Source organism: Excalfactoria chinensis, chromosome 15 (genome assembly GCF_039878825.1).
Source record: "Excalfactoria chinensis isolate bCotChi1 chromosome 15, bCotChi1.hap2, whole genome shotgun sequence".
NCBI lineage: Eukaryota > Metazoa > Chordata > Aves > Galliformes > Phasianidae > Excalfactoria > Excalfactoria chinensis.
In genome coordinates, this window is record NC_092839.1 from 4080615 (window position 1) to 4152703 (window position 72089).

Below are 72089 nucleotides of genomic sequence, written 5' to 3' on the forward strand. Positions count from 1 at the left end.
TCCTCCTTTTTTTCCTCTCTCTCAATGTTGTTGTTGGACAGATTTCCTTTGCAAACACAGCTCTCAAACTGGAGAGCAGCGGCTTCACACAGTAGTTGAGATTCCAAGGCAGATATTCCCAGGATGCTGGCAGCTGCTTTTGCTGCTGCTGCTGAGACTCTGAGATGCAAACTCCAGAAATTAAACCTAATGGCTGAAGGGCTGGGGCCAGCCAGAGTGGAGGACTTGGGTTGCATTGCACGAGGTTAATCTGACTCTCAAACCAGAAATCAAGAAAAAGACATTATCCTGTTGTCATTGTCCCCCCACCTCCCCCCACCTTTGCAGTTTTCCTACTGACTTCAAAAGAAACAAGACCAGGCTTGACCAAATCCATAACAAGCTGAAGCAAGGGGAGATTTGCCTCCAACATGGAGGGGACGTGTCTGGGCACATAAAGGGAGACTGAAACTGGAACCTGCTGAAGGCAGAGGTCCAGCTTTCATGAGACCCAGAGCTTACCTTGTGCAGTCAGAGACAGGGATGGAGACCACTTTGGAAAGAAACGTGTGCTTTATGGCAGCCTGAAGGGATGCCATGTTTGTTTGGGCCTGCAGGTGTTTGCAGCAGAGTGGGTACAGATGACCGCATCTGTTCTTTGTGGGGCTCAAACAGGTTTGGTGCAGGCCAGCTAAAGTCTAGATGCCTTGTAGTCATACCATTGCACTGCAGCTGTGCCACTAAGGGTTTTTCTTTCCGTGACTCTTAAGTGATGAGGAATAACACCATATTAATGCAGCATTGGGCCTAGAAGCTGGTTAGGGTGCAGTGGAGAAGCCCAGGGCTGTCTGCATTCACCCACAGAGAGAGTGCAGCAGGAGAATGGCTCCACCAATACTTCCAGTAAGCCTGTGTTTGGCTTATTTACTCTGCTTTGTTGGGATATTGCTGTCCTTAGGTCAGTCTATGGTGTGGAAACAAGCGTAAATAAACCATCCACATAAGAAAGCCAGTATTTCTCAGTTTACCTCTAAACGCTAATTTGTTTTAGAGAGTTGGAAAGCAAGCTATTATTTTGTTTTTCTTCTCTTTGACACTGTTTTTACTCTGCTGCTCCCACTCCTAACCAGCTTCCTGTTCAAAATATTGCCTTTGGTTTCACACAGATATGGCTCTCTTCATTTCCTGAGCCCATCACGTAGCGATGCTATCAGGTGGCCTTCTGGGCGCCGCTCGATCGATGCCTGTGTTTCAGAAGCTGGTGATCTGTCTATTAGTTGCTACATTCTTGGTTTCCGTTGGCTGTCAGTGAGTTGTTCAGAGTAGCAGCAGGTCTGGAGTTTGCATGTCCCAGTTTTTGGTGTTTGAGCTTCACTGGTGAAGTTCTTGACGTTGCTGGGTCCGCTGTGCCTTGTTTCCTCGTCTCCTTGGCTGTCCTTTGCTCACTCTATGCTTGGCTCTCGGTGTTAGTTGAGGGTTAGTGTTATGGTGAGGAGGGTGCTGGGATCCTCTGTGTGAAAAAAGAACACTCCATATGGATCAACTTTTCATCCTTGTTCCTCTCTCCCACATGTTCTCATGCGGATGTTAATGCTCAGGTTTCAGATTATCTATAAGAGGAAAAAAAAGTAATTGTGGCGCTTTCCCTTAGATCCATTTTAGAAGCAGTCTTTCCTTCCTCAGAAGACAAATCTCCTAAGAAGAGTGGTAGAACTTTAGAAAGTTTTGGCTGGTGTTCTGCTTTTGAGAGGGGAAGCAGCCAGCCTCAAAGAGAGACTTTGGTTGAATGTAGGAACAGAATATCACCCAAGCCCCTATTAAGATGTTAAATCTCACTGACAATAGCCTGATGGTCATCCCTTACCCCTTTCCTCCTCCCAGCTCAATCCCCAGATGCAGCCATCCCCTTGCAAACCAGGGTTTTGCTGGCTGCTGCTTGCAGCCTGTGGGGCTGAAGAAACCCCAAGTGAGCATTCGTGCAGGACACTGATGGATTTTTGTGGCCACACTGGAGATTTGCAATAGGACACAGAACTGCTGCGATCCTGCTGTGTCAGGGCTGTTCCTCCCCTGTGCACGCGCCTGTGTTCTCACTGCTTCCTCTCCCATTCTCCTTCTCCCATTCCTTTTTCAATGCGAAGGGCCTTGAACTTCTGGGAGCGACTTGACGGATGAGAGAAAGCATTGAAATGGAGAAACGAGTGTATTTTATGAGCAGTGGTTGAAATGTATTCTTCAAGTCCTATTTTTTAAGGTGAATATAGACGTGTGGACAATACAGCAATTTCCATGAAAAATTGTTACAATGGAAAACTGCATCACTTGGGGGGGAAAAAAAAGATTGTGAATAAATAGGGTTTTTTGATACTTACCAGATCTGTATTTCTGGTTGATTTTTCTTCTTGTTTCCTCCTTTTGTTCTTTTCTTTTTACTTCTGTGTTTATACAATACATACATACTTACATATATATATATATATATATGTGTGTGTGTGTGTGTGTGTGTGTGTGTGTGTGTATGTATGTATGTGTATATATATATATATATATACACACATTTTCTTTTAGGAAACAGCCACAGAGTAGCATTTAGACTTCTTATGATTCTCTTATTCTGCTCATTTTAAAACCAAAACAGTGTTTCCAATTTGATTGGGAAAAAGCACTTTGGAAATATTAAATATTTACATATATATATTTAAAAAACATTACTGTTGGGATTCCTTACAGAAAAGGATTTGCAGGGGGTGGGCCAACCACCTTCCTTCTTTGTAAAGCACAAAGAAAAGACTTTTAGGGCTCGGTGTTAATGGTGTTACAGTTCAGTACATCCACCAACAGGGCTCAGGTCGACAGAAAGGTGAAGTTACTTAATTGATCTGTTGTTGAAGATGTTCGGTTTTCTTCCCCCTCTTGTTTTGCCTTCCACTCACCACTGAAAATGGGGACTGTGCACAGGAGCCAGGCACGCTTTGTGTCATTCTGCCCCATCCCCAGGTGGTGCCCCTGTGATGGCAGGGCTCAGGCTGTCCGAGTGAGCTGCCCATCAGAATGACTTCTATTTAACCCAGGAGGTCTCCGCGTGCTCTTTAAGCTGTTTTCGTCTCTGTCTTGGTGTGCATAATGTGCTCCATAAACAAATAGGCTGTGTTTTTGTAACTGGGTTAGTCCGAGTGGAGTTGTGGGACGTGGGGAGGAAGCGATGGGACCAGGAGCAGGAGTGGAGGCAGCAGCAGCCTCAGACCCAGGGGTCTGTGGGGAAGCAAAGTATGGATTGCTGCCAGAACAAATGCAGAGCCCTTTGGGAAACAGCTCCAAGCCCTCAGGAAAGCGGGGAACAAGGAGAGAAGGGAAGACACACATAATGTCAGATCTATAGGAAGGGTGTTCGTCAGGGTCAGGTAGCTCCAACCAGGGCTTGTGCGTGCTTCCACATTGCCTGTTAGCAATGGGGATGTCTGTGGATGCAAAGTAGAAGAGGTACAGTGGGGGGAAAAAAAGAGGGAAAAAGGTGTATTTGCTTGAAAATAGTAAATCTCCAAATGTGGTCCAACTTTTGGGGCTGGGATGAGGATCTTCAAAAAGGCATTTAATGTGGTTGAAGGTCCACGAGGCCTCATCAAGGCACAGTGTTGTGTTAGAGAGATCAATGTCTGGAAAATTCCTGGGCCTGTTTCCTCCCAGGTTGATCTGCCTGATTTTATGACCCTTGGGCTTGTTTATTAAGTTTTACCTTTGCATTTAAGTTATTGCTAAAGAAGAAGAGGAAAAAAAGTAACGCGCTCTATCTACAAAAAAAGGAATGAGAAAAAAAGATCATGTTTTCACACTTTGATTTCTCCAGGAATTTGTGTCATTGGTCCTTTTTTTTTTCTTCCAGAAATGACTGTGTTCAGCTTTGATTTAGAGCAGTTATTAGTAAGCTGCAGTTCCCAAACCTGCAGGCGGCACCCAAGAGCACTGAATGGGACTTCTCCCGGCTACCTGTTTTCATCGGGCAGATTCTGACCTCAGTCACCTTAGGAAGCTTTGCTGGCTGATGCAGATGAGAATCTGGTCCTGTATTTTAGTAAAATGAGGAAACGAGCTTCTTTCTCCCTTCAGTTGGTGTGATTTTACAGTGGTCAGTGGAAGGCTTTTTGGGTACTGCTTTAGGAGCAGGCATGGGGGTAGGACCAGAGGGGTGTAGGACTGGGGAGCTGCAGTCTTCCCTCACTGCCAGCAGCTCAGGGGTGAACCGAAGCAAAATATGCAGTTCCGGGGATATAATAGTGATACAGTAGATAGGATATCCTGCCAAAATGCTGCCTAAGTAGCCATTAATGGACATCTGAGTTTTGTTAAATAATTAATGCGTCTCTTGTATTTTTTCCTTATAGATCTTTCAAGGAATTTAGTTTCTATTCCTTTGCGTTTAGTTTCTGTTCCCTGAAATGCTGCTTTTGATCCTGTCTTATCAAGCACTTATAGATACTGTCTGTATGGCAGTTTTCTAATGGCAGCTCATGACTGTCACAGTCAGAAAGCATTTACCTCAACACGTAAGGAAGGAGATACCCCCATTCTCTTGGTACTGTTAGGACACCAAGGCATAACCTGCCAAAGTGGGTTTGCCAAAGGTGAGCCACGGGTCTGTATAATAGGCAAGAATAAGTCTTGTTCTTTGACCAGCAAAAAGAACAGAGCTTTCAAAACTAGGGAATGAACCACTCTGAGTAGTACACCTTAATCCATCCCTGAGAAAAGGCCAGGGAGCAAGCAGAGCTGAGTTCTTGGTTTGGCCGTTGCTGGATGTGGCAGATAGTCACTGAGTGCAGCTGCAGATGTAGGTGGATGCAGGACATAGAGGAGACACAGGGTGCAGTGCTTGGTGCTCCCATACACTGCAGGTGGGATACAGGCAGAGGGGTGCGCTGAGCTCCAAGCGATGGCCTGTTCTCTGAACAAACCCACACCTCTCTGCGTATCCGCTGAGGACAAGGTGTTTTTCCTCTTCTGAAGCACAAAGGAAGGAAATGTATCTTCAGGAAATGTTGATTTTACCGCCGGATTGTCCGAAGCGAGGTTCAACAATACCCGGAAAAAAAAAAAAAAAAATCCCCACAAATTTAATATAAAAATATGAGGGGCTATTGACAAAATGTACCACTTTTATGAGTTAGTGCGCAGTGATGCTCTATACCACTGCCAGCAGCTGAGTGTGCAGCCAGGACACCCTGACCCAGGGCAGCCAGGTCCCCGTCCTCATCCTCCCAGCTCTCCCCATGCCTCAGGGTAGCGTTAGCAAGCAGCACTGAGGCATCTCTCAAGGCAACTGCTGGCATATTGGAGGGAGAGATGCTTAACACCTCACCCAGAGCAGGAATCTAGCCCTAAACGTGCAGCAAGCCTCCTTCCTCCTGCAGGCCATGGGAGATGTGTTAGACACGTTTCTTTGGAATATTATGGCTGTCCTCCCCCTACTTATTTCTCAGCCTTATTTTTCCTAGGCTCGGGGAGCTGGGGAGGAAATCTTGCATGCAGCTGGACTCTGGAAATGAAACCTGTGAGATTTAATGCCTGGACTAAGGATGAAGGAGTTAAAAGGAAAATAAAAAAGAAATATTTAATTTAGTTCTCTAAAACAGAGCTCTGCCCCATCCCCTCCTCCCACGCATGCCACACCGACACCCCACCACAGAACACAAAACCCTGGCTTATTGCACAAGCCCAGCCCAGCGTGTCCCTGCCGTCTGCCGCAGACCTATAACCCCCTGCTCCTCCAGGCTGGCTCCAGCCTGCTCTGCTCTGAGCCTGAGCTGGCTCAAAGAGGCATGGAGAGAGGCTTCCACAGAAACCTCTAAATGGGCTTTAATGTCTCCCCACCGTAGGATTCCCGGAATTAATTTGCGTCTGGCTTTTGAAATCAGGGACGCTGTGTTAAAGAAGATGGATGCCCCTAAGAAGTATTGAAAAGAATGAAGGGATGATAGGGGTGGTTTGTTTAGTAAGCCCAGCTACGGATGCAGAGCAGTAAATGTGGCTGGCTGATTGAGATCAGATTTTTTTTCTTCTTTTCCAGTGGCAACACCCACGTAGCTTATTTATTTATTTTCCCCTTTCACTTCAAGGCATCTCACAGCAGCACAGTATTTTATAAATCTCCGTGATTATAAATCTAGAAGGATGGCATTCTTGGTTTCCTCAGAGGCCAGGATTCCATACCCACAGGAGACGGGTGGGAGAGGTAGCCAGCAAGCTTTCTATATTATTGCACTGAATTGCAGGGACTGGTTTTGGCTTACGCTGCATGGGGGAACGCAAAGTCTGCACAGAGCATCTCCATTTACTGCTTCCTCTGCATGCAGCCAAGGCTGTATTGCTTACACTCCCTGTGCAGTTACTGGAGAGGGAGAGATGCTGTGCCTGCTTTGCAGCTATTTCCCCCTCCCTGCTGCTAGGATGTGGCCCAAAAAGTTTAGAAGCGCTTTGTGTAACTGCAAAGCTGGTGTGAGCCTCAGGGCTGGGCCAGCTCCTTCCTCCCCTTGTAGTGCTGTGCCTTCAGCACCTGCACAAAGTGAAGCAACCCCTTGCTTTCTCTTGAAAGGCAACAGTGGCTTTCAGAGACCCCTGGAGATGTAGACAGCGAGTAGAGATCACTGCAGCACAAGTTGGGTTGTGCTGCAGTATGGAAGTGTTCTACTGCGGGGCAGAAGTGGAGTTTTAGAAGTCGGAGATTTAGTTTGCATTCTTTCCGTGGGTCACGAGGTCAGCTGTGAGGTAAGAGGTGGGTTTTAGATTTAGAGTCATCTCTGAGCTTTGAAAGAAAAAATAAATAAATCAAGGTGTTTGATTTTGGTGCTTTGCTTCATCTCGCTGCCTCGGGAACAGTGGGAGGGCCGCCTGCGGTGTTGGGGCAGCCCCACACCATCTCTGGTCCATCCCTCCCCTTCCTATCACTCACCTCCTCCTCAGCCCGGCCAAAGTCAAATATAAACTTTCCTAAAACGAACACCAGATTCATTCCGCTTGACCAAGTCTGACTTCCCAGAAAACAAACAGCCATGGCAGAGCCGGCCAGCCCCCTCCTTCCGCTGCTGCCCTCCTCCCGTGGGGCGATCAGTGGGCTGGGAGCGACGCTGTGCTCCTGCAATGGAAAGGCATTGCTGAGGGCAGGAAGCTGACCTAAGGGACTTCCCAGGGTCCACTGCAAAACAGCAGTATTGCTGAAAGCCTTCATTTTCTCAGCTCTGGTTTCTTTTTCGGTCTCTGTTGTGTCCTGGCTAGCTGGCCTCAGCTGTTTCCCTGCCCTGATGATGCATCAGAAGGAACCAGGTCAGTAGCACATGTCAGTGCTGTTCTGAGAAGAGAGTTCTTCAGAGCTCAACATTTAACTAATCTGAACGGGGCGATGGCTGATTCCCTTCTCTCATTTTTCTTGTTCCGATCACCCTTTGTTTTCTTTCTGTGCTTTTACCAAATGAGTGCCAAGTCTGGGATGCTTCCTCCCTCGGTGCCTGGCACCGTGTTTGAGGCAGCTCTGTGGTGCAGCTGCCCTAAAGCCACAGCCGTGACCTCTTGCACTTGAAGTCCATGAGTTCTCTGTGCCTCCCAGCCCCACGGGCACTCCCTGCTCACCGGGTAATTCCTCGGACGTTTGTTCTGGGAGCACTGTGTGTGTGCAGGTGTTGCCTGCGGAGCTAAAACGATTCCCTCTCCATTCCATGGGAAAGAAACAAGCGCAGACAAAACAATAAATACACCTGTACAGGGCTGACTCCTTTTCCTTACCAGGCAGTAGCTGTTTTGGGACCGAGGTCAGAGTTATCTGATACGTCCCGGATCCCCTTCTCCTGCACTTGTCATCTTCTCCTGCTCTCGATGTTTATCTGCCCCTCCTTCCCCAGGACAGGTATCTTTGATCTCGGCTGCTCTCACTGCTAAGCAGTTTCCCTTGCAATGAGAGCATGAGCTTCTGATCCCCTCTAATCCCAAAACATCCCGCGCAATTGCGTGCATCTCTCACTGTCTTCCTCCTACCACCAATACTTGTCTTTTTTTTATTAAATATATATTATATATATATTAAAGAGAAAAAAAAAGCAAACATACCAAACCTGCTCTTACTGGGGAAAACCAGAGCAGTCCCATGTGCAGCGCTAACAGCTGGAGGCACACAGAGCTGAACTCAGCGCTGCAGCTCGTGCTGCTTTGTCTGAGCTGATACACACAGGCAGTCTTGATGAGGACGAATGTAATTAATGAAGATTGGCCGCCACCTCTGTTAATTGAGTATCTGCTAATGATGACTTCTAAAAAGTTTAGAAAATGGAAAGTTAGGAACAACACCTTTTTTCCCCCCTATCTGCTATTTTCCACTATAAGTATTATCTATTCAAGCCAGAACAGATTAATTGTCAGGCCCCTCTGTTTTTCCTTCTCACTGTTTTATCTCCTAAGCAACTTTATTTGGTACAAGACAAATAATCTGAATTCCTGAAGGCAGAAACAAGGAGTGGGAGTCCGGGAAACTGGCTGCTGATCTAATGCAGTTTTTTTTGCAAGTGTGGTTATGGTTAGAGGCTCTAAATATGGCCCCATGTTACTGTACACACGGCGACTGCACCCTGTGTGTCAATGTCTGAGTCACAGCCGTTTAATTTACTGACAAAAACATGTTTTACTACTCTCAGCTGTGAGGAGCCAATAGAGCTGGGAGTGAATGAGCTGAGCTGGCGGCTATCAGCCCCAGCCTGGGGCTTGCTGCTCATCCAGGGCTTACTGTCATCTTCTACCTTTCTTTTTGTGTTCATTTTGACTTCTGAACAGACTAGGTTTGAACGTTGCCAACAGAAGCTAAAAGATGAGGCTAATATAATGCTTCTCTCTTTTTTTTTTCCCCCCTTCCAATCTTTCAAATAAGAAGTATTCACAAAGGAGAGCATTCCTGCACTGTACACATTCATCCGAACCTTTCCTATTGACTGACTCACACAGCAAGAGTTATTAATGGAAAGTATTAAATGAATTTGGTTTAATATTTGGTAAATAGGAGGTGTCTTCTTTTCTTGGTGCTCGAGTTCGTGTTTCAGATGTCTGTGTTCGCGTTATTTATATTAATCTATTTCATGGGCTGCTTAATAATAGCAGCAATTAAGATAATAACAATAAATACTAATAATACCGAGCTCTCCTGCTTTTCATCAAAGGGAGGTCAAGGCTCAAGGGTGTACCTCTGGGAGTGCTATAATGTAGATCTGATCTCCTCCTGCTATTTCTTTTTGTGGGAAGTCAGGAGTATCGTGCAAAGATCAAATCGCCCGTGTTTTGGCCTCTGGAATGTCTCTTAGGCATTATAAATGCCAGCGAGAAACATAAAATTGGAAGGAAAACAAACACCAGGACATTGAAAAATGTAACCACAAATACTGACCTATTTGTTGATTGTTGGGTTTGTTGTTGTTGTTGTTTTTCCTCTTATTTAGCAGAATGCTATTAATATTATAATTAAAGCTACTTTGTAGCCTGGAGGACTGAGCGCCTGGCTCTTATTAGAGCTGGATCAGCAGTATATGGTGGAAAGAAAAGGACAAGAAATGGGATGGCCAAGAGGAGAACACAAGAGGGCACAGTGGCACCTGTGGTGCACTTGGTGCTCACCAGGCTTTGGAAACGCAGAGGGCAGAGGGAAACTTAGGCCTAATTATGCGTGACGTAAGTAATTAAGGCCACTGTGTTCATTAGTTGGAATGATAAAAATGTGATTTTACCAGAACTATTTTTTGGTTAGTTGTGAGGGTCAAAGGTTAAATGTGTTGACTGTGTCATCTGAGGGCAGGACTTCTCTGCTCCGTCTGACAGCATTAACTTGGGCAGTCTCCAGGACAGCAGCTTGCTGCTGCTTTTCTGACCCACTCTACTGTCTCATAGTAAAGAAAGCAGTTCTGTGACTTCAGAAGTAAACGGTATCGATGCCACTTCTCAGCTTCTGCTCAAGGAAGACATTTCTGCAAAGCATTGGACGTGGTGGAGTGGCAGTGATGCAGGGAAAAGTAAGAGGTGTTGGTTGTGCAATCACTTCAGCAGCAGGTTGCAGACCAGCCCTTGGCTATGGGAACTGTGCTTGAGCCCTCTGAATGCTGCAATGCATGACCTGATACTCCTTGCCAATTAGAAATGAACAGTCACCTTTCTTCCTTTTTTTTCTCCCCCTACTTTTTCCTGCAAAGAACTCCCCACTGTCAGGTCCCCAGCACACACATTCATAACACACACAGTTCTCCCACCCCAACCTGCCCACAGTGGTCCCTGCCCTCCCAGATGTCCATCAGTCTGTCACTGTACAGAGCTGCGAGAGGAAGATGTGATACTGCACTGCACGTGAAAAAGGAAAGAAAGATCATTAACATCTTAATATCCCGTCCTGACATCTCACAAATTATTTTAGGCTTCGTAGCCAATGTAAACAGGTTTGTTTTCAACTCCCCTAATTGCCTGCTAATTGAGAGCAGATGCAGGCCTTAACTTTCAGCAGATAAAGAACAGCTTCTTCTCCAGGGTTCCTCATCTATCATGAGGTCTCTGATGTGTGCCTGCGAGCTCCCCAGGTTAGCAGTGCTGAGGCAGAGAGGGATCAGAGCTGCTCCTCTTGGAACTGCAGAGAGATGTGAGGGAAGGCAGAGCTGTGGGGTACATCGGTAACATCATCATCATTATTGTTTCATTTTGTACTTCAGTGTGTTTCCTATAACAGTGTAAGTTTCCTTCTTGGGGGCTGGGGGGTGTTCTCCGAATTATAGATGGGCTTCTTGTTACGATAGAAATCGCTGGGTTTATGAAAAATGCATTGCTGTCATATTCCATTATCTGCTTCCTCCCGTGCTGCAATTCTGTAGCTTGCGAGTCATTAGATTCTTTCTCAGAATTCCTTTGAAATAATCCTTTCAAAAAACACCATTCATTGGGTACGACCCCAGAGAGATACTGTCTGAAACTAAAGCTCTCTTTTAGTTCCGTGAGGGCAACCTGTAACAACAAGTTAAGTGCACGTGTATTCCAAATAACGTCTGGAGTTTGCTTCCTTCCCATTCAATACAACGGGAGCCCACAGTTGAAAAGGTAGAATTTTGCTTTGTAAATGTAGGGGAAAATTTAGTTCAGATATGTAGGTAAATTTGCATTTGGTAGTGATTTAACGTTCCATGGTCTGTTTTAGTTCCAACTTAAATATGACATTAAAACCAGCAATAAAAAGAAGAAAAAAAAGACCGTACTAACTGCTGGGCTTGGAATGAGCAGAGATGATTTTGTTCTTGCTGTCAGCTGCCTTTTGCTCTCTCCTCTTCATTCAGCAAGTCAGCAGCGGTGACGAAGTGGCAGCCTGCAGGTCTTTCTTCGGGGCTGTTTTTGCAAATGAAAGCAGCTCCTGGTGTTCTCCGTATCACTTACAAGGTGCCTGTGAATATGAAAGTTCATGCATCTGGCCGTGAAAAGGTGGTGAGGGTGAGCGGTTCTGTGGGGTTGAGAGGCCCTTTGTGTGGGGAGGCTGCGTGGGTTGGTGCCACCTGGGTTCAGAAGATCAAAAAAAGGGTAATTTAAGTCTTTTTTAAGAGGCAAAAAAAACCCAGCTTGCTGGTTTGTGGATCATAGAGGAATAAGGATAAAAAAAAACAGAGGGAAGAATTCACATCCTGGCATCAGTCAGAAATACCTGCAAGCACCTGGCAACTGCACTGCTAAGGGATGCTCTACCCCAGAGCCACAAAACCTTCAGCTTTCCACTGTGATCGCTTTGTGAAGCCCTGCACAGCCACGAAGCCCCCTTTCCCTCCTGAGGCCTCACTGTGAGCACAGAGTCACCCCACCATCACCATCGCTCCCTGGAATGCTGCCATAAAGCTGGTGAGCCAAGTCCCAGCCTTGCAGCGACGCAGGCAGTTTAATAGGAGGGCAGGGGGCCTGCAGTCGGTAGCACGAGGCATAGCAGAGTAAAGCAGTGGTCCATTAAATCAGCGCACTGGGGCCGAGGCATTTACAGTCACACAGTCAGATGTTTCCAGTAATTATTTCCCCATAGCATTTTTATTAGGTGCTCCATAAATAATGTTCGCTGCCATGATCCTCTCATGGTCTGTACAAAGAGGAAAAAAAAAAAAAAAAGGAAAAAAATAATAATAATGGAGGAGATAAATGTAATTCGCTTTGCCTTCAGCTGGATTTGGGGGTAATGTTGCTTTTCAGCCCTACTGAAGCTGATGTAAGTTTGGAAAACAGCAGCAAATTCGTTCTTTGAAGACCAAATGTAATTCTCTGTCACCATCATGAGACTGACACAATGTGAGGTGAGTTACTATTTGAGATTTGGATGGTGTTCTGGGCAGTTTGATCTGGTGCTTCTTCTAGCTGTCAGCAGCTCTGCCCATGGCTTGGGTTGGAAGTAGGTGACCTTGGAGGGCCTGTCCAACCCAAGCCATTCTGTGACTTAGATTGGTCTCCTGGCCCAAAGCTCCCCACTGTCACTCTGTGTTTATCCAGTCTGGACATGCAGCACCTATTGACAGATCCTGGCTTTTTAATGGAGTTTTTGTGCAAAGGCTTTCTCCAGACAGTGTCTTTGTGTGGCCTGAGTTGTTCTAATGTCAGGTGGTAGAGCTTCCTGGCACTGAAGCTTCTGTTTTACTAAGGATACTTTGATTTTCAACATAAATTTTCTAGCCAAATATTCTCCAAATAAACTTGGGGGCTCAGGGACTCACTGTTGCATTACTGGGCTGTGATATTGTGGTCAACTTCAAGCTGAATTCAGAGGAGCAAGAGTAAAGCTAGGTGTAGTCAGCAGTCATAGTTCAAGTTTGCTACTGTGTGGATCAACAGGTGTGTAATACTTGGGTCTAAGCTTAAAATCCATGTATCGAGTGTAGATGTGCATAAGCTGCATAAAAATTGCTGTTAGTTTAGCAGAAAGCTCAAATTTTAAAGCAGAGAGTTTTAAATATGAAGGGTTTTTGTTTTGTTTACTTAGAGCAACTATCGGTGTCTCCTTGGGTTTGAGCCCTTGTTCCTTGATATGCCCCATCTGTGTACAGATACAGTGTCCCGTGGCCATATTCTGGAGGGAATACAGTATTTTAGTGGAGATAATTCTCAGTGGTCTACAGCTATCTTAGCAGCCCTGATTGCAAGCTAAGACATGTAATTTGTTCATCTGATATACAATCCAAGACTTGGGCCAGGCCCAACACAGCCCTCAGACACAGACTAGAAGAACCACATGGGGGCGATTCCCCTGTTCTTGTTGGAGCAGGGTGCTAAAGGATGCTCTGCTGCTGGCCTGCAGCTTTAGCAATGCCATGGGGCCTAGGATTAGTAGGAAAAGGTGAATTGCTCCTTTACATCTGCTCCAGATGATTTCTCAGTTCCTTTTGTTCTGATTTGTTTCTGCACTACTAAACTGTTGCTCCCCTCAGCTGGGGAAGTTGCAGCTTGCAGTTAGATCTGAACCCATTCAACACAAATGTTGAATGCAGTGGTATCAGAAGACGTGGTTCAATGAAACCAGGCCACTGGCATTTTATCATTTCCTCTTGCTCCAGCAGGTTATGGATTAACCCATTGTTATTTCTAAGGGAGCAGAGGGAAAGATACACTCTGCAAAGTGATTTAGGAAAATAAAACCCATTGGGTTTCTGAAGAAATATTTTATTGGAACCATAAGGTTTCTTTTTCTTCTTTTTTTCTTTGAGACAGAGAGAAAATTTGAAATCCGGAGTTTATTTTTCCTTCAGTGTCTTTCCTAAGAACCGACAGGAATTGAGATCTTTTTTTTTCCTCTCTCTCTTGTGTTTGTGCCTACTTATTAAACGCACATGTGGCCTGGATTCCTCATGTAGGTGCAAAGAGGTTTGAAAGAAAAAGAGGTGTAACCCAGTCCATTGACCTGTCTCTTTGCCCTTAGGACTCTTTCGAACAGCTGTGAGAAAAAGAAAAAGGAGGGGGAGAGAAAGGAAAAAAGGAGGCAGTTTAACAAGCCAAATCCAGATGTTCATTTCATACACACACCCCGAACAGCTTTTGCATGGTTTATTTCGTTTTCTGAAACCATTTTTCACCAGCCTGTTTTCTCAGCTGGGAAACTTCTGGTGTAGTGTTTTCAAAAAAATATTGCATTTGGCATTACAAGAAAACAGAGCCTTCAAGACATTAAAAGGACAATATCCTTGTTTGGCTTGGCGCGAGGAAGCAGGGCTATAGGAATTTTAGATTTCTGTACCACCCAAAGAATAGGGAAAAGAAATTTTCCACTCTTAAACCCAGTTTACGTGGGAATTTGAGAGTTGATTTAGCTTGGTTGTTTTTTATTTTATATATATATACATATATATATATATATATGTTTGTTTTACAGACTTCTCTGAGGACTTTGTGTTGGAATAGTGGGACTTGCTCAGCATGAGGGGATAAGTAAACTCACAGTGGATTTCACATCCACGTTTTGACAAACTGTGGTCCGAAACTCCAATCAACGCTGAGAGAACCTTGTTTCCATCTTGCAAGCAGTAGGTCTTGCTAGGCTTGCTCACACCAACACCGACACAGCATAGCCAGGTAGTAGGAAAAACTTGATGTGTCACTTAAAAGAAGCTGATGGGGATGGTGAGAAGCCAACAGGACAGCACTGCACAGAGCTTTGGGGTACCCCAGTGGCTAGCAAGGGAGGGAAAAAAGAGGGGAAAATCAAGTGCAAACAAGACCTGTGCTTTTGTCAGTTAGCTGATTAGAGGGTATACTGCCCTTCAAAAAACAGCATGGAGCTGAAGGCAATGATTATTTGCTGTTTGCTGTTGCAGCTTCAGAAGTTTTCCCACCTGTTTTTTGCCTATGAGATCCCACAAGTGCTGATTGCCGTTCCTTACTGTATTAGAGAGTTGATCCAAATTTATCTGTGTTTAAAAACAAAAGTGGTCTGGAATATATCTGAGCAGTGGTTCAGCGCTCCCATTGTTTAGCTGCTGTAAAACAGGAAAAACTGGAGATATTCTTACCAGAAATCTCACCATCCTACATAGGTTTCAGGACGTGTCAGCTAAGAAATACAAACAGAAGCTTGGAATTGTTAGTGAGAAAAGGTGGAAATCAGACAAACTCAAATACAGAATTTGAAGGCATGCTGTGAATAAATTAAATAGAGGACAAACAGAAAAAGAAATATATATATATATTAAATTCTCCTAATTGGAAAAACTGCAGCGTTACTTAAGTAAACAGAAATGTTTCAGGTATTAAAATGTTCCACGCAGTGTTTTCCTTTCACTTTGCTACTGCTAAAATAAGGGCAAAGCATCGAGTTGCTCTCTTTTGACATTTCAGAGCACTAAGGATACGGTGTTTGTGCCTGTGGATGTGAGAGTCCTTAGGCCTTGGCAGTGCCATGCTGTGGAAATACTGGCATTAGGTGTCAGAACACCACCAAGCAGGCTATAAATACTTGGCCCTTGAACTAATACGCTCTTCAAGCAGAAAAAATAAGAGTCAGAAAAATCTAATTAAGGCTTAAAATGCATTAGGCAGATTATTTGGCCAGTATAGAGCTAGAGTGGAAGGCTGCCAAGGAGTACTGGTGAGTTCTGTTGAGCGCACCGGTAGTCTTTTAAAGCCACTGACTTGGTACGCCATCTGTATAATCCTGGGGAAAGCTGATATTGCCTGTCCAGTTCAGGAGACCACAGATTTCTGATGTAAAGCACTACCCTGATGTGTAGTTGGTTTGGATTTTTTTTTTCCACTCCATTTTCTTGCAGTGTGCATGGCATATGTGCACGGATACATCTCTGCTTTTGTGTGTTTGAGTGTTTACACAAATGTTACTGCACACAGCTATACAAAAGCATGTATTAATTGCTTGATCTAAAAGGACAGTCTGTTTGCGCAGCTCTCAGACCTAGGACTCTGGCAGCTTCACATCTGGCTTAGAGTAATGAGACCTACCCATAGCCACGCTCAAAGGAAGCTAAATCTATGGACATCTACATGAATGTTATCAGGACTCTACATTGGGAAACACTCTGGTCAGTAAGTATACAATGCACATGCCTTGGGAAACGCCATTTGGGGATTTCTTTAGCAGTCAAGGTGAGATTCTCACCTGCCATAGCTGACTATCTGCAGTAGGGAAAGGACACTCCTGTACTCCACAGCCCTGCAGTGACTGACATCCTTTCAAGCACCTGGGTGTTCTCTGAAAGCTGTGTCCTGCAGTACTTTCCTACCACGTCTTTGCCACCAAGGCTGCCAGCTCCTCTGTGCCCTCTTGCTTGCCAGAGAGAAGGGCTGCCCGCTGAACACAGGGAGTGCCTTCTGGCTCCCAAGCCGTGCCCTGTCTTCTAGTTCCCTCCTCATACGATGTGGAACACCAGTGCCAGCAGTGCCAGCAGTGCGGCTGCCATTTTAGAACCCTCCCCATGTCACAGCTGTCAACTTGGTCACCGCTGCCCCACGTGCACTCGCCTCTGAGAGCTCTGGCAGTTAACAGCCATGTGGGGAGCAAAGAGAGCGAGGGGCAAAGATTGCCCTATTTTAAATGGAAAGAGGGAGCTTGGGTTCCCAGAAGCGAAGAGGAAGAGGGGGCCCAGCATTAACATCAAGCGGTGGAGGGGCAAGAGAGCCCATTTCCATTGTGCCTGGACCAGCCCCATGACCACCACCATGGAGCCCATGGAGGTGGATCAACCTCTGGATGAGCCTTTGGAGGTGGATCTGCCCGTGGCACAGCTGGCCTGGCACCACACCACCGTGCCAGGCCCCGCATCAGTACCATCAGGGCTCCAGCATCGCTGGTCCAGGCGCTGAGCTCCTTACTCTCAGTGCAGCCTCTGCCTCTGGCGTTAGCCGGGTGTCTTTATTTAACAACTGTGAGCCTCCTCTGGAGCCATGTTCTGCAAGCTCCCCTTCCCATTTAAATGTTGCAGGAGTTATATCTCAGTTCTTGTTTTTGTTGTTGATTTTAGTGTTTAGTTTTAGTGTTAGGCACAGGTTGCTCTTAGTCTTTTAGAGTTAGGCATAGGTTACTGTTCATGTTTTATTGTTAGGAGTAGATTATTGTTCCTATTTTAGAGTTAGGCATGGGTTCCTACTACCAACTGGAAGCAAACAGCGCTCACTCAGTAAGCACACGTCTGCTTTCTCACCTGAAGACATGAGTGTGACCACCGGTGGTCTGATGACATCTCCAACGGATTGAATTTACATCTTGTGACTTTTCCATGGCAGAATATCAACAAAGAGAGTCTGAGTGTCCGTGAAATTAATTTGGGCCTCAGGAGAGCAGTCTGGAGTTGCATCTGGAGCTTCCTGCGTGGCCATTGTAAGGTAGGTGTGCCTTACTGTAAGCGTGCTCTGAAGCAGTGTTGGTTAAGCACGGCTCACTCCTCTGTCTTCAACAGATCGGCTTTCTGCTCGCTTTATTTCTGTGGCTGGCGTTGTAGAGCACAGCAGCAGGAAGTTTATGAATACATACACAAGGAACGTGAAAATAATAACATTAGTAGTAGTTATTAATAAAACAGTCATCATGCATCACGATCAACCTCAGGGATAAGTGTCATGGTCCATCATCAGGTTGTAATACAAAGTCAGTAAGGAGAGTCTGAGAGGAGAAAATGAGGAGAGAGAAGGGCTGTATGGGGCAGTTTGCAGCGCTGTTGCCTTGTACTGTCAGGCTGAATCCTTCCAATTATGTACAGTGAAAACAGTAAATCTGGCAAAGTGTGAGTGCTTATTTTCAACAAAGCAATGGCCCATCCTGCATAGCCTCCCAGACGTACATTCTTTGTTTAGCTTATATTTATGCCCTGTAAGCATTCCCAATCACTTCATCTACACGACTTTTGATGGTTTTGATACCACCTCTTGTTGCTGTGGTAAGGGTGTGCCATCCTGAGCTGTCCTCTCTACACACCCTCTACCATTATGGCTCTTGTAGCGAGAGCAGATGCATCAGGTTTTAAGGGTATTTCTTTTGTCAATATTGTTATGCTTTTTGTTTTGTTTTCCCCCTGGAGAAACAAAAGTAGCAAAGCTGCTCTTTGTCCACAGTGTGCATCCGTGCCCCTGGCATGGAGACAGTTGAGGAAGGGAGTGATGTTTATTCACTTCCTGAGGTGACAGAGCAAGCAGCATGCAGAAGTGGACTTGGGCATCCATAAACAGGGCTGTGTGTTTGTGTAGCTGTGTGGTTCCTAGTACAGCATTGCCTTCTTGACCTGTTTGTCCCGTAGAGATAAAATATGGGGAGAATGACAGTATTTGCAGGGAATGGTAAGGCCTGCAATGAAGTCACAAACAGCAGGTGGTACAGACTGTATTTTCAGCTCTGCTTTGTTCTGTCTTCTATTTTACGAGAGTGAGGGTTTAAATCAGGGTGGCATTGTGGATGAGACAGGAGATGGGGATTTGTGAAAGAGAATGTCTACATAGCTGCAAAAATATAATTGGTATTCTCAGAGTCATGGACTGGTCTGGGTCCCTGCTTAAAAAAGGGCCATGTTCAAAAGACCACTCAGGTTGCTCTGCACTGTGTTCTGTGAGGTTTTGAATATCCCCAGCATTGGGTATTTTGCTCTACAGCCTGGTTGTTTCATCATTGTTGCTGTACTTATCTGAGAAAAGTTGGATGCTGCCTCCTTTGTAATTATCCATTGCTTTGATAGAAGGCACAGTGAGGATCCCCTCCTAATAGTCTCTTCTCCATGCTGAACAAATTCACCTCCATCATCTGCTCAACTGAACTGATAGCCCGCTTCTGGACTCACCCTGATTTGCTGATACCATTCGTGCACGTTGAGGAGGGAAAATGATCTCAAAGTGGAACTTTGTTTTAGTTGTGGCTAATACTTTCTATTAACTATCTCCTCTGTTGATAATCGGATGCTCAGCCTTTGGCTGTCATTGTTACAGTGGCTCTCATTCAAATGTTGGGAACATCAGGGCGTACCTGAAGCCTTCTTGGAAGAGCTTGTTTCCTGAGCACATTGTACCCAGCACATCCTGTCCCATTCATTTGGCTCTCTGTGACAGCAATACCGCTAATTGCCTTTTTCCCCACTGCTGAACATCCCGGAGGTGCTGCATTTGTTTTCTTCTTTGACCAACTGGATGCACTTCTATTGATTTAACAAAGAAACCAGGAACATTTAGGACAAGAGGGAGTGGAAAGGCCTCAGTTTTTATTTTCTATGAATAATGTAGTGCCAAGTTAACTGAAACACTTGAAAAAGATTTTTGATGCCTAGCTTCATTTGGCCAGCCCTCTATACCCAAGCGTGTTATCCATCAGTGTCACCATCCAACGCTTCGACTTGTCCCAGTCACAGGAAAGGCCTTGTGGAAATAAAATGCAGGGGAAGGGAGAAGAAAAGCAGATTATTGTTACCATTATGCATGCCTGTGTGCACACATGTGCTCTTTAAACTTACATTAAGGAAGAAAATGGATTCTATAAGAAAAAGATGAATGAAACCCAAGCCGTATTAACGTTCCAAACTGTATACTCCTTTCAGGGATACAGGCTGGATTCTGTCACACTATGAAGCACGGTACCACATTCCAGCTCCCTTCTCTGGAACAAGTGTTTTAATCAGAGTAGTGTATTCTCATCTGCTATGCTCTTAGCAGCAGGACGAGCGGGACCTCCTCGCCTGGCAGTGGTTTCTGCAGCTATTTCTGTGGGAAGGCCCTCCTCCATCTGGCGCTTGGCAGCAAGGAGAACTTTCCTCTCAGATGTTTTCCCTCTTTTTCTTGCCCTGTTTAAGGTATACCCTTTGGAAGTCTGCAGCTTCCAAGATTTATTTTTGCACGGGGCACATACTTTGTGTTACGTGGTCTGGCTTTCTTTTCTTTGAGCAGAATGCCGCCCCATGCCCTGCTTATCCTGGCAGAGAAGAAGAATGCTGTTTGCTTTAACATTACCTTCGGTCTCAGTATGCAGCAGGTCAAAAGATGTGACAAGTACACATACTAATCCCTTTCCCTTTCAGTTAATAGAATAACACAGATGGGAAAGTTTACACTGGGATCTGATGCTTGCTCCAAGCTAAAGTTAAGGGAGAGGTGGGTTGGGCAGAGTGGGTCCTACACAAACTCACCATCCTACTCTGCACACAGAAGCTCCTGTCATCCTAAACCTTGCTTGCTCTGTTAAGAATTTTCCCCTTCCCCTTTACTCTCTTTTTGAGAGAGGTAGCTAGAACTGACGAACGTACTGAAAGCAATTGTAGGATGAAACATTCCCAAGGCTCAGTGATGTTCAAGTGAATAGAAGCCAACATTTTGCATTGAAATCCCACCGTTTATTTTGAAATGGTGACTTTTTAACTTCTGACATTCCTGAGTACTGAAATACTGCGTAGGAAAAGTGCCACTAAAATCACATATTTTCTTAGGAAACATAATACCAGTTTTGTTATGTACAGTTGAACTATTTGTTTTCCACATGATTTTCTGTTTCTTTGTAAGCTCCAGAGATGTCCTTTGATATGACGTATCCCATCGGTAGCTCTTGCATACCTGAGGATTTTGCAATTACATAACGACGTCAGGAAACAGAGAGGAATAAGAGCTGGGATTATGAATCTGATGTGATGAGCTGCAGCATGACCTGAAAGGGTTGATCCATTGCCCACCAAAGATCACGTTCTGCTCACTAGGACATCACTGGGACCTCACAGCATCCTCATACAATGAGAACCTTTTGATGGATCTCCACCTGAGAGCAAGGTTTGGATTTACCTTAAGTTTATGATTTTGAGGGAGTCCCCAAGGAGGTATTAAAGGTATCTTACTACCAATGATCTATTCCGATAGATACGGGCATCAGAATGCATATTTAAACACAGAGAAGCTGTCTTCTACAACTGTTTATTATTTCTTAAAGTCCCAATTTTTAAAAATGAAGCTTTGTGCTGATTAATGAAAGTAAGATCTGAAACGCAATTAAAATGTTCTGAGTTTTACTGACAAAGACACATATTTGCACTGAACTCGCTAGCAATGAAAATATTGATGTTAGCTTGTAGTAGGAACTGTGCTTATAAGGTTTGCATAACCACAGATGTATTGCTTGTGGGAAGCACTGCACTAGTGACCTGCTCTGTGATTAGAGAACTACCGCTTGTGTTTGAGAATGCCTATCTTTTCCATCTCATTTCTTTCAAAATGTGCTGTTTCGGTGCCTTCTTCACATTTCTTTAGGTATTTATCTATGATTTCAAGGCTGGTTGTACCTCTTTCAGCCTGCTGCCTATTGGTAACTTTGATAAGTCCCTAATGTTTGTTTTACAAATCAAGTTTTGGCTTGTGTTTGGTTTGGTCTATTACAAGTTCTAGTAAAGATGGGTCTAATTAACCGGAAAACTACAGCTGAAGCCCTATGGAAAGGCAGTATAAAAGGAACAGGAATAAATACTACCAGTGATTTGACACACTAGGATTACTTGGGTTGGAAACATGGTGTAAGGGGAGAAGCAAAGCTGGCGGTCCTGTTGCAGCCATACAACAAGGGACCCATACTACTCTCCAGCTCTGACCTGACAACTCTGTGGCTGAAGCCTGAAGCTTCAAATCTGAAGCATCCATCTTGATCAGTGGAGAGATGCCTCCCCATGGTGAGCAACTTGGACTAGAGATTGATATTGCAGTGACTACTAGGATGAGTGGAGAAAGGTCCTGCCATCAGCGCTGCTACACAAGGTGACTTGAATACATGGGCCAAGATTCATGACTACCCATTTTGGCCAATTTTTGGAGGTTTTAGAGTTGGAAGGCACACTTCCAGTTCTTTCTCTCTGACTGATGGCTGAGATGAACGCCTCCAGGGGAGCTGAGTGTTCCACGAAAGCTGTGAGCAAACTTCTGGAGATGCCTGTGTTCCCCTTCTTTGCAGACAAATTTGGAACAGCAACTACATTTTGACAATCACTGCAGTGATTAAATGTGGATCAGGTATGTCCGGGTCCTGGTTGCAGGCACCGACATTCACATTGGTTGCAGTGGAAGCTCGGGCTCCTTGTATGAGAGGCAAAGAACCAAAGTGCTTCTGTCTGCCTGATCTTTACTCTCCACTGCAATTTCATTGCTGACTTCTTTGCTAGGAGCACTAACAAGGGGTAACAATTAGTGCCCATCACAAGGAAAGCTTTTATAACATGGGTGACTGCCCTCAAGAAACACTGTTGAGACCACCAACTGTTTTATTTGTTTTTGTTCCAGCTTTTGCTGATTGAGAAGCTCATGAGATACATCTCATTTCCCTGGAGGTCCTCGAGGAAGCAGCGGTCAGACAATCCTTTCCTAGCCTGCCTTGGGCAACGCTGGTGGTACAGCACTGCTGGTACTGCATGTGGGCTGCTGTGTTGGTAGGTCTTTTAGAACAGGGAGGTTTTTAAAGTGTGCCCCAATGGGGTCTGAGTCACTGCTGCTCCTCCTGGGAGCCACTGCCTGAGGCTTCTTAAAAATAGCCCCCACGCATGCCAAGGTGCCACATGGAAGTTTCAGATCTTTACCTGGTCTGAAATGTTAGGTGCCTTTGTATCTCTCTGCATGAAGTTATGATCACAGGCATCTCCCAGGGCAGCAGGCAGCATGCAAACTGCATCACCCTTTGGCTAATTTGAGGAGGAAATTCGGTACCTCTTGGAATCACACTCCTCCCTGCATCCTCCAGTTTGAGGGAGGCCACTATTTTGCTGCTGGTCATTAAACCTCAGGAGGCCTCTTCGCCTTCCTTTCTCCCACCCCACACAGACTAAGCTGCTCTTGCCAGCAAGCTGAGCTGAGGTTGGCCTCGTTTCCTCCCCCATAATTCCACTCCCTGCTTGGAAGAGAACAGTGGTGAGTGGATTAAACTCTCCCCTTCCTCTGTGGCCAGTCTATCTGTCCTTCCTGTGTATGGGAACATAGTCTGAGTCACACTGAGTTTTGTAGTGACAGAGACACAAAGCCTGCACTTTAACCGGACTTTGCATCCAAATGTCTCAAAGACCTTCAACAATTACAGTTCTGCTGTGTAAATCAAATACACCAGTACCTCCAGACCATCAGTCTATATTTAGGACTTGCCTCTACTGACATTATTTGGATTATTTCCACCAAGTACAACTGAGCGGGATGATCTGAGAGATCATCTAATGTTTCTTTGTCAACTCCTTTTATTCACTTTGTTTTCATATATGGAAGATCTTTCTTTTCTATAGAACAGACCTGTAACCTCACAAACTAGAAACAGTTACAAGATCATGTCCATAACCAGAAGTAAAACTGTCATATAAAAACATCTCTTCTACCCAGATGATGTATTTTCATTATGAGGATCAGGCACAGCATGAGTACCAGTTCATTTAAAGCATACAATTAAATATGTGTGTGTGTGTATTATAAAATTGCTTGGGAGCCCAAGCCAGAAGGTAAATATCCTATGAGCTACTTGTATGTTAAGGTAACCTATACCTCCGAGTTTATTCTCAACTCAGAGATCACGTGAATGATCAAAACAAATTTATAACAAAACATTCAAAATATAGATTGTAGGATTTTTGTTGTGTGTGTGTGTGTGTGTGTAAGAGAATGAAGCTTTTCCTTTGCCATGATGCTTGTAGAATGGATTGTCCGTGCTGGGGAACATGATGTTCTGAGATTATGGCTTCCCATGGTTGTCTCAGAGATCTCTTATTTCTTGTTTGTTTGTCTCTGTCTCTCTCTTGCCCTGCATTTAGGTACTGGGCTCCTTGGGCAGAGCGTGATTTAGCCTTCAGTGTTACAGAAGTCCTTATTCCAAAGGAACCCACAGTTTGGGACCAAATGGTTACAAATACTGAATGTAAGTCACAAAGCAAGCTCCACGGCTGAGTTTGGATTTAAAAACGCAACTGCACAAAAGGTTTACGAGAAAGCACAGATTTAGCATAGAGTTTTGTACAGTCATTCAGTTCCTCTTCTTGTTTCCTTATGAATGACAGCCATGCATTCCAGGAAACAAGTGGCCACACACATCGAGCTGAGTTTCCTCCTGGTGAAGCCCTCATAGGCACTTGGTCATCCCCAAAGATGGCAGAGAATGTTGGGTTCTGGAATCATATTTCATGTGAATTTTACTATGAATCATATCTCTTCTTGTCACCAGAGCATCTCATCTCATTGCTGTCTTTCTGAGGAGTTAGTTGACTCATCACTCCCCAGTTTTTTTTCCCTTGGTGCACTTCTCTTTCCCTTCATCTGATATCAGTCCTGCCTTATTCCTTAGCACCTCTGTGATGCATGTATGCATTTCAGTGTCATTCACAGAGTCTGTCTGACGTTTGAACACAGCCCTTGGTGAAGGAGAAGAGTGGCACCATTCCTGGAAAGGCAGCAGGAGATGGAAGATTTCTGTGAATTCAAGGCTGTTTTCAGGCAGCCTAAACTCTACCCATGTTCTCGTGCCTAATGTTATCCACAACATACTCTGGACCTTCAGGGTTGCCAAACTAATAGGAAACCAAAGCTGAACTAGGTGAATTAGATGGAATACAGCTGTTGCAGGGCACGTGAGTTGCGTCCTCTGTAATCACGGAACTTCCTAGCAAAGCTATGTGAGTAATGGACTATTTTTGTTTTCTGACAATTCTAAAAACATTCAGCAAAAATATTTGTAAAGGTTGTTTGAGTGTATCCAAAACAGTCCTTAGGAGGTGTGTGAACTGAAAAGCTGTCTGGTCTGCTTTGCTTCTTTGGTCGCACGAGAAGTTTTACCTCCTTTTTATTTTTGCATGTAATTGTTTGCCTAAATTTAATATTTCTTTAATGTTCAAGTAAAAACCTTATAGCATGTGAAATAACTTTAAAGTGGTTAATGTAAAAATACATATATATTGGTCACCAGCTGTTTTTACAAGCATTCCGTATTACTGCATGACCAGAGGAGGCCTTAAGCAGCCAAACAGGGGCTGTATGGGCCCTAAGTGCCCCTCCAAGTCTTGTAAAAGCAAGCCATGCTCTTCCCCTCTCATCTCTAATGCTACATGCAGAACAAAACATGCTACTATCTGGTCTGCTAACCATAAGTGCAAACCACTCCAGATCTTGAGGGTGTTTCAATATAACTCCATTAAAAATGAACAACTGATATGACAAAAAGAAAGTCAGAATCTGCAGCATGAAACCACATGACATAAAACCTTCCCCATCCCCTTCCCTTTTCTTTGGGTATCAGCATGCATTGCTTTGAATCCGTGACTACTGCAACTGTTAGGAGTGGCGGAATACTTTTACACATCTATTTATTTATCTTTAAGCCCTGCACATAGCTGGCTGTGGGCTTGTGAAAAAGAGTTATCAAAGCCTTGGCGTGGTGTTGTTTTGTTCTGCTTTTCAATGCAGTTTTATCCGTTCCTGCAGCTGGCTGTTCCTCTTTTTAGCAGCCAGGCTCTTCAAACCAAGTGCTTAGGATAGCTTTTAAGTTGCCAGGCTGGTTAGAGATGATTGTGTCTGGCAGAATGTCTTTATGGTGCTGGTGGTAAGGAAAAAGCAGACGTAGTGCTATTGACCGCTGCTGGAAATCTGAAACCTGCCCGGTGCCTCATCCCATCCATGATGTGAATGAAGGCGGTTCTGCTTGATAGCATTTTAAATTATTTTCCCCTAAAAGTCAGGGGTATCTGAAACAAACTTTAGGAGAATTTAAGACAGATGAGCTCTGGAGTTATGTGTTGCCTCAAGAGTATCAGGGCCTCAAAGCACCTCTGGCCTGTTGTAACACCAGCTGGTGAGATGTTTGCCTGTGGCTTCCAAGAAATGGTATAAAAAGGTGAAGAAAGGGAGAATAGAGCATTGCTTAGATATACTGGAAGATGACGCAGATCTGGGAGGGCCTGCTGTCATCAGGAGCAGGTGAGATGTTCCACGTGCTATCACTTGGATGCAAGTAGCAGTAAACCAGAGCCACCAGGGAGCCACGTTCATAGTAATGATTTGGTGGAGCATCCCGGTTCAGCACAGATAACCTCTGCCTTGCTCTGACACCCTTAAACTATTAAAGTGGCTCCTTCATTCCAAAACTACCCATTTCACCCACTATTCTGACTCCCACACAACGAATCAGCCAGATAGAAAAGCAATATTCTGAGAGCACTTACATTTAATGCTGAGATATCAGGGTGAGGTGTTTGCAACCATCTTCTTTCTACCCATCTTTTACCAAGATGAATAAAGAATTCAGGATCTCAAAATACCTGGCAAACTGGGTACTTCAGCATCTTCTGACATATTCTAACCCAATCCTATCGAAAATTTGTGTTTGATGTTTATTCTCTGGGGTCCTTAGTGTTTGTGTATAAACAAATCCAGATTGTGAAGTGAAAAGTTGGTTATACCAAGAAAAAAAACCAAAACCCTTTGCCCCAAACCTGAAAATGTTTCTGCAGCTTTGAGATATTTGGTTTTTTTCTGTATTTTATTTTATTTTATTTTATTTTATTTTATTTTATTTTATTTTATTTTATTTTATTTTATTTTATTTTATTTTTATTTTTTAGCAAGTGGATAAAGCACCAGCCTAACACATCTCTGCAAAGAATTTCAAAGTTGGTTTTTCCCAGTGGAAAAAATAAAGGAGCACAGTTTTCATCTCATTCTATTTGACACAGCAAATCAAGCTAGGCTCCGGGAGATACACACATCTGAAATGAGCTGTGAGGTGCAGCCATGCTCCTCCCTATCACTCAGGTACGTTGCTTTCACAGTTCCAAACCGGGGCTATGGTGCCTAGTAGTGTTTGTTCCGTGTGCTGACTCCATTATGCCTTTTTTCTTCCTCTCTTGGTTAGGAAGCCCACTGCCGGGGCACAGCTGTGGGACAGGAGCTCACGCCTGTGCCCAGCTGATGAAGTGAGGGGACCGTGTGCTGCTGGCTCTGAAGTGAAAACAATCACTGTGAAATCTCAGAGCTTCCTCAGAAATGTAAAAAAATGGGGTGGGAGCACAAGTTAATTGTGCTTTTACACACTGTTATACTTGTCACCGTGCCAGACTCTACATTTCTTCCAAGGGTGAAATGAAAACTCCAAATTCATGTGGTTATGAAACAATTTCAGCATGAGCACTCAGCGAAGAATTATAAAGTGGGACAGACACAGTCCTGTGTCTCAGCTGGTTGAGAAGGCTCTGAATTGATCAAGGCTTCTTCCATCTTTGAGGAGTTTTCTGGAGTGTATTGAAACCATTCTGCATCTGCGTATTGAATGCATATACTGCACTGCAGAAAAGCTGATGTGTTATGACATTACTTTGATTGGGAGATGAGGCAACTGGCAGAAGTCATCACTGTCGTTCCAAAGAAGTCTCATTTCTCTGCATCTAGAAATTTAGGAAATGAGTCTGGTTTGCCTGGTTTACACCAGAATAGACTCCTGCATCGCAAATATGGCAATAACTCACTGGCACTACTCCTGGAGATGAGATGGTGGTGGGAGATCTGGATGAGCAAGGACTGAACACCTTTTTCTCTGCCTACAGTAATGCAGCTGAGATATTCAAAGGTATTTGTTAGCTTAGCTGGAGTCAGCCCTACTCTCCATTAGTCATGAGACTAATGAAGTGCAGTGCCAATATAAAATCAGGCTAACCCTTGCGCTTCCATCCTCTGTGCTTCATTGAGGCTGGCAGTATAAGGTCAATCCTGATTAGCATCACCGTGAAAGGAGAACCAGTCCAAAATAACAGTCGCATTGGACAAGTAGTGTTTTGCTTATTTTTGTTATCAGAGATGAGACAAAGGGTCAAAATACCCCAAGGCTAAATCAAAACTGGAACCAATCCGCATTAAGAAACTTGAGTGTGCCTGAAGTTGGCACATACTGAACTAGTCTTGTATATACATAAATTCATACCCTCCAAATACTTGGTAGTCTCACTCCCACTTGGGTGCTCAGCTCCAATTGATAATGCCATGTGCTAATTCAGGCACCCAGGCTTCCATGTGATGTTCTTACTGTGAAGAACAGTTGGTCTTGAGGGAAAACATTTACATAGATGACACTATTTTCATCTGAATGAAAAGTAATGGGTGAAAAAGGAAGTTTTGACACTGTGTGAGGTGTAGGGTTTACACACAGTAGTTTTTGTTGCATGTATATAAACGGGAGATTTACCATATTTAAATAAAATAAATTCACACACCATTTGTAAGCGTTTCATTTATGTGTTTGTAGAGATAAATGGAAACCTTGGTTTGAAGAGCAGTTTGCATAACATCTGGTACGTCAACAGCGTAACCTTCCAATTTACTCGTTGGTGAAAATGTCAATAGAACGAACCTGTACTCAGCACTGGTTTACACAGATTTCCTGGCAGACAAAGCAGTAATGATTTGCATGTCAGTGTAAGTGACATGTGCCCTCCAGTTCTGAGGAGTTTACACAGCTCAGAGGTATAAAAAGAACGGAGCACATGGCTGGTTCTTTGCAGACGTATGCTGGCAACACAAAGCCCTCGTGTTTGTGAAGTGTGAAACACTATCTCTGTTTGACTTCCAGCTTATCCAAAGTGGCTTTTGGTTTTGCACTGAAAACGATTCTTTGGTGTCTTGGGGTTTTGTGGACACAGGAAAAAAGGTAAGAGGAAGATTATAGACCCATAGGTGGCTTAAATTCTGGTAGTATGTGATGCATGAGAATAATTTTTCAATAACTTCTATGTACTTTCTACACAGATACACTGTACTGGGACATGAGAGAGGAACCTACTGAATTCTTGTTATTAATAATATGACAACAGAGGTGACAGCATTAGGATGCTACTTACACCTCATGTATTGCCTGTATCAGATAGGTCATATAAATCACTGCTGTTTCTCATTGTTCATAGAATCATATCATAGAATCACAGAATGGCCCGGGTTGAAAAGGACCAAAGTGATCATCAAGTTTCAATCCCTCTGCTGTGTGTAGGGTCACCAACCAGCAGCCCAGGCTGCCCAGAGCCACATCCAGCCTGGCCTTGAATGCCTGCAGGGATGGGGCATCCACAGCCTCCTTGGGCAACCTGTTCCAGTGTGTCACCACTGCTGAACAAGCCCAATTCCCTCAACCTTTCCTCATACAAGAGGTGCTCCAGCCCTCTGATCAGCTCCAAGTCCTTCCTGTGCTGGGGGCCCCAGTCCTGGTCACGGCACTGCAAATGGGGCCTCACAAGAGCTGAGTAGAGGTGGACCAATCAGTGCAGCACTCTTGCCCTGCAGTCTAAGCAGGTCCCAACATGCTCTTGGATTTCCCAGGATTGGATAATCTGACTTCTTTTTTAATCACTTAAGAATCACATTAGCTGGGCAAGCTGTTACGGTTATCAGAAGTTTAAGGAAAAGTCTTTATTGAGGCTTGTCATGCTTTAAGTGGATGTGTCTGTAGCAGAAATGCCGAGTCACAGCTTGAAGCAGTGATTGAGCACCTGGTGGGAGGGAAGGGCCAACCCCGGGGAGCTCAGCTGCATGCAGTGTACCAGAGTGACTGGAGGGGGTGGAGCCAGGATCCATTTAAGGGTTAGAAGACCTTGTTTAAGGGTTGATGGTAGAGGAAAGGATATCTTGCTGCCTTTATAACCACAGCCTTCTGAGGGTAAGCAGCATCTTTCCTTTGTTTCTGCGGCTGTTGCATTTGTGCAAATCTGTACTTGGCTACAGTTTAGGACCTTGTTGCTCTGCTGTCATTGCTGGGCTTTCCATGGTGTTACAATGTCAAATGAATGTGCTCAGTGCTTTATCTAGCAGATAAGATGTGAGTGAAGCTGCCTGGGAGAAAGCCACTGTAAAGCTCACACATAGAAAAAGGAAGTAAGCAGTAGAGAATATGGAATAGGAGCAAGCAAGGTGGGATGGGAGAGAGCAGATGAGAAATCAATGTATTTCTAGAGAGGTAGTCACAGACTTCTGTAGGTCGGAGGTCATCTTGTCCAACCCTGCAATGCTAATATATAACTAGTACTGGTTGCACGGAGGAAATATAACTGTGGACCTTAGTGGCTGTTGTTAGTTTTTTTTTAATGCACCTAACCATTAGTAACAAAACCACTACAAATATGCGAAGGCACTGAGGTTTATTTACTTACTGGCTGCACAGTGTGGGGTTCCTGGAGAGCTTTCCCTCCAGCTGTGATGGCTCTGGACCCTGATGTTGGAGCTCTGAAATGCTGTGTACAACACATAGCATTACCGGAGTCCTGGGCATGCTGCCCAATGCATTAAAATCCAATTGAGTTCTCACAGGTCAAGCTGCTGGTCTAGCTGGTACCTTTCAGGGTCTTTCCTCTTTCTCCTCCTTTTGCAGGGTGTTTGTTCTTTTCCTTCGTGTGCTTTGGAGAATGAGGTCACATCTGAGTTGGAGCGCAATGGGATTACATTGAGTTTCTTTGCTCTGTAGCCAAGACATGCTCGACTCTCTTTTCTCTCTACTGTATTTTCCCTGCAATGTCAGCTTGCTCTGCTCCTTGTTTACACAGATGGAGGCTACACGTTTAACTGTGAAAACAAAAGCACATAACTGCATCTGCATAACTTCGGCACGAGCGTGCAGCCTCCTCTCATGACCCCTGCTTTGTCAACGTTAGGCCAGATTTCAGCTTTGTGGCTTTGGACTCCTGGAAAGCTGTGAAACCTTTCAGCGTGCACTTGACCACTCTCTTTTATTCTAATGCTTGTTTATCTTCACTGCTTTTCATACCTCTCCTATGAAGACAGGCTGTGAATTGGCCTTGTTCAGACTGGAGAAGAGAAGGTTCTGGAGAGACCGCACTGCCACCTTCCAGTACCTGAAGGGAGGTTGTAAACAGATAGCAGAGTGGCTTTTTGCACAGATAGATGGTAATTATACAAGGGGAAATAGCTCTAAACTAAAAGAGGTGAGATTTAGGTTAGATGCGAGGAGGAAATTCTTTCACCTGAGGGCAGTGAGGCCCTGGCACTGCTGCTTGGAGCTGTGGTGCCCCATCCTTTGGGGTGCTCAAGGCCAGGTTGGATGGGCCCTGGGCAGCATGAGCTGGTGGGGTAGCCAGCCCTTAGCAGGGGCTAGGACTGGATGGGTGGTAGGATCCCTTCCAGCCCAACCATTCTGTGATTCTATGGTACTCATTGTCAGGGAACACAGCTCCTTTTTATTCTCAGAAATGCACAAGGGCTGGAAGCAAAGCTTCTGCATGTGCATGTGGAAGGAGAAGCTTGCAGCTGTCTCCATTTCCTCATGAGGTTTCTCCGAAAGCAAACTGCAGGTACTTATAGCAGGGTTTGCTTTGAGTGAGATGGGGAAGAGAATAATAGAGGGAGGAAAACCAGAGTAGGGCAACAGGTAGCTCAGAGGGGAGGTTGGCATGGCCTTGAGTTTCACTTTAAGCCTCTGATTTATCTGAGCTGAGGATGGCATCAGCTGGAATTCAGAATGAAACTAGGACACAAACTTAATTGCAAACCCAGCTGAAACCACAGGACTCAGTCACAGGAACTTCTCACTTGTTTAAGGCTGGCATAGGGTTTCACTCTGAGCTTCAGCTGGAGTTTTTGGGGCCCCCAAAGCAGTATCAGAGGGTTGAAATTAAACTATTTTCCCAAGTTTACCACTGGACTAGGAGAAGCATTGAAGGGGATGATTATGGAGCATCTGGATGAGCAGCAGTGACGTCTGACTGGCACTCTGCTTTTCCACCTAACAGTGAAATGCGTAGGGGATGTTTCATAACTGTTACTGTAAACACATCTGGTCATCTTAAATACCTCCATTCAGTGCCGTGACAATGAGTGGCACCGAACAGCCTAAGGTCAACAGCTGTTTCTCTTGCAAAAAAAATAATGAACCAAGAACCTCAGACCTACTGAGACTGGCCAGCCACAGTGCTGAGGTTGTTCTCCTGTCAGCTGGTGATGGCTGATTCCTGGAAATAACCAGAGAGAGAGAGGTCTGTGCCTAACGTGATCAGACTTGTGGTTGCTTTGACAAAGCCAAAACAACAGCTTAAAGCGAGTCATTCCTGCAGTGCTGCTCCCTCGCCTGTCACTCTGCTGCTCCCTAAGAGAATATCTTCTGCTAAAGACATTTATCCCACTTAGGATTTCTGCTCTCCTGCCACTATCCTGTGGGTTTGTTTGCGCTTTGGATTTGTTTTTTGCCAAAAAGCCAGGCTTTTGCTGACTCTCAAAAGCCCAGTATACGCTTTTTCTCTACTTTCAGCTGTTGTCTTAACTCCCTTATTACCACAGGGGCAAAGACCTGCAGGAGAAAAGCTGCAGAGTTTTTGCTTCTTCGTGGTGTCTGGCAAAGCTGAAAACGTGTGAGGTTAAGAGACTTGTTGCCTTCAGTTCTAAACTTTGTGTGCTGGGGGAAACCAAGCCCCTGTGTGTCAGGGAAGTGGGTGCTGCTGAGCTGAGTCAGGTTTTTGGTAGTGCATTGCCTGCAAGCAGCTATTTATGAAGCATACAGATTGTTGTGAAGGGTGCAGAGTTTTATGGTGCCTTGTATGTTTCGAGCGTATGGGAACGAAACTGGACTTCTCACTTCTGCTTTTCACGTGCATATTTAGTGTGTTGTTTATATGGTGTGGAGTTTTGTAATCAGTAGATTTCCCCATCAGGGTTGGCTTGTTTCTCTGAGTTTACTAGGGCTAAATGGGGCATCACCTATGGGCAATAGACACAGTACTGTATCTGGGGGAAATCCAAGTGAAATGGTTTCTAAATGCTATTTGTCTTCCAAGCAAGGTCATGTAGGCATTTATAACTTTTGAAGGTTTTCTATCAATCAGACATTGAACAGTTGTGGTGTTTGTTACAAGCTGTTGTCACTCAGAGGCAATTCACACAGTCTGGAGTTTGCTTTTTATACAAATGAAGCTTGGAATGATCTCCCTGTCCCTGCAGAATCAAGTGGGAACCTCCTGGGGAAAATCCCACAGACTCCAGGCAGGGATATAGCAGAAAGAGGGGTGTTGAGCATCCCTTGCCTTACCATGGCTTGAGTGGTTGAACCCCAGTCTATACCACACAGAGGTCCAGGGGAAATGATAAAATAGTTGTTAGGTTATAATGAAGGCTTAAGATCCAAACCTCCTGAAGTGCTGTTCGCATCTGGGCTGCGTTGGGGATGCTTGTAATGGTGTTTGCGGGTTTGAGCCTTGTTGACACCTGCAGGGCTGCTGCGGGTAGCCGGCCTCGGCACTTCTCTCTTTCAGCCCATCTGCCTTCATTGGGGAAGAAATACTGTCTGTTTGTTTAGGTGAGATATGAGTCTGCCCTCAGAGCTCCAGGTCACTGTAAATGTAACACAAGCCCTATTTCCTGTTAGGAAAGGGGAAAAAATATGCCTGTGAATTGTCTCTGATGTGCTGCCAATTGTCAGAGAAGATTCAATTTGGTGGAGAATTACTGTGCTCTTAAAGAGCTGCGCTAGTGTCAGAGATTTAGGGCATCTACTCCTTCCAGAGAGGGGAGGTTTGTCTTTGATTTCCATAAAGCTGGGGTGGTGACTGGTGGCCAGTTACCCCTGTGCGTTGCTGCGAGGGGAGTGAAGCTGCTGTTGCAGTTAATGGGACTCCATTGGATGGGGCATGATGAGGAACTTAGGGCTACTTAGGTGCTGGGGTGAAGCTTTGCCATGGGAAGGGAGAAGTGGAGTGTTCTTGCCACCTAGCCCATAAGCCAGAGTGAAAGAGACAAGAAGCTGCTCAGTTTGTGTGTGTGACACATACATGTGTTCACTGATAATCCAATAAAGCAAATATTTGACCTGTGGAATGACCCAGAGCTGCTACAATAAATAGTGGTGTAGATCACTCATGTATTTTCCTTTCTTTCTGCGTTTCCTGGATCAAGGCCAATCTTGGTTCTCTTCTAAGTGGGGTACGTCTTTCACCAATGCAGCAATGCAAGGATGGGCCAACTAGATTCTTGACGCATTTAGTATCTTTTATGATTTGGGGTGGAGGGAGACAAAGCCTGATAATGAAATTTTCTTATTTGCCAATCTGTTTTCTTTAAAGAACAACAACCTTTACATTTAGGCTTAGGTAAAGACCCAGTGCAATTACTAAAGCTGCTGCTGTTGGGCTAATGTAAGGAACATCCTTGTCTTCAGAAACATTCGTCCTCTAAAGCTGGATGTGACAAAAATGTTGAGGAAAATATGTCTATGGTCGGTGCCCCATGAAGTTTCCCATATGCTGACTGTCTCTCAAACAGGTACTTTGCAACCTGGCATTCTTGGGGTATTCATGTACTGGTGCTAGGTCTTGTGAAAGAGAATGCTTATCTTGGTGGCAGAGTATACGTTTAATGAAAGCTATGCAATCCATTAAGATAACCCTAAAAAGACCTAATTTTTATTCATTCTGTTACCACAACCAACTATAACTTGCTCAGTGGCTGGAAGGAGACCAACTGAAGTGCAGAAAAGCAATCAGGAAGAAGGCAAAAGTTCTTTGTTCTGCTCTGTCCCCTCTGCTGGCTGCTGTCACGAAGCTGTTGGGGTGATAGAGGTGATCCACCCCATGCTTGACTCTCTCTCACTGCCCTGCTCTGACCAGAAGGCACACTGTAAATACAACTCTCAGTCTGTGGGCACTTGCCTTGCTCATGTCTTGAGTATCTCTGAATCAACAAAGCTCACCTAACATCAGCAAGATTTTCCTCCTTTGAAACCATGCAGGTACATCCTACACTCTGGTCCAGGCAACGTTGTAGAGCTTTCCCAAATTCTCTGGAGCTGCTTTTATAATTTATCAGGGTTCACCCCAGCATGTTGGAGCTCAGTGTGATGGGGCCTGAGTGGGTCTGGTGCTGGATTTCAGTGTGGTGGTGCACAGCACTGCTGGGGTGGGATGTTCTGGTGCTTTGGCTATCACCGTGTTGTGCTGATCTCCCTCCCTCCTGGCCTTTCAGATGTTTGCCACCTCCATCCCCAGCTTTTGAAGGAGATGCTCAGCTGACAGTTTCTCTCTTGTTCCACCTACACTGTGCTGTCTACCTCCTAGACTTGGATTAGGCTCCTCATGCTTTCTCTTACTGCATTTTTGCTATATGTAAATACACTAATACTGAGGGAAGCAAGTGACTGGATGCCAGATTTGCCCTTTGCCTACATCCTAAAATCTCCTTATAGAGCTTGCCCTTTCTTTCCAGTCGCTTTAAATCCCTTTGTTGTCTTAGTCAACTGGAAAAATATGCCATTGTTCCTTGAGGTAGTTCTAGAGATCCCCTTTGAAAGGGTAAAACGGACTTAATCTATTTCTCGTATGATAAATCCATTTTAAGCTTCTCGGTCTGTCTGCACCAAAGATGTCAAAATTTAATGCTTTGAAATCAATGTAAGTGATAGATCTTTTAATATATTTTTTCAGCCTAACATTCTAAAATACCATCTGACAGTTGAAAAAACAGATGTTCGCAGTAGAACAGATCTGTCTGCATGTAGGTGGGCATATATGAAATACCCAGGGAAAAAGTATCTGCTGCAAGTGTCATGAACTGTTGGGAGAGATAGCTATTACCACATCTAGGATCCCATTCCTGGGGAGAAGATAATTTCTCCTGAAGACGCCCGCAGGGTAAAGTTTATTCCCCTTCTGTCAGCCTGAGTAGCAAAGTAAAGGTGATGTAATAAATGATGGCAGGGGCTGAAAAAGATGTAAGAGGATGGAAAAGAAATCATTAATCCACTGCGTCAACTCTGCTGCACCTGGCAGCAGCCAGCAGATAGTGGGCTGCCAGCACATCTCTTTTATCCACAGGTTCATCTCCTGAGTACTGCTTCTTTCCTTAGCTTTGGTGGAGGGTTTTTCTGTATGTTTTTGTTTGTTTCTCCAACTGCTCTTCACTTTGTACCTTGAAGACAGACATGTATGGCAGCACACGTCCTTGTTTGGCTGTGATCTCAGCATCTTCATATCTTGACAATCTGTCCCTGCTCCTTCCCTGCATGCTCTGCTGCAGCTCCATAGGCAGCTCATGGACAACAGCTTAACAAGGTTACCACGCTGTTAAGCCAAAAGTAGCCAGCAACTCTTTTCAGTTTATTATTCATGCTGTTAAGTATGACCTGGAAATTTGTATCGTCGTATAACCAGATGTCAGTTCTTTGGTTCCTACAAAGCAACTTCTTTTTTCCCCTTCCTCTCCTTTGCTGGCTATCCAGAGAAATAAAAAGCCTGCAACACAAGTTCATGCTGCTAACAAGATGAGTATTGTCAGCAATACACAAACTGTGGTTTTTTCCCTTTCTGCATCCTGAAAGTGAAGAAAAAGGACCTTTGATATATGCTAAGCTCTGTTATTCTTTCTTCTTCTTTGAGCTAATAGAAGGTATCATTATATTATCACCCTTGTGTCCCTTCCATGTTTGTTCTGGCCCTTACTCTGCTGTGCAACAACAAGCACATAAAACATCCCATGAGAAACCTTAGGTTAAGTTTATTTGACTTGATTTTATTTTTTTTTTTTAAACCTATGTTGTAATCAGAATTGTTTTGCTAACTTAGTGCACTGAGGTAGTTTTTGGTAAAGGCAAAGATTTGCTTGTGGCCAAAGAGGAAAATACGTATGACTGGTTTATGCCTTGCCACCCTGAATTGTAATGCTTTGTTTATTATGACTTTGGGCATGTTTTATTGGTGAGCGGAGAGGTCACAGCCTCACATATAGAACCTGTGTTTGTGCTTTACGGGTTCTGGGATTAGAAACCACAGGCAGTCACTGAACTTTTGGCTGCCTTAGGTAACAGCGTACTGTGACCGAGTGCTGGACAAGGTCTCTGCTGTGCTCTATCTGATGGGATAGAAGTGTGACACTACTCTGGAACCCAAGGCTTCTGAAAGAAGAGGCAAAATAGGTACTGAAAGCCACATAGTGTGCTCCACTTTCTCTGCCCTCTCTCCCAGCCTCTTGCCCATTAAGTGTTCTTAAATATGGAGCTTCCTAGTCAAGCTTTAGAAATGAATGAATCTGTGTGTTTTTATAACTCATCTGAACAATATTTTAAAGGTAGCCCAACTTCTGCAGGGGTGGATCCCACAGTAAGAACTCAGTAGAAAAGAGTTTGTTTCTCTACAGAAGGAAACGGTGAGTTTGGAAGAGCCCAAGCTTTGAATTTCCCCAGGAATCAATGACAGAACCAAGGCAGTGCCTGAAGATGGAAGCAGCTTGGAAAGACTTAGGGTGGATTTGCTTTAAATCTGTTCGAACAGAGGTGTGAGAATTTCCCATGTAAGGCACTTAGTGATGTGAGGGATGTTAAGGTGTATGGAGAACAGCCACGTGCTAATTGTTGTGCTGTTTAATTTAAAAGACGAGCAATTATATTATAACGCAAACACATATTTACTGCAATCAGTGGAATTGCAGGGTTCCACCCTGGACGTTAAGTGTTCAGGTGTTTTCCTGCCATGTCTTTCATGCACAGCCTGAGTCCGGGATACTCAAAATGAGCTCAAAATGAAGTTGTTTCGTATTCGTGTGTCCACAGCAAACGTCGAATTTGAAGCACCACCTAAGAATAAATGAAATCTCATTAACCTGATGGTTTGTACCTATTTCACAGTGGGGGAGACTATGGCCCAGAGAATTCTTCTGGTTGCGTTATGTATCTCAAGGAATAGAAACCCTCAGCAACCCACGCAAGCTAATGATTTTCTGCCTCTTTTTCGTTTCTCCTGTGATTTATTTATTTATTTATTTATTCTGATGTTCTGACAGCAGTAATGCTGGTTCATTCCCATCTCAATCAGGGATCACGCTGAAGCTGTGACAATCAGTCCTCATTGGCCAGCATTTGCTCTAGCTTTGCCTTCAGGTACTTCCAGATATTCAGCATGCTGTGTTTCCTCCCTCCATTGGAAAACCACATCTGTTAAGTACTGTTTTCTTCAGAGTGTTGCTGGGATGAGTATAAGAATTGTGTTATTTTGTGAAATCCCCTGTGGGAAGCTTGGTTCAGTTCTCACCTCCAGTTGTTTTGTTCTAGGGGTAGCATGGAATGGACTCCTGAGCATCAACCTTTTAACCTTGGCCTTCCTCTCGGAGAATGAATACAGTAAAATTTGTCCTATCTAAAACAAATGATCCCTTGAAATACAGAATTACTGAATTATAAACATGATAAAAATACACAATCTTCTTGCCAGAATTTATTTTTTATTCTGTTTTCTAATGTTATTTTTTTCATGGCCATTTACTAAATATATATATATACATTTTTCCTACATACTGAAGCATCCAGCTTCAAGACTTCTCATGGTCTTCCCAGAGGTACAGAATTAATTTATACCCCTGTCCTCTGGGAGAAGTCAGAGCTGAAAGTGTCTAAAGAACAAGATTGCCCTGTTGGCCCTATAAGTGCAGGTATGGATGGGCTCGCTGGAGGGGTGTGGGGGGGATCAATGGAGGAAGTAGGAACCTCCAAAAGATTCTTCAGGTTTTTTGGTGCTTATACAGCTGGTTCCACAAGCTCCTGAGAACTGAACAGTGTGAAGTCACATGGAAAATCAAATAATAAATAGAATGGTTTGGGTTGGAAGGGGCCTTTAAATGCCATTTAGTCCAACGATGAACAGGGACATCCACAGCTTGATAGGGTGCTCAGTTTGCCTGTGCGTGGACATCAGAGTGGGGAAGAGACAACCTGGAGGAGAACAGCCATAAACTCTTCTGTCTCCCAAGAAGACCAGTGGGGACTTTGGATATGAACGAAATACGGTGCAGTGCAGCAGGGAGTTGCAGTACTCTGGAGCAGCGAAAGGCTTTTTTTTTTTTGGTACAGATTAGGATATTTTTACATTTGCCCCAGTTCTAGCTGCCTGATAGTGGTCTTTTGCCCATCAACCCGCAGTGGGAAAGCTCTTTCCACCAGTCAGTGTACATTGGCAGCGATTCTGCTTTCCACTTTGAGAACATCCCACTTTCATTTGTTTTTCTTACCCCCTGAGAGATCATTCCCAAAACTGCTTATAACTGATTCTCACTTCAGGTATATGTTCCTTTCGTGGCTTCTCAAGCTGTGGTCTGTGGAGTAGGAATAGCACATGAGGTCATTCCTGCTGATACCCACAATGAAACATTAGAAAAGCATACGCGACAATTGGTGTGTCAGCGGGGAAGGACTAGTGTGCCACGTTATCCTTTCCTCATCAAACTGGGTTGTGGAGAATTGCTCTGGTAATTGTTTATTTGCAGATCAATATCGCTATTCTTTGGGGTTTTTTTTTTTTTTGCTGTTGGTTGGTTTGCTTGTCCCTTCTTTATTTGTACTTATCTTTTATTCCATCTTTTTTTCAATTCCTTTTTGGGCCCATTCCGGTGAGCAGCAGCTGGCATCTTTGTGCAACCAACTCTCCCATGTCCTTTATGCTTCCTGACAAAGCAGCATCAGCTCAGGTCCCAGCTGAGCTCTCGTTTCTTACTGCTGCAGGGCAATGCTTGGAGATGCGTGCTGTGCAGGAGACGGCAACTTGCTGACCTGGGCAGAGACCAAGTGTGTGTGTCCTGCACGTTAAGTGGGAACTTTCATTATTTACCAACTAGTTGAAACCATTTTGCTATTGACAGAGGCTTCATTATGTCAGCCATTCCGTTCTTTGAAAACATGAGCAAAACAGCGAGAAGAACGTTGGTAGGGAGGGGGAAATTCCATTTCTTCCTAAATTGAGTGGAAATATCTTCAGGAAAATTAAAGGAAAAACCCAAGAGGAGGAGAAGAGCAAAAGAAATAACTGTAGCCAAAGCCACTTTCCTTTTTCAATCTACCTTCCAACATGCTCCTGGTAAAATCATTACAAAGGCCGTTTATTTTTAAAATTGAAAGATTGGGGAGAGTCATAATGAGATATTATGTGTAAAAGTTGCACATAAATTTCCTTCTGTCATATTTTGGGCTCGCCTAACGCATCCCCTTGGCAGGCCTGAGGGAAGCTGATCACTTTAGTATAGATTGTGTGTGCTTCAATAATATTGCCCAAGGACAGAGCTACTGGGTGGCTGAGTTGGCTACATGCTGATTTAAAAATTAGCTGGGCTTTTATTGGCCACAGTAAACTGTTCTCAAACAGAAGAAAAAAGTTCTATACGAAATGAAGAAACGTGTTCGGAGCGGGACTCCTCTCCTTTGCCCTTTTGGGAATATAATTTTTTGCTCAATAAGGAGATTTTTTGAATTCTTTCTCACCTTTATGGAAGAAAGGCGTTGTGATTGCGGTGTGAAATATACAGCAAAAAGTCCTACCTGGAGTTCTGGGTCCCTGGAGTTTTCCCTTATGTGTCTCCCTGCAAAGACCTTAAGGATGTGGTCACAGCATCGTGCTACAGCCTGGTCTCAATCTCAGGTCAGAGGGAAGAAAAGCTCTGCCTTCCTTTTTTTAAAGCATAAGGACACGAGTTGCCATGTGTTTATTGCAGAAGGATCCGAAACTCGTTTCTGTTGCCGTGTTTGGGAAGTATTGTGAAATTTGCTGTCACCTATGCAATCCAGGATGTTTCCCTTCTCTCAGATGTGGGTTTGTCCTTGAGACCGTCTGAGTCATTCAGACTTTTCTTTTTTTTTAAGTTTAATTTTTATTTTACTTTGTATTTTTGTCATTATTACCCCCATCTCTCTGTTTTTGAGGTTTAACGCTTCCAGAATCTCAGCAGAGTGAGGGATTTCTGCAGCTGCCAAGAGCTGGGGCACTTCCTTTGCTTTTACTTCCTTGGTCTAAACCAGAATCTGGTCTTCAAGGAGGACAAAGACCATCAAAGTACTTAAGAATAAATAGTAATTCATAGTGGTCTTTACTAATGTGCTTGATTTAGAGCTCTGCAGTCCAAGTCCTAGCCACATCTCCTCTGTATTCCATTTTTAAGGAGAAGTTGACCTATTTATTCACTTTTTGACCTAACAGAGGAAGAAATAGGGGATGGAAAAGACACGACCAAAATGAGAGGTTTAAATAAATAGCTTTAAGTGTGGGAGAAGGCCAAATTTATTGTAACTGTAAACATGTTTTTTTTTTTTTGACGTTAGCCAGATCTGAGCACCCATATACTTTGGGCAAATTTGAGTGAATCTGAGCTTTGCAACCAGTTTGTGTCTCACTCCTTTGCCAAACTAAAATCTAAAGTGGAACTTGGGAAGTGAATACTGCAGCTCAGTTGGTTCAGATAATCGTCCTCTGAGCAAACCTCCCAAACTCGTCCCGTTGGGAGTTACAGTTAATTAAATTAAGATTTCACTCCTCTTCACCGATATCTTCATCTCTGGGTAGAGCCTTGGGCGAAGTTGAAAGTGAAACTTGCTTCCTGTGCTTCAAGGCAGCTTTGTCTAAAACTGACTCCAGAATCAAAAGCGCCGTGCGCGGCTATTAACACGCCCTCACCGCAAGCTGCTCTGCCAGCATTTCTGAATACCCGGTTTCTACAGGTAACCCAGAGTGCTTTCATCTTGTCTGAATTGTAAAAGTAGGCACTGGGGTTTATTAAAGAGTTTGTGTTGCTAACGTGTCATACATCATGCCATTAATTAAGAGAAATTCTTTTTTTTTCCCCCAGTTGGGTGGCTGCATAACGCTGCCAGCATGTATATATTATCCATCTCTCCCCACCCCGGCCTAACCCAGATGCTGCATGACTGATTGTACCCCAGAGAAGCTCCAGCCTCTTCAGGTAATTCAATTGCTGAGTCTCCAAAACCAATGAATTAAAAAAAAACCCTCTGCACTGGGCTCTGGTCCCCTTGTAATTAGTAGCAGAGCAGGGAACAAAGTGGGGTGCGGCGGGTCCATGTGTTCCCAATCACAGCCCACACAATGAAAATGTTTTCTTTCTGGGACAAACTGAAGAAACCTCATGGGGATTTGGGGCTTTTATATATATGTGTATGTAATAATAATAATTATCCTCATTAGAAAGCTAACTCCAAAGCTCGGCAGTGTGCTTTAGGAGTTGGTGGGAGAGCTGGCTGATGCACCAGGCACTGACAGCCCACGCGGGACCTCTCACTTTGCATGGGGTGTTTGGGGCAGTGCCTTTGGGGGTGGGCACAGCCCATCCATTGTCCTTCTGATTTCCAGCCATGTGCAGTGTGTGGAAAGCATTTCCTTTTAAGCCATTTTTCCTTTCTGCTTTGATCACAGGGTTTCATTTACCCAGGGTGGTCAGAGGAGCAGCACCCAGGCAGCCAGCTCGGTGTGCTGCCCCTGCAGCACCCTGGGGACCAGGGATGCATTGTGCGACCTGGGCTGTTACTGTACAGAGGGTAGCAATAATTCTCCCTTGGACTGAGCCCTAGGGTATAATTAGAGCTGTTCAGGAATTTTGTCATTAAAAGCCTTTGGTTGGAAAATGCTGGTTCTTTGAGGAAGGAAAAAAAAAAAACTTTCAGAGTTAAAGGGAAAAGATTCTCATGTCAAAGTGGGACAAACTGCAGAATAACCGCCAGCCTTGGGCTAAAGAGATGTGTGCAAGTCCCAGGTCCAGTGAAAGTGTAGATTAATAATATACAAAAACCAGCATGGTAAAATAGGAGTGAATGATTCTGTGCTCACCCAGTGCATGGAAAACTATGAAGCAAGGCTTTCAGCAAGACCCTCCCTGTGTAAGCAAGGAATCTACTGTCAGCCTGTTTCCCAGTTCTCAGGATACAGAACCAGACTTAAGGACTCGCTGTGTGGCAAGTGAGAGTGGTTTTTGAAAAGTGATGTTGAAAACTCATGCAGGGGGGACAGCCCTTCCCCATGTGCCCTCACCGCAGGGACTGTACTGCTGGCAAAGGCAGAGCTGTTGTCAGTGGGAGAACCAAAACACTCCAGTCACAGACAGACTGGGATACCAAAGCCATCCAGCAAGCAATTAATAACAGCCTGGTGCTGTCATTGTGTTGCTAACTCAGTTTCTGCACATTAACACAAATCCCACACACCACTAACAAACAATAACAATTCACTTCATCATGGAGATAAAACTGCTCCACTGGGGGTGTGGGACGCCTGACCTAATAAGCCACTAGCCTACATACTGCAAATAATAGCTCGCAGGCGAGCATCACTCTGTACCCAGCACTCATCACAGTGATCTAATCCTGCCTGAATGTGGCACTCCCAGGACATACTCTGGCATAGCGCTGCAGGTATCCTCCAGAAACATTATTCCCTAGGTCACAACATGTCCCGGGCTGCATGAGGAAGAAAGGTGCTGGGAAAGCTGCTTGAAAGGCAAGTGAGGTTTCCAACCTCCGCATTTATAGGAGATTAAAAAAATAACCAGGGTAGGCAGCCATGCAGCAGACATCGTTATGTTCACTGAGCTCACTCCCTGATCTATACATGAAGACTTTAATGAGGTTTGTTTGCTGCTGGTGAAGGACTGTGATGTTACACGTTGCATCCTCGGTGAAATCTAGCCAGGTCCTCTGGCTGTAATGAATTCTCAGATTTGGAGGAGTTCTGGAAGAAATCAGAGCTTTGTTTCTTATCTGAAGGTGATTTTATCATTTGGAATATGAACAGTGTTTGTGTTTTTGGTTATTATAGATAGGAAATAACAGTCAAATGCTGAAATAGAAATTGTCTGCATTTCTCTCTTGACTGAATATCATCCTTATATAATTTACAGCTAATATTGCTTTGTGCTTTATTTGTTTATTTTTAGGTAAGTTTTTTAAAAAACAAACATCTGTTGAGATAAATGTTTCCCAAATTTCAAGGTCTTGCATGAAAATCTTTAGCCTCTTCTTTCAAGTATTATTTGCTCAAATGGCATTTATGTTCTTCTTACGTTTGGCTGAGTTTCACATTCTAAGGCTTTTATTTTGCATAAAAAACCCCCATCAATGTTATAAATTCATGAGGTGGCCACCAAGGATTTGTGCTGCTGGCACACATTGCTAGGAGCTGCAGATCCAAGAAATCAAACAGGAAATCTACTCCTCGAACTTCAGTTTTAAGGAGAGTCCAGAAATTGGAAGAGAGTGAGCAGATCTGAGTCAATATTGCACTTGGTGTCAAAGGGGATAGGAAATGAACTTGGGCTTCAGGGCCAGCTTAGTGCAGACAGCAGTAGGTGGAAAGATGAGAGTGCCGAGGCACAAAGAAGAAGGAAAGAAGCAAGTGTTGTTCTTTGTTGATTTGAGTTTGTGTCAGCGCTGTCCAAGCAGACTGGGAGGCTGGGCTAATTCACCAGGCGGTCAGACAGCAATGCCTGCTTTGGTGTTGGTTAATTTTAACTCCTAAATTCTGCGTGTTGGAAACTCATTTAAAATAATGAAATAGAGGAGGACAGTTTATATGGCCTAAATTTTAGCATAAGCTTTTATGTACGTGAAGTGTCACTTCTAAGGCAAAATCCCAAGTGGGTGAATTCTTCCTATTTGCAAGTTTGTTCACCATACATCAAGACCAAATTGTACTGGGGAAAGAATTACCTTCTAAGTGTGCACAGAGTCAGCGTGACTTTTTTTTTTTTTGCCCTAAATCCTTAATGTTTGCTTTAATCTGCCATTTTAAAATATGGGAGAAAAAAATCATCCGAGTTGTAATTTGAAAGATGTAAAAAATGGGGCATTTCATGCATGCAGTGATATTTTCAGAAGCATTGTATGCATTTGACTGCCCTGTTTTGTGAGGTCTTCTGCAGGAGGGGCTTTGCAGATGGCCAGGTCTGCAGCAAATAGATGCTTTGGGAACATATTAGCTGCTACTGAGCATGTGGATTTGGTGCACTTCTTGTGTGCACGATTAACCACTCCAAAATGTTGATGACAAAGGGATCGTTATGTTTCCAAAAATGTTTATTGTGTAAATATTGTCCTTTCTGGTTCAGCAGTGTATTATTCTCATTCCTTTTGTATGGCCATAAAACTGCCCCTGTTCTTGCTTTTCCGAACTGGTGTAACTGGCATGAGGAATGCAACAGCTGGTTAACTCTGCAATGATCCAAGAGCAGCAGAAGACAAGGAGTGCAGAGGGGGCTGCCTTCTTCTGCCAAGTGTAAATGTAAGCAGCTGCTTTATATTTTCACATGAACAAAAATGTTTTGTTAACTGCTTCCCTGCCAAAGGCGGTATGATGTGCCTACAACTGGGTATGGCTGCTGGACTGCAAGGGTTGTTGGGCATCAGCAGGCTTAGGAAGGCTTCTTTTTTTCCAAGCACTGGCCAATAGCATCCAGGAAAAGTGCTTCTATCACAGCAGGAATGCCTGTAGGACAGTATTCAAATGGCTTTATTTTCTCTTTAGTGTACGAAGCATCCCCATATGTACAAAAAAGAAAAAAAAACAACCATAAAAGAACATTCTTAGGACTATGAATGCTTAAAAGCTGGGAAATGCCACTGGAGAATTATGCTTTCTGCTCATCTTTAATTACATATAATAATAGACTCATAAAAGGATAGGGGTGTAATAGACCTTAATATGTCAACTCATTCTCCCCAACTCATGCAGAATGGGCTCTGTCATCTAACAGTTGTCAAACCTGTCTTTCTGTATCTCAAGTCCTCAAGTTTTGGGTGGTTTTTCTTTTCCAACTAAGTGTGGCTTTGGGGGATCGTGGGGAAGTTGCATTAAACCTTTCCAGAAATGAAGATCTTCATCTTATTATACAAATGAAAAGGTGGATGAGGAAACTACTGTTAATTAAAAGAAAAGTGAGATTTCTTTTTTTAGAATCAGGGTATCAGAAGTGAGACTGAGAAGAAGGCATTTCTCCTGTCAAAGGACATACAGCCTGAAGAACTGTCTAGAGGTATGAATTACAAAGGGCAGAAATTGAGCCCAATGTTATATATTTGCATCTTCCTTTCATTTTTCCTAGTGTGCTGGTGAGTGGGTGCTGTGAAAAGGTAATTAAGAAGAAGATAATCAGGAGTACTAAGTTGACGTGTGATGTGTAAATAAAAGAGATTAGGTATAGAAAGCAATCTCAGAAAGAGGATCTGGAGCAAGTGAAAAAGGTGTGCTGCAAATGTTCGTGGTCCAGGCTTTAGCTAGAAAGGAGGAGTAGGTTCATGAGACTGTAGTGACAGAAACCAGTTCAACACCAGTCGTGGTGGTGGACAGCCCACTTGTGTGGCTGTGGGCATGGCACAACTGCTGACCTGCTGATGATTACTCTCCCCAACAGCTGGAAAACTGGGAGGGGAGTCCCTGGTGGGACACAGCACTGAAGCCTTGAAGTGTGGAGCACAAGCTCATGGTCACTGTACTCATGAAATGCAGCAGTGAACTAGATGGGTCTCCCACCTAATTGAGCTGTGAAATGCATTGCAGGTAGTTTAGAGTGGGCTGGGTGCTGACAGCAAGATGTGCAGAACCAGGAGGGTGCAGATAGGGAGGAAAGTCAGCTTACAATGTAATCTGAGGAAACAGGACAGCCTTCAGCCCTGGGGGCACGCAGCAGGGAACCCACATTCTAAGAGCATGAAACCCCAGTCTTCAAGCTAAGCATTTATCTGCAAACTTTCCTGTGCCCAGTCTGATGTGCAGAACAAGGCTTGTTGAATTGCAAAGGCGAGGCAATTAGAGTGATCTAAACTCAGCACCAAATGCTTGTGCTTTATATTCCATTTATTCATAGCCCTCTGTTTAAAGTCAGCTTCGAGTTTAACTTGCCAAACAACCCTTTCCTACTTATGAGACTTTCTGTTTTGAAGGGCGGAGGAGGAGTGAAGCTGGAGGAGACTGGCAAAAAGGTTGAACAACTTCTAGGAAGACGATGGATGTCTTCATAGAGATAGCAGTGTCTTGTGGAGCATCTACCCAAGGTGTGTTCAGGGAAAGCAGGGGATGGAGAGCATTGGCAGCCAGACTGGAATGGGTCAGTGTTGGGGCTATCAAGTCTGGAAAGCGGTGTCTCCTTGGCAGGCATGCAGAGGGAGTAAAGAGAGTAGATAGTGGAGGAGTGAGCTGGGTGACTATGTTAGATGTGGATGTGAATGAAAAAGAGCCCTGATCACACAAAAAGTTGGAAATTCTGGGTAGTGTGATTTCCAGAGGTTGGTACAAGTGCTTCTGTTGAACACTCTGAGCTCCATGTGTTCAAACACACCAGTCCTGGTTCATTTCAGTTCTCACAGCTCTGAGGAAGAAGATGCTTTCTCATCTCCTGACATGCCAAAATTGATCTCTTAAGTAGTACCGAGAATGTTACCATGTTGGCACTAACTGAGCAATGCCAAACAAGCAGCGTGGCTTGGGATAAATTTAAGTAATTGGCTTTGAAGCATCGGTGAATCTTCATATATTTCTTAGAACTTGGCCCTCAGGTGGCAACTCCAAGCATCCCCCACAGCAGAAAGGACTTACCACTTTCAAATGAAGTTCTGGCTCAAGTATGGTATTTAGTTTATCTTTCAGAGCATCATGTGTGCTTGAAGTAGCCTTCTAGACACCTGGAGCTGTGGATACTCAGTGCAGTTATGTCTCAGTCATGCTTCACTAGCTTCTTTTGTGACATGGCTTCAGGAAAAAGCAGAGAAATGCTATTGAAATGTACTTTTTTTTTTTTTTTTAAAACAAATTTTAGTTTTAAGAAAAGCTTGATAAATTATGAGTTGAATCTCCTTCAGCCATTATTTACTAGACATTTTTAGAGATTATCTATTTATTTATTGCCCTCTGAGACCACTAGAGAGGAAGGAAAATGCAGTTAGTCCATCACTTCCCTGGATAAAGAGAGATGCAAACTCTTAATAAAGTATCGATGGCACCCCAAGGGGACAGAGAGAGATTTGCATCCCAGTGGTCCAGCTGACAGACCACATAAGTTACTGCTGCAGCAGCAGCGAGGTCCTGTCAGAGACAGGAGCAAGATGAGAGAAGAGGGAGCAAAACACGATTTGTACTGGCATGCAGCGAACCAGCTAAGCTGTGTAAAAATGAACACATGAAATTAAAAGGATTAATGGGACAAGTTAGTGCAGGGTAACAGGGAAAGTCCCCTGTCTAGGTATTTCTGCCAGGTTCCACCCAGGCAGGTTGTTATTATTGTTTTAAACCTTCTTTCTTTTGTTAGTGAAATTTCATCTGCTCAGCGCCTCATGAGCAACATTCAGTTCCTCCCCCTCAGCTCTACCTGGATGAGTCCTGTGAGCTTGAAAGATTTGCTTTTATTTAAAAAGTCGTGTCTGTTTTCACGAAAGCCTGAGATGTTGGCGCTGTCCAAGGAAAGCTAATGGCATGCTGGCCATCCAAAATCATCTAGCAAGTTCATTTGCATCGACTGCTCCTCTTAACCTTGTGCTGTAAATCACTGGTAAATAGCTGTGCCGTGCACCCTGGGCTGGCTGCCGCTCAGAACTGAGAAGAATCATTTCTGCTTATGCCACGAAGGCCTTTGGAATCACTTGTGATGAACGTGTAGAGATGTCAGGTTTTAATATTTAAATCAAAACCAATGTCTAATATTTTTCTACTATAGCGTTTCGCTCTGTTTTAAGCCTAGTCCCACTCACTTCTGAAGTTAAACAAAGCTATGTGTATGTAACCAGTATTTGCTCCGTTAGGTGGTAGGGGTTTTTGCTTTTGTTTTTCAGTTTTTTGGATTTTTACCGCTTTACCGGTTTTCAGCTCACAAAAGGCAATCACGGGATGACAGTCATTTTCTGCAACAGAAGGCTGACTAGTTGAGGGAAAGGGATGATATCTGGAAGTGAAAAACAAAGCTGTGACATGTAAAATTGCATATAAAGTGTTTGATTCTCTTTTTTACTTCATAAGATTCTCACCAAGTGAACTCCAGATGTCAGCATTTAAACACTGTCAGGTATTACTTGTATTACTGTGGCATCTATGCAGGTGTTGCTCATACCTAACCTGAGGGGCACGGTGTGCACTGAAATGCTTGCGGTTTAGGTAGACAAGTCAGAAAAACTGAAGATCAGGAAACGTTGGCACTATCTTACTTCAGTTTCTTTCTCCTTTGAAAAGTAATTGTGACCGGTTGCAGATAACATAGATTAATCAGAGTTTAAGATGATGTGGAGATCGGTGCAGTGGTTTCATTGATCATGTTCAGTCCAGAATTAGTTATTTCTACGTGCAGCTGTAATAGTTTGTGTTACATCACTGTGAAGGGTAAAGTGGCTTCTCTGCTTGTTTGGGAAAGAAGCAGCTTGAAAGTATTGCTGCTAGCCTGGCTTTGACCTTTTCATGGAGGTTTTTGCATCTGCTTTCCCTTGTTTGTCATTTGTCTTGTTCTGCAAGAAAACTTGAGTCAGTTTTGGAGGTCTTAGTGCTTCTTGTGTCTTCAGAACAAAGCAGTCAGTATCTACTAATGGAGATTTATTCACTGCATCTAACAGCTTGAGGGTTTCTAAGCCATTCCCTGTATTATCATAGAATGGTTTGTGTTGGAAGAGACCTTTAAGATTATTTAGTTCCACCCCCCACTATAGGCAGGGACACCTCCCTCTAGACCAGGTTGCTCAAAGTCCCATCCAGCCTGGCCTTCCCAGGTATTCCTGGAATCTTGTCCCAGGATGCTTTATCATAAAACCTTGAATGGATCCATGGATCCATTGTAGCCTTTCTCTGTGCCCATACGTCCTGGTGGGAGCACCCAGTAGCAAGTCCTTACACATCATTGTTGGAAAACAGGAGCTGGCACTAATCCTTCACCTTTGTCAGAAGAGAATGCTTTGTCTGAATGTAAAAATACACTTATATGTTCAGTGAGTAAGCAAACATAGCAAATATTAACACAGGAGCCTTTTGCTGAGGAGAGTTAAGCCTAAGTGGGGCTTGGCCAAAAGGGTAATGAGAGTCAGAGCTGGAAATAAAAAAGAGTTATACTTCAAAAATAATGTTTTGCTTAGATTGTTGAATTGTGGTCAAGGGAATGAAAAAGGGGATAGGGCTGTTGCTGGGAGTTTTGCTGCAGTAGGGCACGTGTGCGTAGGAACATCTGGTACGTTTGGTTCTAACACTCCAGGTCTTTTACCAGTTCCTGCCCAGGACTGCTGAAGTAAACCAGGTGTAAGTGGTTTGTGCAGAACAGCCAAAACCACATCATACTCTCCAAAACCGTGTCTTGAACATGAAGGCTTTGTTCTCTAGAGCCAGAGCTCCTCTTTCCCCACTGGTAGTCCGTGAAAGTGTTTACAGAGGCCAGCAGCCCAAAGGAATTGAATTCGGGACCTTGAAAGCTTTGGCCTTCACAAAATAAACCTTCAAAGGAGATTCAGAACTATCAGCAACAAAATACTTTCTATTCTCATCCATGGCAGCCCCCTGCATTCCTGTCCTGTGTTTATTTAACAATTTAAAAAATAAATCCATTGCTTTGAGCTCAGGGCATTAATTTTTTTAAGGTCTGTGGGGTCTTTTTTCCATGCACACTTCCCATAATATTCTATGTTTTCTTTTTCCTTTTGTTTCTTTATTTCAAGCATCGTTTGTTCTCATTGATGATTACAGCTCTTGCTGTCCCCTGTTGGTCATAGGATAGGTGAGGTGAGGAAATGCTGATGACAAAAGGTCCTGTACTCCTCCTCTTTCTTTACCTGAGAGGTCCAAGTTGGTTCTTCCTTTCTACATGGGAGGTTTGACTTGGAATAGATGTAAAAAAGAATATTTTCAAATATCTGCACTTAATGCCGTTCTGCCATGTCTGTTCCTTGTGCCGTTAGCACTGAAATTAACGGCAGTCTCACAAAGAGTGTAGTCAGGAGGCTGTTTAAGTTACACTAAAAGAGAAAAAAAAAAAAAGAAAATAAATGAAACCCAAATCCCTCGGATCTACTTAATTGCCCCCAAAACTGGACAAACACCAGAGCTAATTTGAACTATTTGCTCCAAATTACTGTTGTGAGTTTAGCTCCTTGCTTGGTTACTGCGTAGTTCAGAAGTCAAACCAAATACATGAAGCAGACCCGCAATTTTAGAAGAAGAAAATTAGGAGGATTTTTCACTTCATCCAAGTAGCTGGATTTGGTTATTATTGCCTGATGAGACTGATTGCCTGTATCAAATTATGTGTTGCTTTTCCCTCCTTGTGTGGCTGAATGGGGGGGAAGGGAAGGGGAAATGGAAAACCCAAAAGCAATTTGAAGTGAACAAAAAATCCATAGTGAATTTTTTTCATGTTTTTAAAGGGAGTTCTTTTCCAACTGCATCTCCTTTTTAACAGACTATATTAGTTCTTCTGTATTTTCTCTCTCTCTTTTTGGTGTTGTTTTTTTTTTTTTTTTTTTTTGGTGAATATGTAATAGAAAGACCTTTGTCGCACCCAAGTTTTCTTCCATTCCCATGAACACTTATGGGAGCTGTAAACATTACACCAGAGCACCTTAAAAGTGGAAGCCAAGACAGGAATGCTACCGATTCCTGTATTATCTGGCTGGACATGAAAAAAGATGAATGAAGTCTTTGGCCATCATAATCTTCAGGGCTTAACCTACTTTTCTCATTCAACAATGACAGGCTGTTGATATGTGTTCAGTGTCCAGCTCCGTGCATAAGATAGGCAGGATTTCAACCTGTAGCAGTTCTAACAGGGCAAGCTTCTCTAAATGAGAGTATCTTCCATAACTTGGAGCATCTTCTGCTGTTTTTCAGTGCAGACACCAGTGCTTTTGCTGAGGCAGAAGACACGGGAAGACAATGCAATGGTGAAAGGAAACTGCTTGTTCTCAACAGGCAAATGTAGGTAATGATTTGAAGGAGATGATATTCTTTGGGTCAGTTGATAGGAGACAAGTGGCTCTTGAAATATTAATCCACAAGGATGTTTGAGGACGCATCAAGAGCTCAATAGCTTTCCATGCTCACAGAGCAGTGTGGTGCTCCTGGAGGCCTCAATGCATCACGCAGGGCAGCCGATTCTTGAACCAGTTCAGCATGCCATTGCTTGTGCAAGACACGTGTCCAGCCACCAGACTTGCATAAATTGGCTCTAAATAGTTAATTAAATGCATTTGTACCCCACCACCTGATTTGCATACAGAATTGTCAAAACAGTGTGCTAAGATTAGACACAATGTACTCTCTGAACACAATTGTGCGACTGAAACACTCTGAAAATCTGGCGCATTGAGTTAAATTTTCACATTGTGCCTTCTTGTGTAATAACAATAATCTCCTCTGCCTTGGAGTATAATCGCAATAAAGAGCTTTTTGTGATTCATTCAGTGTTTATTCACTCAGTAAACAGCCCTTTATTGCTTTTTATACTACAAAGCAAATGAGATTATTGCTTAAATTGTCCGGTAGCAACTAGCTTCTGTCCTCTGGCTTGCTTGTTCAGTTTGTTTTTGTGTTGTGGTTTTGGAAAAGAAAACTTGTTTAAAATTAGCTCCCCAATAAATCACAGTAACAATGAAGTGAGAGTTTCTGCAGTGTGACAGATTTGTAGCTTTTTATGTTTGTAATGATGATGATATGTTTTCTAGCTTATTTATTCCCTTCTGCCTTTATTCTCCTAAACTCTGAAGTCTGTTGCAGTGAAGAAAGCCCTAAGATGCTGAATTTTGGGAAGGGAGAGCCTTTACTCTAGTTCTTATCCTACTCTGCTCCTAAAAGCTTCAGCCATTTTCTCCACTTGTCCTTGCCTGTACTATTAGATTGATGATGTTATATCCTTTGGAAAGTGCCCCAAGGTCTTTGGATGGCCAGAAATAAATATTTTTGTTATTCACAGGATCTCCCGGTGCTTCCCAAGAGCAGCTGTTTTTAACGTATCATTGCCCCATGAAGATGTACAGTGAAGGAACTCTGCAGGCCTCAAAACAGAAAGGCTGGGAACACCGTAGTGGTCATCAAATGGAGAACAACAGGTCAGCTGTAGCCAGCATTTGTTCGTGCACTTCTTCCCTGAGCATGAAATGGATCAGCCTACTATTAGTCCTCATCTTAAGGCTACGTGGTATCTCCACTATAAGGACAGGAAAGACTAATTCTCTTGTTGAGGCAGTAGTGCATAAATGGAATTTCTTATTTCAGTCTTGCCAGCATTCAGATGTTAGCAAAGCATTTCACTGATAATTATTGATCTTTTGTATTTATAGAAAGCGAGGACCTGGTACAATTCAATATTCAGGAGATGCCAATTTTCTATGAATACCTGAGAATGACTTGGTCATTTTCCATTTGTGTAATTGCTTCTGTATTGCTGGGGCGTGAATTGCATTCTTTAAAATCAACCTAGAAATGGAACATGAAGCTGAGACTGAATTTCTTTCTTCTTACTGAAGCCAGGTATGCTCTTTTGAATTTGGGTGCTTCCACTATTGCTTAATGTCCAGGTTCACTTACTCACACCTAGTGTCAGCTTCCACACTCAAAAAGATACCTTAAGTTAATTAATCAAGAATCACATATTGGGGCTTTCAACCTGTTAAATACATAATTGGTGCCGTGTTTTCTCTGATGGACTGTTTTCTACAGAAATCTTTGCTGTTATCTAGTCTGAAAACTTTGGAGTTACGAGATTTCTCCTTTGAGTAATAGTGCTTCCAATATTGAGCTCTTCTTCTGTGTTATATTCACTTGTCTTAAGAGTTTTTATGCTAATTTAGGCAATGACATGGTTCTTGAACACAGCAAGTCAAGTCCCAGCTCTATTCAAGGCAAAAACTTCAGCTCACTGGCACCAGAAATGAGATGGTATATCCCTGGTGCCTTGATATTGGAATATCATTCAACATCTCTGACCTAAAGGACCTAGTTATGCCCTGTCTAGTGCTGAGGGACAAGTCTGATGTGAGCTACCACCTTCTGCATGCCCACCTTTGCTTACAGTGCTAACTAACCAGCTAGAGGGCACGCTGCAGGCGTTGAGTTCATTGTTGTGTGGTCATTGGGATATCTCCCAGTGCCTGAAAGATAAATCGAGGCCTGGAGTACCATAATTTTAGAGTTTGACAGCAAAGCTTCCAGAGGTTCCTCTTTGGGAGCTACAGTGTAAAAGCTGTTGTGGTCCTGGGTAAAAAAAATCTTTAAACAAGTTCATACTTGTATATATTAAAGTGGAGATTTTCAGAGCCTGTATTGGAAGTGAAGCAGTGTCCTCTCTTTCCCTTTGAGATTCCTGCTAGTTCTGGCCCTGGTTTCTTTATGAATGTGACATGTTTGGTTTTAGTGGATAGGAATCTATATTTTCATATACTTATCGTTTCCATGCATACAAAACTTGGTAAGTGCCCAGCCTCATCTGTGATTAGATTTTCGTTTCACAGGATAACAGTGACTCAATGAAGCATATTTTAAAATTAAAATGATCAGACAGTGTACTTCCTTTATCAAAACTGCTCTGAAAAGGTTTATTGTTTTAAGAATGCATTCTCACAGGAGACCTGTTGCTTTAACTACATTTCCTTTTGAAGAAGCTCTGCTCTGGTCCACAGAAGTTTTCAGATTGCTAAATGAAGTGTGTGGTTTGTTAGAATAGGGTGAGGAAACGTGAACTGATGGCCAGCGTGCCAAACAGGAACTTAGGAGACTTTTCTTCACTTACTAGCCCTGATACTGGGTTTTGGGATGCCCTTGAGCACGTCATTTCACCTCCACATGTGTTCTGCTCATTTCACCTTGTGGGCTGGAACTTCTCATCGCTTCTGACTGCGGTCCGCCATGGTCACAGCTCTTGCAGGGTGCCCAGCACAATGAGGGTGCACAGACCCAGCTGTCATGAGAAATATTAATTAATCATTGCTCCCGAACCGAGCTCTGCACAGATGCTCTCTGTGGACCCTCAGTGCAGCCTTGGAGCTGCTGGAGATGCTCTGTTCTTTGCAAACACGGCCCATGGATATGATTAAAAGAACCGCCTCAAATCGTCCCAACTTTCTCACTGTTAAACATCAGCCATCAGCTACAGCTCCTTCTCTTTTTGATTTTCTTTTCTTCCTATTATTTTTTTTTGAACCTGGCAGCCTCAGTCAATAAGCCATAAGCGCCCAGCTAAGAAGAACTGCTGTCATCAGACAAAAAGGCCTCCAAGTCCACATCCCTAACAACCTATTTTAATAACAAGAGCAATAACGGGATTTATTATGCATGCGGCTTTCTGCAATCATTTCTGAAGAGAAAATTAGTTTGAAGCCCTGGGCGACAGTTGAACTCTCAGAGTCGTCTTAAATAAAATAAGGAGGAGGGGGGCTGGGGGTGCCAAAAAAAAAATAATAACTGGGGAAAAAAAGTGTGGTGGGAAAAGTTGCTGGAGTGAGGATGCCAGTAAACTTTACCTGCAAGTTGCTCTTGTCTTCCAGAGAGAGGAAGAAAAGTGAAGGGGAATAAAAGAGAAAGGCGGACAAGGCTGCTGATTTCCCTCCTGTGGGGTGAACCTCACCAATGGCCAATCCAGGGCCAGGTGCCACTACACCAAACTGTCTTCTTCTCCATCCTCTCCCACCTTGAGTGAGTTTGCTTCCCCTGTCCTTGACCAAGGCAAAATAAAGGAGGGGGCTGTGCTTGTTTATTGGGTGACTGTTGGAAAAGGACAAGGCCAGTGGCTTTTCTGTATGTCTGATTGAGTGCTGTATTTAATTCTTTAGGATTTAAGCATTTTTTTTCCTTCCTGATGCAATATATAAATCTAACTGTTGGAAATGCTGTGGGCCCAGCCGATTGAGACCAATGATCTCAAACCTGCTATTAGATGCTCCCTGCTTTTGGGGCTCTGGTTTGAGGACACATTGCTTTACTTCAGCTCTGCAGTTCAAGGCTGCCCCTTTCGAAATGTGAGGGGTGGCCAAAGAAAATAACGTGGTTATTGTTCAAAAAGTCATCGCACCAGAAAAGTATATGATCGCTTAAAGGCAGCATCAGAGAGCAGGGTCTTCTGCTGGCTTCATCCAGGGCCTTGGCTAACCATGTAATTCCACAGTGATATTTATGGCCTGTATATAAAAAAGAAAATGGTCTGAAATCCTGTGGCTGTTTGGTACCCATGTCTTTAATGTCTAACTGCTTATTCGTTCTAAAAAGTGGGATTTAATAAGACAGTTATTGTATGTTATTTAAATACCAATTGATTATTAAAAACAGTTATTTATAACTACAAATTATAAAGTACATGGGGAAGCGCAGCCAATCAAATCAGCAGCTTGCCTGATGAATATCCTTTCCTAACCCCATCATTTTATATATAGAAAGGAGGTTGACTTATGCAGCGGGAATAAAACTAACTTAACTGCCTTTCTGGGTCATTTCTTTCTTTGATGAATACTTGTAACTCCCCTTAATGGTAATAGGACCTTTGCTTTCCAACTGAGCAGAAAATAAACAGGCCTCACTGTAGGGGTTCTATTGCCTTTTGGGGGGCTCTGAGCAAGGTTAAGCAGAAACAGATAAAATGGCCTCTGCTTCAATAAAGCACACCTAAAATACTCCTGAATAAGATCCTCTTTCTCTCTTTCTTGACCAAGGCTGCCCAAAGGGTCCTGCTGTCTGCCCAAGAGATGGTGCCTCTCTGGGACGAAAGCAAAGCCAAACTAAGAAATAAATTGGCAATTCAGAGCCCATTTTGTAGTGGCAGAGTCCCACTCCTTGGCAGAGTCCCACTACCTTTCTTCTCTCTCTCCCCCTCCCCACCCTTTTCTTTTTCCCTGGTTAGATTTTGTGATTAATGAAAGCTAGGAAAAAAAATAAAAGATCAACCAGGTAGTTCTTTCCTGACTCCTTTCCCAAATGTAAAGTGCAGCTGCTGTTGCAGGTACAGGTTCTACTGCTCCAACAAGCTCTCATGGCATAGCCAGCCTAACTTGAAGCCAAAAGAGAGAAAATCTGATCCGGTATTTATGTATCTGTTTAGGGAAATGAACCCAAAACAAAGTGGTAGCTGAAAAGAAGACAGTGAAGGAGGGGAGTGAGAACTTTTAGAAAGCGAATCCTGTTAAGGTAGGTTGGCAGATAAATGAGAAACCCTTGGAAATCCTATATCCTGGTGTGGCTTTATGAATTAACTGTGCAAAGGAAATGGCTTGCTTTTCCTTCGTGAGACTCATTAACGTCTGCAGGTTGCACACTGAGGTGTCATATCACCAGCAGATATCAATCAGCACAACTCCCCCGAAATCAGCGTAACTGCATCAATTTACACAAGATCCATGTCCAGGAAAAACAGACACATCCCAGGGTGATGTATTAAAGTCAAGGAAAGCAGCAGACCTAACTGCACCAAAGTGCTTTTCTTTTCACAGGTCTCTCATTTAAACTTAATGTTCTTATAACTGTGGTTCTCTTTAGTTTTAACGATGTTATTTGATAAAAGGTGTTTTGATTCACTATTACAGGATATTTGCAATTAACAGATGTGGTGATTCAGCCCTGTTTGATTGTATCTTTTTTTCCCCCTTTTAGTGTAGCGGAAAGAAAATCCTAAACAAGAGCTTCAAAAAGATCTTCATTACATTTTAATATCACTCTCGATTTAGTCGAAGGAAAATACTTCTGTTTATAAATTAACCCAGGTTAGTTCCACTGAAGAAACTCTTTGTTTTGCCACACGAGAACAAACGCTTTGAAATTGAATTTTCTATGGGCTGAAGCCCTGCTGTTACTGAACTGAGGGCTGTAAAACTGATTCGGAGCAAAAGCAACAGTGGGCCAAGCCTTGCAGTTTGTATGGAAACCTCTGTGTGCCTCCAAGTATTTCTAAGCCACCCATTCACACCAGCATGTGAGATGAATCATTTCTTATGAATACATTGGCTGATAGATCTCCTTTTCTCTGCCTAGAGTTAGTGAAAAGAAATAATAATAAAAATCTGTGATTTCCTTGCTGCTTCCCCAAAGTTTTGTGCTAACAGATTTCTCTCTCTTGAGTCGTTATACTTTGTGAAGGATAATGTGAGGTTGGTAAGATGATAGATCATTAATGTATTTGCCTGACTGTGTCACTACACGGAACCACCGAAGTGCCACAAGGAATGCTTTAGAACAGGAGGGATGCTCACAGCAGGGGACCCACAGGCCTCCACAGGTCTCTACAGATCTGTCTTTTTTTGGAACCAAATGAGCCACAGTGTCTTGGTCCGGAAACTGGTCTGATCATTAACTCAGGGTTTGCCCTCGTAGTCAGCCTAACTTGTTGCTTTTATCCTCATTTTGCTGAGAGCAGAAGGTGAAGAACACGGTGGAGCAGAGCTGGCTGCACATCATGCCAGTTATATGAAAAAGCCAGTGGTGCTGGGAAGCGGAGCCTTCATTTCAGTGAGGTTGTTGCTTCTTTAAGACCCAACATGGGTCAGGGCCTGAGTCGGGTTTGGACCTTGACCAAGCCCCTAAATCTGGCTGGGCTGAACTTCAGCATTGCTGGAGGAGGGCAGGATTTAGAGCTGGATTTTATCACTCTGGTTTAACTTCAGGCTTGCATGTGAAGAAGGGTCTGTGCTGATTTATGTTGCTCTAGCTTGAGCCTCAGTGCTGTGTTGCAAGACCTCTGCACAGATGCACTGTGCAAAGCCAGCTGACGTTCCAGGCAGTTTGCAGCCCAGGAAAGCCACCAGACTGCCAGAGCACACATTCAGAGCTGCAATTCTGGACAACTACCACACACTTAAATACCATTTACACTCTTCAGTGGCATCACAGTGACATCTGGCACAGTAACTCTGCAGGATTACGTGAAGAGTGAAATAACTTCACCAAAAGGCAAACGCTGAAGTGTTCCCTTTTGTGTATTGAACATTCCTATAGGCTCTGTACTTGCTCTTTTCAGACAATGCTTTCTTGGCTGGTTGGATTATTGTATATCACCTCTCTAACCTGCTGTATTAATTTCCATTGACTGCGAAAAGAACTTGTCAAATACGGAGGGAAGAGGAGGGGGGAGTCTTTTAATCCATAAGAAGGAACAGTTCTTAAAAGCACCTTGTTGTGTAGTAGCTGCACACAAGTGAAGAATTTGTCAAGAATACAGGGCTGCTGCTAATTGTCTGAATAAATTACAGCTTTGGAGCCTGGAAGCCACAAATCATGTCACTGCAGCACTAAGCCGTTCCTTTACGGAATTGGTCTTTTACAACCTGGAGAAAAACTTTTCAGAAGGCTTCCCTATGGGAGAAATTAGACTCTGTGTGTGTGTGTGTTGTCTGCAGGTGTAGCGTGGGGTGGTGAACAGGGTTGGCTCTGTAGTCTCCGAGCTTCTGTCTTTGACATGAGGGCTTGCAGTCTTAATGCTGACACCAGCCAACGTACCGCATATGGAGCAGCAGCTCCATGGGTGAAGCCAGTTAAGGTGCAAGAGAAATGAACAGGATTAAGAGAAAACTTTTGGCTGCAGGGGGTTGGTAAGTTCAGCAGCGCAGACCCCTGCTTGTTCCTCCTTGCACCAAAAGGGCAAGCCGGCTTCAAAAGAAAACAGTGTATAATGAAGCGCAGATTCACTTTGCTGCAGAGGACTTGCACAAAGCACTATTGATGATTTAATCCTTTAAGATAACTGTTTTTTTCACAAACACAGAACAGCAGATACTTGGTACCCTTGTAGTGTTGTCACTTGCCCATTTTTTTCTGCCTGCTTTAGCTGTGTGTAAAGGAGAGAAATGCGGGATATTTTGTCATTGTAGTGTTTCCTTCTGAAGTACTTGGTTTAGGACTGTGGGCTGAGTTCTGCTCTCACTGTTGTCATTTGAAAGGCTCCTACCGAGTTCAGCAGCCTTTGGATGGAGACAAGTCCATGTGCAGTAATCCAGTGAGGCACACTCTTTAAAAGGGAGTTTAGCTCTGTGTAGCGAATGGCACTTCAAGATAATTCCCAGTTCATACTATGAACTAGACAATAAAGTGGAAAGTGCTCAGTGGAATTTCCTTAAGGCAACCTGAAGCTGTGCTCAGGCTTTCTCTGAGTTTATTAGCAGTGTTTGGCAAAGTACTTCAGGCTTCTTTGCAGACCACAGTAATTGGTTACCAGACATTAGAGGACAAGCTGCCTGATAAAATTCAGAGTCTGTAGTGAGGCAGACAGGCACGATAACACAGCAATAAATCACAGCCGTTAGGGTATATTCCTGAGACGGCTGGCAGAGAGGTTCCAATCAGAAGTCACGAAGAACCTGTAGCTCCATGTTATACTCCCCTGCGTGGTCAAATATCTCCCTGGATCCTCTCCAGGTGTTGGGTCAGACACAGCAGAGGCCCATCCTAAAGGGAAGGTAACTGCAGCTGAAATACCAGGCAGGGGATGTGCTCAGCCTTGTTCTTCAGAGGCTACACTAGAAAGAATGCTTCATATACCCTTCAGGGAATTTAGTTCCTAGACCAACTGTCCATTAGTGTGTTGCGCAAATAATGCAAGTCCTGGTGACTGCCTGGGATGATTCTGTGCCCCAACCCAAAGTGAAACAACACTGATTCAGAACATTTCTGAAAAGCTCAGAAAAAAATAAAGGTGAAAAATGTCGCAGCGCCATCGACAGCTCCAAATCCTTCAACATCTGCTTGGGACAAGCAGCATGAGGACAGCAGTTCATTGCACCAATAGGAGAATAGGAGCTGTTTTTTCACCCCTGCAAACCTCTTCCCTGCTTTAGCAGTATCTATAGGCTGGCTAGTCCGTGTGCTAAAGGTAAGGAATAAGAACAAAGCCTTTCTTCCACCAAAACAGCAGTAAATCTTTAAAGCGTAACCATTTGTTGAGTCATTTATCTCTTGACTGAGACATGTCCTGTTTTTCACTGCTATCCAGAGCTCCCAAAACCCACAATTTTATCATTGTTCTGCCACCCAATTGAATGAATCGATTTAATCTGTCACGTTCTTCCTACATACTCTCTACTTTTGGACTGCAGAAGGAACGGATGAGTATCATATTGCCTTGTGCCTGTCCCTGTTTACAGACACGTTAGGAAGCTCAGAGCAGACCCTGGAGATCCCAGGTCCCAATTCCTTGGTTCACTGTTACCACCGGTATTACTAATGATACCAGTATTGATTAATGTTCTGCATTTTGGATTTACTTGTAAATGCTTGGTAGTCCTTACAATCTTTTGTGTGTTTTATGTGGTGATTGGTATTTTCTTGATGGATATCATCACAGTTGTAACACAAGGTGTGTATAGAGAAGTAGGTGTAAGTGTAAACTTGAAGGCAAATCTACATCTCTAAGGGTTAGCTTCCCACACACCTGACACTGGTACTGGAGGATGAAGAAGCAGCTGCTGTTTGGCCCCTGTCTCTGAGTGACAGACAGCGTTGTTTCAAGCTCTCTATGCCATCCCCAGTGAATTTAGGTCTCTTGATGCTCTGCACCCCAAAATGAGTTTCTCTGATACCATAAAGGAACATTGCCGTAGTACTGGCCCCACACAGCCCACCTGCACCTTTATGCACACTGATCCCCATTGCACAACTCAGGTGCATCCAGCCTGGCTTAGTCCCTGCACTGCCATGTGGATGGGTGGCCATGTTTCTATCCTCCTTCCTTGCATGAATTGCCTCTGGAGATGCAGTTGCCTCTTCTAATTGGAATGTTTGTTGTGGGATGCAGTCAGCCCTATCTATCTGATTTCGACTTGGTGCACAGCAAATGAATTTATTTGGCAGATTTTTCTCCTGTCAGTGGGGCTCCTCTGGTACGTTATCAATGTGCCTCATCCTGATGATGCATAACACTAATCTATCATTAGAGCAAGAGTGTGCTCTGATGATGGATGAAAATAATTTATCATAAGAACAAGGGGCTATAATGTAACACTGTCAAAAGATGGCACCATGAGGAGATGAACTGATCAACGAGGAAATTCAGTAATGCTCATTGAATCAAGTGGTTCTGCTGCCAAAAGGCTCTTCTGCTGCAAAAGTTTGGCAGCCTACAAAAATATCATTATTCTCCTTGCTGAAACAACTCTTTGCAGTAATGGCAATGATTTAAAGGTTTTCTTTACTTGAACAACAAAGGGAACCTCCTGTTGTTAGCCTCCTCCTTGGGAAGAAATATTCCAGGTATGATCACAGATCTTTTTTTTTTTGCTTTACACAAGACTTTAATTTTTAGGGCCGTTCACATAATGAGATGCAAATACAACACCTATTTAAACCATCCGTCCAAAGTAGGTTTGTTGCAGCGTGGTTAAGTGACTGAGAAAGAGGATTTAAAGCTCAGGAGACATGGTTATAGTCTGAGCTTTCTTTTGAAAGCACTACATCTGTAATTCAGCACTTCATTCCTGTCTAGTGCACATTTGCTTAACTGTGGCCATATGTTTATGTAGATTCTTCAGAACTCTGTTAAAATAAGGATTAACTGAAACACCTATTTAAGTGCCTTCCTGGACATAGGTTTATAAATTTGGAATAAAAGCAAATATTGTACAAAAGGTTTAAGAAAAGCTCGGGAGTTTCTATTTCAGTGCCCACAGACAGCTATATTTTGAGTTGCCTCTAAGAAATGAATTGTCAAAGGTCCTCTCTTAGGTGAAATACAATAGAAAATGGATCTGCTGAAACAACAGGTCCAATAATCCATGGACTCATAAAATATATCAGGTTGGAAGGGGCCTCGGGATGTTGTTCACTATTCTTCTAGCCAGAAACCAAATGGTGTATGGATAACTGTAAAAGACAAATAGTAAAAATCAGAGTGATCTTAATTCTTCCCTGTGATTCCAGAGTGTGTGCGTCTAACTAAAAAGGCACTCCGTAGGATGAATAAAAGTACCACTGTGCAACATTGATTTTCCAGTCTGAGTGACAGTGGTTGCCAGTCTTCCTATTACTGTAATTGCTGGCTAAATGAACTATAATTGTATTAAGTGGTAACTCTGAAATATGTATGTACTGTAGGAAGGAGCTGAAGCATTGCAGGCCTAAGAATTTGATTGGAATATTTGGAAGAGGTGAGGTTTGGCTCTATGGGTACTCATGCAGAAAAGCACCGTAGCTCAGTGTGGCCCACAAGCACAGTGTTTACAATAGGAAGTTCTTTGGGTCAATGCTGTTGTCACTTTTGATTTACAAAGCACCCATGCTCTCTGCCCCAGTTCACCATTTCACCCGCCCCAAATGGTTCCTTCCTAATGTAATAAGAAAATAGTGATGCTTTACATGGTGCTTAGGACTTTGCTGCCTTTTTCTGTTTCCTTTGACTGTTGTCACTCTTCTTAATAATGAGAGAATTACGGTATTTTCAATATGACTTTTTATCTTGACGTGAAGACTAATGATAGGAATATTTTTAACACTCAAATTGAACTGTTTTGACTTATCCAAACCAGTTGCTGCAGCATTTTAGTTTGCTAAAATTTGACATTTCAGAATCATTTTTATTTTTGTTCTAATTTCAGATAGGGAAAATTGTTTCCTTCCTAAGCAATTTAGGATATATTTGGGAATATTTGTGGATGCTGTGCTTTGGAATGTGACTGAAAAGAGCTTTAGCAATGCTTGAAAACATAACAGAGAATGATGAAGAAGCTGCCCATGAAAAGGCTGTTGTGAAACCCCATAAAATGGAAATCATAGCGTTACAAAAAGTGTTGTGTTTTTGTTTTTTTTTTCCTGAGTAAACCCCCATAAAATATCATCTCTCCCTTCTGTTCGCCTGATGCAATAGTGGGTAACCACATTCGTACCCTGGAGGATTTGCTGCTAGTTTTAGCAACAGTACTGCAACAATACATTTTGTTTCCAGACTGGAAAGACAAATGGACCTTTGTGGAGAAAAGCAGCAGAATTCCAGCAACCATTGAAAGGAAGGGCAGGCATTGCCATTGTTTTCGGTGCTTTTGGTTGAGTTCCTGACAAAGTTGCTGAAAGTGTTGCAGTAACATTATTGTACGCAGCAGGGAAATAATCTACCCTCAAAATCTTGCACGCAGTTCCTATTTAACCAGAAGCAAATTGACTGCTTGGCAGGGGAAAGCCCCCTCATTCCTGGCTGGGAGAGCTCTCTGCACCTCTGCACCACATCCGTACTGATAGCACCCAGTACTGTCTCTGCCTGGCTGAGCCAAGGCAGAGGCATGCTTGCTTTGCAGCCAGACATTCTTAAGACATGGCAGCTCTGTGCCTGGGAAACAGCCCATTATGACCACTGAAGCAGAGATGCCAATTAAAGCAGTCCTTGGGGCAACCTCAGCCTCCCTGGCAAACAGCAGCCCTGCACCCCGATACCAGTCGAAAGGAGGCAGGGATGGACCAGCCTTCAGGATGCCTGAAGGACCTGCAGAAGCTGAGACTATCCCTGTAGGCTGCCGTAGTAAAGACATTTCCCCATTGTCATAACATCTACTTTATCTGAATGTGGGAGAAAATTCATTTCAGCACGCTCATCTATACTGGGATGTCCAATGTTTTTGCTAATCCACCACAGGGATTATGCAGGATCCACCATTAATCCCTCAGCAGGAGAGAGGCCGGACATGCTTTCCCATTTGTGCTTCAGTACTGGGCTTCTTTATCCAAACTTCCTGCCCAGGCAATGCTACTCATGCAACTTGCTTGCTTGGATGGACGGATGGATGAATGGGTGAAAGGATGGAGGGATGGAGAGCAGGATTTTCAGGAGGAACAAAAAAAGCAACAACTCAAAATGAACTATAGGCAAGGATTTAAGTGCAGTCCCTCCTTCCCTCCCTCCATTCCCCCTGTATCCTCTTAGTGTTTAATTGAGTCATCTGTAAGCATTTTGGTAGGTCAGGAATGCAATTAAATAGCCTGTCTATCGTAAAATATTTGAGCAGTAATACCTGATAAAATCATCATTATCTTGGAGTAATTGACCACATCAGATAATTAAGGTTCCTGAGGCAAAGCTTCACCCCCCAAAGGAAGTTCACTGATATTAGAGCAGGGCTGCCGTAGTCAAGACTGTGTTAGCATTTCCATTGTAAGCCTAATGTTTTAGAGGCATTTCACTCTGAGAGCTGATTCATAATGTGACCTCCAGTTTTTTGTTACAGACTAAGGAAGATACAAAGTAAATTCAGTAAAGTAAAATTCCTACTGAAAATGAAGTTTGAATAAGGCTTTACATTAAAATGGGGGCGGGGGGGGGGAAGCACAGAATGACAAGATTGCACCTTAACAAAAGCCTGGTGAATTTGCAGCCTGAGAAGGGTGTAACAATTAGCCTATCATCTCTCCTATGCTGTGAACGCTTTCATAGCTTGACAGCAGGGAGACTGATGCCCTTGATTACTCTGCAGTTCAAGGTATATAAACTTAAGATACAATTTTCTCAAGTTAAAAAACAGTGAAGAAACTGCTGTAGGTTGTAAATGAGCTCCGATATTTGGACTGTGAGATAACTGACATTTAGATGTTTTTAGATTCAATTTAGTTATTCTGAGTTTAGAGAAATGAAGCATAACAGGACACGAACCTCTGGTCTCTGAAGTAGAAGAAGGGCAAGTATTTCCCCTTCTCTCAGATGTGACGTAAGCAGCAGTTTGGTCACAGGATTAGCAGTAAATGAGACATAGCCCAAGCTTCACATTTAATACAGAAATGCTGGATCAAAGCAAGGTGCATGCGTGGATACAATGCATGGGGAAGAGTATACAAGGAGGGCGCATGGGGAATCACACCTTCTCAGAGTCTGGTAGTCAGCAGTTTAGGGCTTTCTTCTGCTATGAGATGCTTTTGCATCAGTAGGTCTCTGATGGCCAAGCCGCTCCTCTTTAAGTTTTCTCTCATTACGTGCTGGGAGTTCAGAGCAGGCTGTTGTGTCTATTGAAGCCCCCACGTCTTCTGCAGTCTGTGGTGGTGTTGCTGTTTTGTGCTTTGCATGGTTTCTTTTTCTCTGGAGTCACTCTCAGAACTCTTTGATTTATTATTTTTTTATCTCAGTATCCTATAGGATTTTTTATTTATTTATTTATTTATTTTGCTGTATTTGCATTCTGATTTTTTCTTCCCCCTGCAAAGTGTTCTAATGAAAAATATGTACCAGAATGCTCCATGTGAGTAGCCTCCAATGCTGAAGATCAATAACAGTTTATTTGATCACTGACAGCAAATGCTCTTTCAATTAAGCGGGTCACATAAATAACTTTCTGGTTTCAACGTTATTTGGAAAGGTTGAGTATGAAATAAATGTGATTGGGTTGGCAGTAGAAGTTCCTCAAAAGGAATGGAGTAAAAAGCTACTTTATGTCCTTGGGTGGTAATCCTTGCTTTATCAGGGTGGCCATAGACAACTGAACTGCATTTAGATATCTTGGTAGAGAACATTTTCATAGAGATTTTCAGCACTTAGCAGTTATTAAGAAGGTTGGAGGTTTCCAAACTCTTCATAGAATCACAGAATCCTTAGAGTTGGAAGGGACCTCTGAAGGCCACCTAGTTCAGCTCCCCTGCATTGAACAGGGACATCCACAGCTACATCAGGTTGCTGAGCGCCTGTTTCAGCCTTACCTCGACAGTCTCCAGGGATAGGGCATCAACCACATGTTGTGCTCACATTTCATACTGTACTCGCATTTTTGGGTTTGTTCCAGCTGAATGCAAAGTAGAGAATACCCCTAAATTAAAACACGTACTTCCATGGATGTATTTACCACCTTTTATCACTCCACAAATGTCCCACTGTGCCTCTGGTTGAGGGTTCAGCCCAGTGTTCCATCCCTACGGGCTCCTCTCATTCTTATGGCCAAGCTCATCTGTGATGCCTAGCCCAGGGAAGGGTTCATGCTCACAGCAGTGTAACCTCTCCACATGCAGCTATGTGTACAAGCACATGTTAGAAATGCAGGTCCAGGCATGGGATGAAGCCACTGTGTTCACTGAAATCAGACTGCCTTGTGACAGGTGAGGGTAGCATCCTTGTAACAGAAAGATACAGGACAACGCATGGAAAACCTACAGAAGAAAAGCAGAAAGCTACAAACAACCCTCCATTGTTCAGGGCTTAGATAAAGTCTGCACACAAGAAATAATTAATCTCAATTTCACAGTAGGGACTTGAAGCAAACAGTGGGGATTAATGAGCTTTAGGAGTGTCCAATATTCAGATCAAAATAGAGAGGAAGCTTTCACAGTTGTGCTTAATCCAGAAATATTTTACAAGCCCCAGATCTGATGAAAGCTGTTTGGGATACCTGATTGCTCACAAAGCATTAGGAATGGCCCCTTGTTTCAGCCAAGGTTGGCTCTGCAAATGGTGCTGCTGTCCTTTCCCCTTTAATTTTTCCAGTACCTGGTTTCTGTAGAACAAGTTGTGGGGGAAGAAACAGATTTTGCAGCTACTGAGAAAAAGATCAGAGGCACCAACCTTGTTTAAAAATTCCACAATCAATTTAGGAAAAAAACAGTGAAACCCCAGGAAACTCCCCAACTTCACTAAGAAGTCCTCAGTTCAAAGATAGCTGTACTGGGAGGAATCCACAGGATCTGCCCGTCAATAGGTTTCTCAGAGGAAGAAACACTGGGTAGTGTTGGTTTGTTTTTTTTCCCCTTTCTCTGCCATTGAGATACTGCTTTATAACTGCAGAGCAAGGTGAAACTGCTAACAGAGGGGCACTGGGTAGGAAAGGAGTTCATGTCCTGAGGATGGCTTCCCTCTGTACACTGCTGCTGAAGGTGAGATGGAAATAGCAACCTTCCGTACCGCTGGTCTGAGCAGCCCCAGGTCACACCACGCAGCTTGCTGTGTTCTGGACCCTGAACTCTTGGTTGGTGTAAGACAGCTTTAGCACTATCCCGAGGGGTGTTAAATGTGTGTAACTATTTGAAGTTAGAGCACTTAGAGGCAGTGAGCAGTGAGTTTCCAATGCAGTCCATGAAAAAGCTCCATAAGCCATCTGAGCTGGTATACCCACATGACCGGTTTCTTTTTTCTTACTTCTTAAACAAAACAAAAACAATATAATGTTATAAACAACAGCAATAACAACAAATGGCCCACCTCACTAATACAGCATCTACAGATCAAAATCTCCTAAATGGCTGTGGTGGGGCTTGAACACATACCCACAGGGACTGGGGTGAACTCTGGGCTGCAGACTTTAGCTCTGCCCATACTTCACTGAACCAAAGGTGTGACGTGCCCAGGGTTCACTCACACAGCTGAGGTTGGATGGTAAGGACAAGGCAGTCTGTGGGTGCTGCTCTCCTCAGCGTGCCCTCCCTGCTTCATGTGCAGCTAGTGACGGGATTTAATAGTCCTTGCTGCCTTCTTCTACTGGAATTGAAGCTGCTTTCTGAACCAGCTTGTACTTTTGGCCCCTGCAATGTCCTGTGGACGTGAGTTCCACCCTTTGATTGTAGACTGAACCCAAGTTACTTTTTTTCCTATTTTTTTTTTCTCTTGCAGTATGAGTAAGGGTGAGTAATCTATGACTACGAATCATTGCTATCTCAGGATTGCTTGGAATATGAGGAAACCAGCTTTGAATCTTTTTCAAGTGCCACTTATCCCAGAAGGCTGTTATCGCTCATGAAATACCAGTGCTGAATGGCAACACACAGAGATTTCCCACCACAGGAGCGTGATCTTCCTTGCACAAACACACATGGGATGAGCACTGAATAGGAGCAAAATGAGCATGCAGATAGCCCCGTGCACCACTTGATACTTCAGTGCCTGCAGAGCTGAGTGTTCACACAGGATCTCTCTTGCCTGCTTGTCTCCGAGCAGTTTAAATGCCAAAACTGGCTCACTTTTGCACACACACCTCCTGAGGATCCACCTGATGTGCTGAATAGTGCACTTGGCTGTGAGTCAAGAGGCGTGAGATTGGCTGCAGCTCACTTTGTTTTCTGGCAGCAGTCTTTGCCTCAGTTTCCCCTCTTCCTCTTTGCTTCTCTTTTTCCTACTTAGGCTGTAAATTGTTCTGAGCTGGAGTAATCCATCTGTATGTGCTCAGCACTATGGGGGTGAGATCTTGGGAAGGAGGAGGAAAGGGATACATTGCCCTAATCCAAACCATAATGGCAATAATTGTATGATATGGATGGACTTCTCTGAAATTTCCCTATCACTAACTTTTATGCTACCCATCACAGCTGCACGTCCCTAAAGTGACAGCACCTACTGGCCTAACATTATTATGCATAATAATAATTTAACTAAAATAGCAACAGAAAATGTGCATTACACCAAATGAATTTAAATTGATTTTTTCCCTCTTTCTCGAAGCTTATTACTAATTGGTATTTTTAGAGCAGAGATTCATTTTCATACACTAAAATTAATGGGCCATATCAGCGGGCGTGAATCAGGATAGCTCCATTGAATTCAATGGGTCCTATATCATTTACTCCAGTGGAGAATCTCACCTACTATTCCAAAGAGCATTTTCTTCTTTTAACTCACCAAGTAATTGCATTTTCAGTCTTATGTATGTCCTGATCCTGCAAATAATTGTGCAAGACATTAACTTTATGTAGATAAGAAGCACTGCTGATGCCATTGCAGTTGCTCACATGAGGGAAGTTAAGGTTTTGAAGGATCAGACCTTAAAATGCAAATGAAATCATGGCAAAATCTAATGTGTTCACAGTAATAACTTAGAAATGGCGGTACTTAATATGTATGCTGTCCAAATACTTAAAATTTCTGCAAATTATATTGTACAGTAAAATAGCAGAAATGGGATTATTGAGGTTGCTTAATGCTTTTTATTTATTATTAGAAATTGTGCTTTATTTTATTTTATTTTTTCCCCTGGAAGCTCCGTCTCCCGCATAGTCTGCAGCAAATCTGAAATTCAGGAGGGAGATAACCTTTGGATTAAAGATGTGCTTTCTTCCTTTAGCCCCCAAGAAATTCCAACTCTGGTTTTGCTGAGATAAAGCATTTTGAAATAGCCAATTCGCTTCTTGCTAGAAAATTTGGCAATAAGTACTGATTGAAACAGGAATTTATAAGACTTGATTTTCTCTACCCCTCCTCTTTCCAAGAAAAGACAAAAAAAATATATGCTTTGCTGCTAGTGCCCTGGGTCTCAAAATAGTGGGCTGATGTGCTAACAGTGCGAGGTTAAAGCCTGCTGATGGTGCACAAAGGATGGGGTTACCAAGTTCTTTACATAACAGAGAAACAAGCAGGATGGGGTTACCGTGTTCTTTACACAACAGAGGAACAACTTTTCTAAGGAATGAAAAGAAAAAAGGAAAAGAAAAAAAACACCAAGAAAAGATTATAAAATTAGGCAATCGCAGTTTAAGGAATATTAGATCTTCAGGATTTTGTATCCTTTATCCACCTTAACAATACAGTCCACAATAGCAGGTTCACATATCCTCCTTTTTCTTCCCTCTGCTGAAATATTCAGTGTGTACAATGAGCACAATTAACATGCAATGGGCTTGACTTTACTATGGAGATAACACTTTTTTTCCCCTCTGTTTTTGTATGTAATATATACATTACCGTGTACTTTGAGTTTGTTTCTGCTTTGAGGCAAATTGAGTTTGACATTTATACAAGAAGCAATAAAACTGATGCAGTCAAAGTATATTCCTAAAACAAGTTCAGTAATGTCTCTTCCAAACTACATTTGAGTTAGTGGAATAAATGCCTTTTCATGTTTGCAGTTGAAGTACTGGCCAATTCTGCCAAATGGTTTTTGGAAAATTGCCTTCAGAATTGACTTTCCCTGGGGAAGATTTGCTTCTATGGAAAACAGAGATACTGGGAGAATTTGAAAGAGAGAGAAAGCAAGAGGGAAGGCAGAGTGAATAGGTTAAAGGGTAACTTTAAACAGGTGGCTTTTATTTCTCTTATCCCAAATTGTTCTGTAATTTCTTACCCTAAAACTTTCTAGTTAACTACAGCAAATTTCTTTTCAGCAAGAGCGGCTCCATGCTAATCCAGCTTTGCTGTTACCCTGGCTCAGACTGGCTGTTTCTCTCCTTCCAGGCTTCCCATTTCCTGGGAGCAGACGCATGGTGGGGAGTTTTGTCCTTCCCATACAGATTCCAGCGTATCCATCTGGGGGTCCTGAGTAATTCTGGATCCCATGTGTTAGCTTCATCTCAGTTGAGGAAGGGAATGGTGTGAACATTTTTATGAAGCCATTCGTGTGTTAGTTGTCTTGAACAGGGATGCAAGTTTGAAATTCTATTAGTCACCTTATTTCCCTCCCTGACCTGAAAATGTGCAAAATGAGTATCCTTTCCTCCAGTCTGGTTAATCTGTTTTACTACCTGAAGAAAAATATCTACACAGGACGCTGCAATTGCCATTGAAGTCTGTTTTTGTTCACATATATCCCTTCTGGGCTACTTTACAAGTCAGCGTGCTTTGGGAATCAGCAAGCAGTCACCATACAGAGAAGGAATCTGCTCTATCTCACACGTGTTAAATGGTATTTCCTAGTCCAACTATGGATGACCTGACATAAGGAAACATACTGCAAGTGTGTCAAACATCTTTCTTAATACAGTTTTCCACTTTGCATTTTGGAGGTAAGCAGGATGGTTTTGCAGAGGTGCACAGAGGTGCAAATCATCTCTAGCAATATGATGTCTTCAGCTTGATGGCAGAGCTGCAGGAAAAAAAAAAGAAGGGTTCCAGCAAGGATTCGTGGCATCACTGTGTTCACATCACGATTTCTGATCATACTGGGGCCACTCCTTAATGTTGCCCAGCTCTGAGACTCAATTATCATTTACCGCTTAAGGCTCCTGAATCCCCAAGGCTGCCATGACTTTGGCATAAAACTCTTTGACATCTCCTGCTGGCACAGCAATCTTATGCCCCTCAGACAGCACAAAGGGGACCTTGAGTGTCTGGTACATCACTCTGTACATCTTGGTTTTGTGATGGCACCCACGAAACTGATACGAGCAGCCAGGAAAGGAGGAGGGAGTTTATTTTTATCTTGCACCAGGAAAACAGCTGCAGCATTTTCTCAGTGTAGAAGATGTCTCACAAGGCTGAGGGAGGCCTGTCTCATTGCCTCCAAACTTTCCCTCTGAGGAGTTTCAACCTTTCAAGGCTCCCCCTGCGCAAACCTCCAGCTCATGTGCGCTGATGAATGTAATTCTAGAGCTTGGTGGAGGAAACCAGACCTATTTTTATTTTTGGTTGAGTAAACCTTTAGCATTTAACAGTCAGGTGTTTATTTCACTTCCCAAACTGCCTCCGGCTCCAATAATGCTTAGCATGATCCTTTTCTAGGGAGGGGAAAAAGGAAAGGGGATTGAGTTAAATGCTCTCAAAATGGCGAGATCTGAGGAATCACAAACTCGTACCCACTGCCACACATCCTACCTCAGCCCCCTCCTCCCTCTCCTTGG

At 43.5% G+C, this 72089-nt stretch overlaps 2 long non-coding RNA genes across 2 annotated transcripts; both read left to right on the plus strand.

Moving 5' to 3' along the window:
* The first annotated feature begins 22222 nt into the window (after positions 1-22222).
* LOC140259025 (uncharacterized) lies at positions 22223-26647 on the plus strand. Its single transcript, XR_011905344.1, has 3 exons — positions 22223-22364; positions 23721-23824; positions 26517-26647. It is a non-coding gene; the product is annotated as an uncharacterized lncRNA (long non-coding RNA).
* A 2844-nt stretch (positions 26648-29491) lies between these two features.
* On the plus strand, positions 29492-52837 carry LOC140259364 (uncharacterized). The gene is made up of 5 exons (XR_011905393.1): positions 29492-29590; positions 41521-41634; positions 45633-45711; positions 51522-51608; positions 52603-52837. It is a non-coding gene; the product is annotated as an uncharacterized lncRNA (long non-coding RNA).
* The last annotated feature ends 19252 nt before the right edge of the window (positions 52838-72089 follow it).